Consider the following 72,089-nt stretch of genomic DNA (forward strand, 5'->3'; position numbering starts at 1 on the left):
TAGTCACATAATTATTATCACATCACATAGCACATACTTTATTGACTTAATTACGTCACAAAATTTTCAGTTGTCACATTTCCCCCAAATGAAAATATAGGGGTCATATTTCCCCCATAAAATTGTTAAGCCCTATCTCTGTTTTTTAATAAGTCCATGATTTATCTATAATTATTTATAATTAATATATAATTTATTAACTAAATATATTAATTTTATATTATTTTTTTATTTATATTGAAAAATGGGGAAATATAATTAAAATATGATGTTTTATTTTTATAATTATCTAGATAATTGTTTGAGTGTATGGTAACTTTTGTAGAATTTTTAAAATTTTCTAGCTATTTAATATTAATTTTTATTTAGTCTTTAATTCAATAAATAGAAAATAGAAAATTAGCCACTTGATTGCTACTTGGCATAAATGCATCACACACAGATCAACGGCTTCAGTTTTAATCAGGACCGTCTAATCAATTTAGAAAAACACAATTTGGATAAATCTTGATCGTTGGTTCATATAAACCCCAGATCTATAGCAGTATGCCACTTTCCTTTATAGTTTTTTTTTCTGCGATCAGTTCTTCCTCTTTTCCTCTAAATCTTCCACTTTTCCACTAACCAAACAATTGTGAAAAAAATCATTTCTTTTAATCCTTAGTGAAATCCAACCATGGCTAATACCCATCGAGTGGAGGAGTGGAGAAAGTTTGGGGCTTTCGATAGTTTTATGGAGATGAGAGGGGTAGGGTTCGAGAGGGAAGAGAGTTGGGGGAAGAAGAGGGAGGATGTTGTGAGGCCTAAGCTTAATTTGGGGGAAGAAGAGGGACGAGAAAGGTGCTGATTGCTGAGGAGGTGTAATGGGTGTGTTGTGGGTGCTCTTAAGCCTAGGGAGGAGGTTTTGAAGGAAAAATGTCAGGATTGGAAGCAGGGTTAAGTGATGAACCGAGTTTTGGAAAGAGAAGTTTCGGTAGTGTAAAATGTCTGAGAGGAGGTGGAGGAAGCCAGTTGATGTGGATGTTCATCCACAGAGGTTGGTGAATCGCATCTTTTGACTTATATCTATATATGCCTAATATATGAATATTGCTCTTGTAAATTTATATGTTAGTGTAAGTAACTTGTAGTAGAGTAAATTGGGTGGAGTTTGTTTGTCAGCGGTAAGAATTATTAGTTAAAGTTGTACTGTTATTACAAATCATGTTGTCTTTAGAAGGTTTTACTGTTATTATAAGCCTTCTCACTTATCTGATATTTGAATCCTAAAATTTGATAAAATAAAGTTGAGTCGCACATATTTATGGAGGTGCAGCCATGTTTCAATGTTGTATATGGTAAAATATCATTAAAGGTAAAATGGAATTTCAAATTTTATTAGTGCAGCATCAAAAAACGTTCTTGATGCTATGTCCTTATTAAGTTGGGGAAAAAAACTTGGGCTAGGCCTGTAAATTTAGCAGGTGCAACCAAGTGATGCCCTCTTCAATATATTTTCTATCTGCAAAAAGATAATTGTCTAGCAGCTTTAAGAGTCTCTTTTTTATATAATTTTATGAAAACTGATGAATCTTGTTTTGCCAACAGATTTCGTCAAAATTCTCATTCAAAAGGCGCACAGGCTTCAGGCAACCAGATACATATATGAATTTGAGCTTGTTGGGAAGTTCCTTCTAGTGCCTATCTTAAAGATCCCTTGAGCTCTAAGAAACTGTTGGATGCATCTGATGTATGAGAAGTATGTTGTCCCTGATCCATTTCTAATCCCCATTCCTTTTCGTATTTAATCCAATGGTCAAGCTGAATTTTTATTTGTTTCAAATATTTTAACAGGGTAACATCGCCATTATAAGTAAATAACTTGCCATCCTTAGAGAAGTCGTAAAATGCGTCAAAGACCATCAGCTTGAGTCGAGTATCCACTTGAAGATCTTTTAGATCAAATTCAGAAGCTAGAAGAGCTGGCAAAGGAGTTTGCAGAAAGTTCTCAACCGTATAATCATTTATAAAAGAAACATGTTTCAGGCCCGTATCCTAGCCATGAAGCTCAAATATGCACGAAGTTCAAAAGGAAACAAGCAGCAGGCCCATATCCAGGACCTGAAGCTCATAAGCAATGGCATATGAAAAAACATCCACGGATTCTGCCACCAGTAGGAACTTCCTTTAATGTTCGAGGTCCTGGCTTCTAACACAGTGGCAAATTTTGTACATGGTTAGGGGGCCTATATGCAATATGGACCAGGAACTTCCCCAAACTGGACAAATCAGGAACTTCCCCAGTTCTTCCATCTCCTCTTTTTCACTAAATGACAAACTTCCTTAAATCTCCGCTTGTATTCAATCCACATAATGCACTTCAATCATGATAGTAGCATTTGCAGAGCACCAAGCCACCAATTTATTGAACTTCTTTGATTTCGTATCAAGTCAAAACAAGAAAAAGGAGTGCTAAGCTACTTGGTCTAGGACTAAACTTTCGTATCATTAAGGAAAACTTCTTTTCTTTAGTTAAAGAATGTTTATGAGCGGTAAGAGGATTATTGGTTTGTCTTGTTCACAAGTATAATCTCTTTATTTAGATTCCATATCCGTGCAGGATCCTGAGACACACACGCACGACACTCACACACCACACGCACACACATATGTAATAGTAAATTTGGTTCAGGCAGGCAAGCTAGATGTGCTATATTTAAAGTGATTGAGATTGGATTATTACACTGTTTTCGCAATAGCCCTCAATTTGCACTCCATTAAGACTTTGGCTTATAAAGTTTTCTCTTTACTGGTTCGGGGCTAGTCGATCAGAATTTGAGATTCCTTTGGCTAAGTACTACAAAGCAGTATGTAGTAGCCAAATTTCCCTTGGCATGCATTTACAGATGATGTTTGAAACTGAGGAGTTAGGCACCAGAAGGTATCAATATTTGAGTTCATTATTTAAGTTTTTAAAAATTTACATTTTCTTGAATCAAGTTGCTAAGATATATGTGTTGATTATATGTTCTCCTCTCTAAAACTTGCAAGTGTGTGACATATTCAATAATGAATAACAAGGACAAATTCATTTTGCATATACTATTAAATGACTTTCTTGAATTATTTTGAATGTTCCAAGATGGAAGAACATCTTTTTAACATTGCTAAGCATCTGTCTTTTATATGTCCAGACGGCCAATTTTGAAGCTGAAACTTCCGGTGTTCAGAATGGTGAATATCATTTTTCAAAGCATGAATATGCTATAGGGAGTGGGAAGTATAATGGAATTTGAAGAGCTACCTCGAAAAATGGAAATATTGGGCATTGGAAGTGAACAACAACATTTAGGATAAATAAAGATGACTTTTCTGTGAAGGCTAGAGTTGAAATGAGTAGGTGACATTATTTTAGAAAAGAAAAGAAAAAGATAGCTCATTTGTTCATTTGAAGTTAGAATTTGGTACTTTGATAGTTAGAACCAAGTATCCGATTTAATCTATTCTTGTTAATAAGACTTTAGAAATAGTTTATAAGTTTTAAATTTCATTGGAGGCTTGTTGTATTGATTGTTGGATGCCTTATTGGGCAGGAATAATGTAAAAGCAGAATAACTATGTCAATTTTTTTAATTTTTGAAGTGTTGCATTTGACTCTATATGGTGTTGCATAAGGCTACATATGTATAAAAATGGTGTTGCATATGACTAAAATCAGTGTTACATTACATATTGTGGGACCCACTCATGACGTGGCAAAAGTGGAACCCTCTGCTGATGTGATAAATATGGGACCCCTTGCTGACGTGTCAAAGTAGGGACCGCTGCTGACGTGGCAAAATGACGTGTCACTTGCCACGTAGGACATAGTGGTGATGTGGATTCATTTTATGCAACACTGACTGTTGTTGTCATTGTACGCTTTTATTGTTGCAAAAGATGCATAATGCAACACTTTCTGGTGTTGCATAGTTCGTTGCCTTAGGGCTCTATGGCCACGTCCACATTGGCAACCCCTGCCTGGTATTGCCTATTACCATATGCAATACCATTTAGGCCTTATGCAACTCTATATTAGGGGTTGCCTATGTGCACTTATGGTGTAGTGATTATGAGGATTTTATCAGTATTTTTGTTGCCCACCATGATGTAGATGCTTCGATTGTCTTTGTATTCTCATTCCACTCCAAGCCAGTCTCCCGAAATTTAATCTTCCTGAATAACTAGTAATCAACTTTTATTACTTCCCAGTGATTCTTAAATTATTTATTAGTGTACTTTAAAGCTGATTTCTGCTTCTTGAATTCTTGGTGAGCCATATTTCACCCTTGTTTGTTCAAAGCTCCTCCTACCTTTTTACGCCTTACAACCTCAGAAGCACACAACTCATAAAACATGGCATGCAACTCATCGGTCCACTTAGCGAATCCGGATCCAGAAGACGCTTCCGCCTCGATTTCGGCATTCGGTAAACAGTTGATGAAAAGTATAGGTGAGCAATCGACAATATGGAGTTTCCGTAGAAGATATGAATGAAAGATATGATAAAAGAAAGAGGTTGCTAGGGTTAGTGGAGAATGGTAGATGAGAGAAATACATATGAGCTTTCGTGATTATCTCGAAACATGGGCTGAAAATGGGATTGTACCGTAGAACCTACTTTCAGAATTTCATCATTTTTTAGGCTAAATGGTCATTCTCATTTGTTTTCCAAATAGTATGCCCAAAATAATATTGGGCTTTCATCCCATATATAACAGAAATATGTGGTGCCTAACAGGCATATAGTTATCTAGTTTATGGCCTCACAACCATAAAGTTATACATATACTGATTTACATCAAAGATTGTTTTATAATTTAGAGAAAAAATGATCAAATGGCTTACTTAAATTTTTAAATCATCATTAGGGTAAAATTTAAAAATGAAGAAGCATTTGCATGATAAAATATAACCAGTGTTCTAAAACTTTGGAGTACTCGGACGAGTACTTGTGGTGTACTTGGACTCAGACCTATTTTCGACCCGGTCTTGGTATACTCGTTCATAACTATGTTTTTTACTTGAATCGGGTCAAACTCGGGAAAAACTCGGATTACTTAGAAAAAAATTGGTTTTACAAGACAAAATTTGAAAAAATGAGTAATATTCCCAAAAAAATCTCGTAAGTGGGTACTAGTTTATAATTAAAAATGTAAAACTTTTAATTATTTTTAGTGTTAAAATTATTGTAGAAGGCTAGCAAAAAAATTATAATGCACATCATTTATAAAATATAACAAGTTAAATTTATACTAAATTAAAGTTACTTGACATTTAAATTTTTTGAGTTTTATATCCAGTATTATTTCGAGATACTTAGAAATATAATAATTATCTTGTATATTATTTACTTATAAAATATTTCATGTTAAATAAATAATAAAATTTATAATTAGTACTTCAATTTTTCTAAGTTTTTGGCTCTTTCCGAGTACTCCCCGACTACTCTGAGTACTCGTTACTCCATACTTCCACCGAGTCCAATCGAATACCGATTTTTAGAACATTTAATATAACACACCACTTAGTGGAATTTTAGACGCTTTAATTTTTGTTGTGTTTTCTAGTTAACGACCATTCAATTACGAATTTGACAAAAAATGGGACTCTAAATATAGTGAGTCATAAATTTAAAATTTCAATGTCAATTGTATTAAGATTTGTAAATTTATGAATGACCCATTAAAGTTAATACTCTTTTAATACTTACAAGAATGTAGAATTAGAGTCCCAAAAAACTCTTCTCTATCATATACCCGTATTCCACAGTACCATTCATCACATGTTGCCTGATGAAATGATACCTTATGTCGATGTGCTTGGTTCTTAAGTACTGGACGGGATTTTAGTGATAATAATAGCACTGATGTTGTCACAGAGGATTGGTATATTCTTTCATCTTAATCCATAATTAAATAATTGATTCCTCAACCATAAAAACTGTGCACAACAACTTTCAGTTGCAATGTACTCATCCTCAGCTATAGAGGTTGATACTGAGTCCTTTTTTTTTGCTAAACCATAAAACCATTTTGTTTCCTAGAAATTGGTCGACTCCACTTATGCTTTTCCTGTCAATTCTGCAACCTGTACACTGCACATCTGAATAACCAATTAGATCAAAACCAAACTCTCTTGAATACCAAATTCCAAGGTTTGGTGTTCCTTTGAAATATCTTAAGATTCTTTTTATAGCTATTAAATATGACTCTCTAGGATAAGATTGCAACATAGTACAAATACAAGTGGAAAACATAATATTTGGTCTGTTGGCTGTCAAGTACAACAGAGTCCCAATCATGCCTCTATAATTAAAAATATCCACATTCTTTTCTTAGGTGTTCATTTCTAATTTAGTGGCAGTTGGCATAGGAGTCTTGGCAGGTGAACAATTTGATAAGTCAAACTTCTTTAAAAGATCATTCAGGTATTTAATTTGACTTGTAAAAATTTCTTTCTCTACTTGTTTAACTTGTAAACCAAGGAAGTAGGTGAGTTCACCCATCATGCTCATCTCATATTTACTTTGCATTAGTTTGGAATTTTTTTTGCAAAGTTTCTCATCAGTAGAACCAAAGATTATGTCATCCACATAAATCTATATAAGAATAATAGAACCATTGGCATTTCTATACAGGAGTTTTTTATTCGCAGTTCCTCTAGTAAACTGATTTTCAAGTAAAAATTGGGATAGAGTGTTATACCAGGATCTAGGTGCTTGCTTTAGACCATATAGTGCTTCTAAAATAACATATATATACTCTCAACAATTTAGGTCCTCAAATCCAGCTGGTTGGCATATAAATACTTCTTTTTCTAATTCTTCATTTAGAAAAGCACCGTTTACATCCATCTGATAGACTTTGAAATTGACATGAGCTGCATAGGCCAGAAAGATTTTGATTGCTTCCAATCGTGTAACAGGAGCAAAAGTTTCGTCAATATCAATTCCTTCCTCTTGAGGGTAGCCTTCAGTAACTAATATTGTTTTGTTCCTTGTGATAATGTCATTCTCATCTATCGTGCTTTTTAATACCCATTTAGTTCCAATGATTGATCTATCTTCTGGACTAGGTACTAACTTCCATTCTTTTTTTCTTTCAAACTAGTTTAGCTCTTTTTGCATGGCCATGATCCAGTCTGAATCTAGTAGAGCTTCCTCAACTCATTTGGGCTCTTCTTGTGAGAGAAAACTATTCTACAGACATTCCTTTTGACTTGCTCTTCTGGTCTTAACTCTGGCATATATTTCTCCTATGGTTAATTCAAATGAATGAATTTTTGTCCATTTTCTTTCAGATGATAGATTTGATCTTGATGATGTGACTTTATTATCTTCATTCTGTGAACTGAATTTGAGAGAATATTCCTTAAATCTCCCCCTGAGTTTGAGGCTAAACTGATTAACGATTGTCCTATTTGACTGATCAATGACTACTATATTTTTTTGGTTAACTGTTCTATCCACTTCAGTTGAGTTTACAGGATCCACATTAATTCTTCTGAGAACATCATCAGCTTCATCTTGTCAGTCTTCCATTTTATCATCAAAATCAAAGTGCATCATTGTACTCCTAGTCTATCAATCCTTAAAACTCTTTAACATCAAAGATCACATGAACAGATTCCATAACAATATTGATTCTTATATTGTAGACTCTATAGGATTTGTCGGCTGCATACCCGAAAAAAATTTCTTCATCCGCCTTAGCTTCAAATTTGTCAATATTCTCTCCTTGATTTCTCATAATGAAACATTTGCAACCAAACACATGCAGAAAATCCAAGGTTGGTTTCTTCCCTTTGAACAGTTTATAGGGAGTCATATTATGAGCTTGATTTATTAGAGAGATATTTCTTCTTGGAGATAGGCTTGATATTGACTATTACAAATACATCCATGTGAAGCAGTTATAAGGGTTTATAAATAGAGGAGACTGTTACTTTTGAAAGAGGCTTTCTTTTGCTTACCAAGTTGGCAAGTATTATAGATACCATCCTTCGTCAATTCCAATTTTGGCATTCCTCTAACTAGGTCCTTCTTAACTAGATCATTCATTGTTAAAAAGTTGAGATGAGACAGCTTCTTATGCCCTGGCTATCCTTCATCAATTCTTGATTTACTAATAAGACAAGCGATAGGATTAGCAATAAGTATGTTGAAGTTAGCTACTCTAGTTAATACCACTTTGTTATTTTTCTTGTTTTTAACAACACATGCTTCCAAATCACTTTGAGACCTTTATCACAAATTTGACTGATGCTCAGCAAGTTGTGGTTCAGTCCTTCAACTAGTGCTACTTATTCTATGATGATATTTCCTCTTAAAATCATGCCATATCCCACATTGTACCCTTTGTTGTCATCTTCAAAGGTAATGGTTGGGCCCACTTTTTCTTCCAACTTTGTGAGCAAGGATGAGTCATCAGTCATGTCTCTTGAGCAACCACTATCTGTATACCCGATATTTCTCTTATTTCTCTACACACAAACAAAACCAGCTCAATTCAACTTTAGTACCCAAGTGTTCTTGGGTCCTGTTTTGTTAGATGCTTTCTTTTCCTTATTACCAATCTTAACTTTAGGATTTGGAAGATCAAGATCCACTCTGCCATTGATCCATGGTCAAAATTAATAATGTTAGAATCAGATGCAAAATGTTGCAAATGCATGGTATTCATGTGAGGATAAAATATGCTATTCATTTCATATACACATAAGAATAGGAACTAGGAATGAATGGCATATTATTACAGTTTTGATTAAACATATTCGGAATAGACAAAGATTTCATGGCAGGGTAGACATCTTAGGCATAGACATAATAGGCACAAGCATAGAGTTGCAATTAAAAGACAGATGATTGAAACTACCACACTTCGTAAAAGATTTTCTCGAAGCATACTTATCAGGAGTGTAGTTGTTATGTTTGTTATTTGGCCCAGTAAAGTAATTGTTTAAGGGGGGTTGGATACAATTACTAAATAAATTGATGTATTACGGAAGTAAAATAAGCATAGATGAATCAAATAATAGTTAATATTAATCTTTAATAAACTGTTACAAAACTCTATCAACAGCGATATTTTTAAGAGCTGCTAGGTTATACGAATACTCGAGTTAAGCACTTATCACATATATTTTGATAACCTATTCTGTATTTATATACTACACAACTACAATCAATCTTTATCAATTACAAGATATGTTACAGTATAACTCTTCTACTTTCTTTACATATCTAAATCAACTACGATCCTATAAATCAGCATATTCTGATTTATCTCGCAGCTCTGACTTGTCATCCAAGTCATTATTAATGGATAAGCTGATCAACGAATATATGTTATAGCTTCGCTGGATAATCATATGTAAGCATCAACGAATGACTGAATATATTTTCAACGAATGATAACGAAGCTTTCAACGGATAATCATATCTTGACAGTTGATCATATCCTGATTTTTAGACATATCCTGATTCTCGACTTAGCCAATTCTCAGCAATCTCCCCCAATTTATGCTTTACAGAATAAACATAAATTCTAATAGAATTTTCTAGTGCCAAAAGATAAATAAAATATGTAGTGTAAATCATACTTTATTTCATACTTTGAACTTCATATTTCTTGATAAACTCTACAGTATCTCTGAACAAAAGCTTTAACTCTGTCATCAATCTTTTTAAACAGAATATATTCTAGCTTGATCTTCAATCTCTTTTCATACTTTGTTTTATCAAGCAATTGATAGATACCAGCTCTTAGATTTGTAATTTGAGCTATTTCTGTCATCATTTCTTCTAGTGATATATAACGAGTACTTTTTCCATCAAGATTCATGATTATATGCCTCTAAATAAGCACATTTTCAATGATAGCTCCTCCTTTATTTATGTTGACTTCTTGCACTCTGAAATTTATGTATGTAGGAATATATGATCTAAAGTAATATTGACCATCATCCAGTACCCTTTTTTTGATATTGGAAAATATCATATTTGACCATTTTCTTGAAGTTCTATCTTCCACTCTTAGCAAATAGTGAATATATTTCAGTTCCTTTGTTGACATGATCATCAGTTCATCAAGTGAAAGAACTTGAACTTGATCATTTTACAATAATAATAAGATCTTTTGTTTACATTACACCATAAATGGCCTACTACAACATTTAAAGTTGATGTTGCCATTGGTTTTGTTGGATTTGCCATCCTTAATTTGGTTAATCCATTATTGTCATTTTTATGTAGCCTTGGACATTAAAAATCTGTTGCTAAAGGTTCAAAATATGGTTATGTTGCTGTAGCACTAGGAAAGTGTTTCCATATTTTTACATTAAAAAATATTTTTCCTGACGTGGAAAAAATGACGTGGTGCAAGTGTTGATGTTGCATGTATGGACCCACAAGTGTTGATTTTATATTAGTCAAAACGGTCAAATCTTGATTTTATAAATATAAGAAATATTTTAATAAATTTTTTAATTTATCAAAAATAAGATAAATTATTAATTATTATTTTATATTTAATTATGAATATTTAATCAATCAAAATATTAAAAAAAATATTTAATAATATACGTAATATTGAAAATTGCTTAAAATGGATGAGCGGCAAAAAGACCGCCCAATCCAATTTTGCCAGCCCATTCAAATTTTCATACAAAATTAAACACAAGTTCTATTTTCTCCTTTAGACCTTAGTAAGTTTTTTTCCCCACAATCTCCTTCTTTTTTCTGCGATAGTTCTGTCCATTTCATCTCTTCTCTTGTCACACTCACACCCACCTTCTTTTCTCTGTACACACAATCTCCTGCTCTTCCTAATTATAACACATACTCTATGTACACATAAATGGATTTGTGTTTATAATTTTAATTTAAATTTTTAGTCGGGTTCAATTTGGAGCTTTAGTTGGGTTTGATTTTAAGATTAGGGTTTTAATTTGGGGCTTCATCCGAGTTTAATCGGGTTTAAATTTTGGGTTTTGAGTTTAAGGTAGTTCTATCTCTTGTCTATTTGGTATTGTCTATTTGGTATGTGGTTTAATTTTTATGATGCTCGTATTATGTTTTTTGTTAATAGTGTACCCTTTCCTGCTAATAGTATTACAAGTTTCGTATTATATTTTTATGTATTAAAGTTAAGTTGTATAGAGGTTTCTATTGGTCTTGCCCCGAACATGTTTGATGAAATGCGTGACCCGTTTATTTCCCCCATGTCGAACCAATTTATTGACTTTTCGTCTCTTTGGTATTTTAATCTTTCTCGCTCTTTCTCCCTCTCTGCTTAAGAAAACACTTAACTCACTACACCATAAATTTCCTACTACCACATTTAAAGTTGATATTGCCATTGATTTTGTTGGATTTGCCATCCTTAATTTGGTTAATTCAACATTGTCAATTTTCTGTTGTTTTAGACATTAAAACTCTGTTGGTAAAGGTTCGAATTGTGGTTATGTTGCTATAGCACAGAGAAAGTGTTGCCATATTTCTATATTAAAAAATATTTTCCCTGACATTGCAAACTAGGGCCCACAAAACTGACGTGGCACAAGTGCTGACGTGGCGTGTGTGGGCCCACCAGTGTGACGTGGCACTGGTGGGGCCCATTTCTAATATATTTTATTCAAAATATATAACTAAAGCTAAAATTTACAAAACAAATTAAATTTAATTATTAAAATATAAAAAGTTAAATGACAAATATAAAAAAGCACAGAATGGGATTAATTAGTTTACACTGATTTTGCACCAGAAATATCATTTCCATTTTACCATCTTGCCCTCCAGTTTTCAGTTTCACCAAAAAAATCAAGAAGGGCAACACGATAAAACAACTCGAACAAATATCACACCCCACTCTCCTCTCATTTAAATCCCCAATCCAAACCCTAACAAACAATACATTTCTCCTCAGCGCCGCTCTCTCAACCAAGTAAGAAGTGCGGCCACATCAGCGCCGGCCACTGTCATATCGGAAAACACCGCAAGCATCCCGGCAGTCGTTGAAATGTCAGAGGCATGCACCACCACCGCATGTACCATCCCGGTTATTTTGGTAAAGTCGGTATATGTTACTTTCACAAGATCTGTAACAATTTCTATTGTCCAATAGTCAACATTATTAAGCTCTGGTAAATGGTCTCACAAGAGGTTAAACAGAGTGTTGTTGATGGTGATAAGGCTCCTCTGTTTGATGTTACTCAGTTGGCATATTTTAAGGTCTTTGATAAGGGGTCTGTGTCACAACCAATTATTGTTAACGCCAAAAATGTTTCGAAGATTGCAGAGAGGAAGATTAAGGAGGCTGGTGGTGCTGTGGTGCTTACTGCTTAGGTTTGATTTGGGTTTTTCATTGATTAAGAAGTTTAAAATTAGGGTTTTAATTTGGGTCTTCATCCGGGTTTGATCGGGTTTAGATCTTGGATTTTGAGTTTAAAGTAGTTCTATCTCTTGTCTATTTGATATGTGTTTTAATTTGTATGATGCTCGTATTATGTTTTATGTCATATATTTTATCTTGCCCCGAACATGTTTGATGAAATGTGTGATCCGTTTATTCCCCCCACATGTCAAACCAATTTATCAACTTTTCGTCTCTTTGGTATTTGATTCTATTTAAAGGGCATATTAATGTTTAATTTCCCAGCTTTTTATAATTTTTGTGTTTTGATTTGTTGTTACTGTTTTGAATGATACTTATAGTATTTAGTTTATTTCTTTTCTGTGATTATTATTATTTTAAAATGGTGGCAGGAATGGAAAATCAACTTGGTTGAGCTTTCTATCATTTTGATTTTTGTTGTGCTCTTTATTTTGTTTTGCTTCTTCGTGTTAGTTGTTGTAATACAGTACTTCAATTATATTGTTGTCTTTATTAGTGGAAAGATGAGTGGGATCTTAAAAAAGGTGGTAGTTTAATCAGCTGAGGCAAGGGAAAGAAAGACTTGAAGAGATTGCAAATTCCTTTGATGGTATTTCATAAAGACAATGAGAAGATACACTGTTCCGCATTCACCCTGATTGAGGTGTTACAGTAACCTCGTCTGCTGATTTAATGTATGTCTACCATATATTAAGCAATCTTGCCTCTTTTTAAATGAAGTCTAATATTGTTATATATTTTTTTGGAACTATAATATATAAAAGATTGTATATGCAAAAACAGAAATGGCTGCTATTTCCAAAGGAATTCACAGCTTTTATCATCGATAATGGAATGCCTGGTATGCCTTCTGCACCTTCTTAATGCACTTTTCCATGTGAACAAGCACATGTAAAAAATATATAGATTTTTAATGTCATAGAAGTGGACTGTAATATAAATTATGAGAAAAAAAATATAATGTTAATATTTGTAATCACCTCTGTGGCTATATCTTAATATTATCGATCTCCTATATAATAACATCTTTAAAGCAAGTTTTCTGCTACTGTTAAGTTATATATAGACCATACACCAAATGTGACAACAATGTCCTTCATTTATGTTACGTCACAGTTGAAACTTCAGAGTGTCCTATTATATCCTTTTGTTATGCTTAGGAAATTGGATTGGCAGTAAACAAATATGTTGTAACTGGGTGACAAAAGGTGTTGGTTTTATTGATGAGTAAGTAAATGCATTATATCTGAAATTATTAAGTAATAAGTAAATAAATTATTAACCAAAGAACATATAAAAGAAAAAGAAAATGCAGTAGTGAGGTCCTATTAAAATCATATCATATGGCAAGATAGTGCTTAAATTTTTGTGTGAAGCATATTTGATTATGTTACTTCCAATTCACTGTTACATACGGCATATATGATACATTCTTTGACACTTGAGACATTTGTGGTTATGTACGCTGTATATACGATACACTCTTTGACACTTGACATAATATGGTCCTGCATATTTGATTATGTGAGCAGCAGACAAATGTAGCTTGCCGTGACATCTTAAATACACTTTGACACTTGAGACATTTGTGATTCTGTACGCTGATCAATAAACTTAGGTTTAAAATATCAAAAAATATGTATGTCCTTCCTTAACCTGTTCTTTATTGTTTTGGTGAATCTTAGGCCTTGATCATTAGAGAGTATATGGTTTTGCTGTCATGTTTTAAGCATTTAATTTTTGAAGTAACAACCTATTGTCATCTATGATGCACTGTAACATGACAGCAAAGAAGGTCACCTGCAAATATACATGATATCTTTCTTCACTTCCTTCATTGAGAGCCAGCAGGAACCGGTAAGACTTAAAGAGATATAGTTACAAAAATTTTGAAACACTCCAAGTCTGGTAAGCTTGGTGGATTTGTTATTGATATGTTCTTTTTATATGATTGAAACAGTCCAAGTCTCGTACTGTTTATATGCTTTATAAAGCTTTTAAAAATTGAATTTATTTGAATAAAACTATCATTTATGCAATAACATTACGCTAGACTAGATAATTTATAATTATATTTAATATGTTAACATTTGTCATATCATTTTCTATACGTGCAGTAGCTGAACCACAAAAGTGCATGGCCGATGAATAAGTGGAATTTGCTGATCTTGATGGCCGGTAGAACGTCTCGGAAGTCATTTTAATCTATTTTTGTTCGAAGAAATTTTCATTTAGTTTTCTTTTGTTGTATATTGGAAATAAATGATTACTTTAAATTAGGTAAAAGATATTCTTGTAGTTAATTAGGTGAATTAGAATCAAGATTGGTTTGGATTATTATACACTAAATTGTTAATATTGATTTAGCTTTCAGAAAAACATGTAAATCAATTGTGAATTTTTTTATAAATTAAAAAATTTCCATTGCTCCTGTAAAGTATTGATCGATTGCTTGACATATGCTCATATGGCAAAGGTGGGCCCATATGTGCAGATGTGGCACATGTGATGTGGCACATGTGACATGGCATAGTTGGCAGCTTACGTGTCATGTGGGACCCACTAATTTTTTGAGGAAGTTTCAATTCAAAGGCAACGTAAAATGATGTTGGTATAGGATAACAATATTGTTGTTATTGCTCTCTGTTTCAACACAAAAATATATGTTGGCATAGAGAATCATGGCGTTGCTATTGAACCCAAAGGAAACATCGAAAAAAACAACACCAAAAAAGTGTTTCCAGTGAATATTTTGGCCCAACAGCAACATATTTTGGACCTATACCAACATTTTTTTAAGTTGCAATAGGCTGTTTATGGTGTAGTGTTAGGTTCAGAACCATCATATTTTTCATGTATAATCTTCATAGCTTAAAGTCTCTATCCAAGTGATCAACAGTGGACTATCTACAAGAGTGAACTTCAACAACTTCAAGTTGACAAGTTTAGCTTCATGATATCTTATTCCAGCTCTTGTGAATGGTTCAATTAACTTAAGATTCTTAGATTGTATTAACCAAAACTTTTTATTTCACATGGTATTGGAACCAGGTAAACCATATACCCTTATTCCTCTAGAAGATTAGGGTATTTTCAACCAATTAAATTCGACTGCGCGTAAATTCTACTATATTCGGTCGAATTTAGTAGGGGCGGCTAAATTCGACCGACATTCGGTCGAATTTAGCGGCGGTCGAAATAACCCGGTCGAATTTACGGTTATTTTCGACTAACTTCTCTTTTCGGTCGAGTTTAGCATGAGGGAAAAAAATGCGGGAACAATCCCGCCAAAAAAAAAATTCCCGCGTAAAAAATTCGACCGAATTTTGTCGAATTTAATAAGTGAGATCGGCAGGAAAAATTGCCGCCCTTTAATTTAAAATTTTCAGTGGGCAGAAAATTTCCCTCTAAAAATTAAATTTGAATAATTTCTGCTATTTTCGACCAACAACAGTCGAAATAATATAAATTCAACTGACCTTGGTGGAATGGAGATAAATTCGACCATAGGCGGTTGAATATTCCTAAATTCGACTACAGTGGGAAGCATTTATTTACATACTAAATTCAACCGTGTCTGGTGGAATTAAATCTTACTATATTCGACCAGCTGGGGTTGAATGTAAATAAATACGACTATAACTAGTAGCATAAATATAAATTCGACTGATTTTAGTGCGTTACTAAATTCGACCGCTTCTGGTGGAATTGACCCGTACTAAATTCGACCATTTCTGGTTGAATTAACCCGTGCTCATTTCGGAAACCCTACCCCTTTCTCCAATCTAGTAGCCGTTTTCTCCATTGTTTCTCCCTCCATACTTTCTCCCCATTTCACTACTTTTTTTGCTTTTCTACTAAAAATTACTTCTTCATGTGAGCATCTCAAATCTCAAGTAAGTGTAATTCTTTTACAGATTTTTGTTTTAAATAGCTTAATTGTGATAATCTTTATAAATTTGAGTAGATTAAATGTTTTTTCAAGAATAATGTGATTATTATTTGTTTATTTTTTGTTGACTAATATGGTATTTAATAATGAGATAATCTTAGTTTCCATAATTAAATTGGTAATTTATTTTTATTGATTATTTTGTAGATGACATCCGATCGTAGTTGGATTGGTCGTCATCGATTTAACGAGGCAAAATATTTAACAGAAGATTACAAAAATGGTGTGGATAATTTCATTAAATTTGCTATTGAAAATCTTGATCCCGAAGACAACGGTCTTATAAGATGTCCGTGCAAAAATTATGGTAATGAGTACTACAAGTATCCTAGTACCGTGAAAGTTGATTTGTATCGACATGGTATTATGCAATGGTATACTAGATGGGATTGTCATGGGGAAAAAGATGTGTTGCGCAACGATGTTGGAACGAGTTTTGGCAATACTAGCTATAGAGGTGATGATATGTATGATGCACATGATGATGATTTTGAGGATTGCGAAGATTTTGATGAAGAACCGAATGCAAAAGCAAAAGAATTTTACGAGATGGTAAATACCGCTTCCGAACCAATATATCCAAATAATGGCAATTTTACAACATTGGAGTTTGTAATGGAGTTGCTTCGTTGGAAAAATAGGCATACACTACTAAAAATATGGGATCAGACATCGGTTCTGAACCGATGTTAAAAAAAAAACTGAACCGATGTCTTCGCGTGTGATGTTAAATGTCATCAGGCTTTGACATCGGTTCACAGCCGATGTCTATTACAGTGCTATACATCGGTTTTAAGAATAATTCTGATGTCTTTGCAACAAATTTCAGCTTATATTACAGTATTTCTTGGTGAATATGAGTATATTATGGGGTAATTATCCATTAAAACATGAAACCTACAAGCTCTAAAAGATATTTTTTTAAAAATCTTTCAAACAAACCGATGTGAAAATCTAGATCAGACATCGGTTATGTTGTCTGACCGATGTGAAATGGTCCATCAGACATCGGGTACTTTTATCAACCGATGTAAAATAATGGGTTAGACATCGGTTTCGTTCATTTTGGTGATGTTAAATCCTTTTGTTTAACATCAGTGTTTTTTTCTAACCGATGTTTAATCTTTAATATTGTAAAATTTAAGACATCAGCTATTGAAAATTCGATGTTATTTGACTTAAAATACATTGATTTTTTTACAGAACCGATGTCAAATGACTATTTGACATTGGTTTTTGTAGTTCTTTTTCTTTTAATATTGTTTCACCTGATGTCTTTTGTTCATTTTTACATCGGTTTTAAATTACCATTCTGATGTTAATATATGTACTGTAAATTGCATATGCCATCCTGGTACTATTAATAGCCCAGGGAACCAATTGCATTTTCAACCAGAAAAATACCACCAATATGCAATACATCCAACCAAATTTGTAAAAATATAGAGGTATACATTGATACCAAATTTACTAACATTCAATCCAACAAGAGCTCAATTCGGACAATACATTCCAAGTCTAAAATAAACATCCCAACTAAAAACAATAAAACCCAAATTCTCTAGTTATTACATCCAACATTCTAAACATGTTTGACTAGTTAATATGTACCACTTGTCAAATTTTGACAATTCCAAACATAAATCAGAATGATGGATGTAATTGTCACCAAACATCCCTTAATTAACCACCAACCACCAGCAAACACAATATCAATTCACATAGTTCAGAGGAAAGCTATATATATAGATACTTATCATTTTTACATCTTGTCTTGGATAAATTCAAGCACCTCCATCCGCACCTCATCCAGCTCCTGCCTTGTGTAGGACTTTCGAGTTTTGGCTGCCCACTATAAAACACATGTAAAAATTAGCAACCAGAATATTATTAACTAGAATTGCCATATGTATAATTAAAAATAAACAGAACCAACTATTTATAATTTAACCAGAAGAGGACTTTTTCTATATTTAACCGTAATTTTCTTCGTTAATCCAAAACTATATACCAGAAAGTTCCTTATCACTAATAAAAACAAGATCCATCTGGAAATCACTAATAATAAAAACTGATAATAAAAATGGCACTCATATTTATCTGTCTTGAAAAACTACAAAAAAAAATTCTACATGCCATCTATCGGAAATGATTTGCATATATACCTTGGTAGTAAAAGATAGCTCCTTATCAGCAATGATATCTTTCATGTATCGCATTATAACATAGCCACATTCAACCCCTCCTGGTTGTTTGGGAGATCCATGTTACAATATAAAATCTAAATTAGCACCAGAAATTAATTAAAATTACAAAGTGATAAAAAAATACAAAAAACTTACAAGAAGATTCTTTATCTGAGGAGCTTTATTTCCCCTTCCAGTTTGAGCATTGTAGGATTTCATCGCTCTACTTTGCAGAACAACAATAATATACATGATTATTTTTCAAAAGGGAGAATATTTACTATATATATATATATATTTATATATAGTAATTAACAGAAATATATTACTCTGTTAATGATTTTTCCAACTCATCAAAATGTGTTGGATGTGGCAGAGGGTTCAGAATATAAATGTCGCCATCCCAAATTACAACCAAAATCCAGTGGCAACTATGTTTATAAAAAAGAAAAAAGAAAAACACAAGTCAGAAATTTTAAAAAAACTACCTAAATATATTAATTTGTAAAAGCATGTCTAAATTAAAAATACTTACTTATGATTATGTGGCATGAAGTACATGCGATAGGGACTACTCTCTTTCAACCGATTAACAAAATAAGAATGAAAAGATTTGTTCAACGTAAATGTAGCTCCTGGATCGAAAAATCCATATAGGACCACATCATCATTCTTCCTCTAAATCTTAATCAGTCTTTGCAAGAGCCTACCAGGGAGTGAATTACATTACTTATAATATCCGTATAAAACATGAATATTGAATATGTAACGATAAAAAATTAACTTACGCCATATAAGCAGATATTGCAGCTTGGCCAATCATATCGAACTCCAACAATGCTTTCACATTTTCATGCAATATATAAATTATTTTCTTAGTCCCAAACACGTCTGAATCACACGGAATTGGTATTGACTCCCCAGTGGCTTTCATGAAGACTGCAGCATGTTTGTATAACACCTTGTACTGCTTTGGCACATTCTTGTTTAGCTTCATTTTTCTATAATCATCTTGAAGTTTCTGCAACTCATCTTTTCGCTTAGACTGCCCCTGCAACACTTCCTTTTTCTTTTTCTACACAGAATTAAATAAAACAAGAATAATCGGTTATTATTGACATAACTACTATAGAATGCAACAATCAATTCAGAGTATATTGACATAATTTTTATATAACATACCGCCACAGTTGGGTAGATGATCAATTCACGAGGCCATGCTAGTGAGAGCCAACTGCTTGGCGTACAACCTCAATTTCACCAGGTATGGGCACTGGAACCGACGCCTCTGGCTGGATGTGTCCGTCAACCGACACACGAACATGTCCGGGCTTTAGAGGCACTCCGTGTACTGAAACATTCATCTCTTCGTGATCATCAAAAACTGTTCCAAAAGCAACCTTGTTCTCTATGCAATCCAGTGCAAGCTCACATGACTTTGGACCCTACATTATAGTGAGGGATCAATTTAATTTTATTGCATAAATCCCAAGTCTGTAGGCATATATCTAGTAGATCTTAATAATATTTTACCTTCTTTCCGCTCGGAGGAGAGGGGTCAAAACCAACAAAGTCTTCATCATTTACCAACAACTGTTTGGCACTCAGCGGTTTAACAGCAACTCCAACATTCCGCTTATCAGCAGCCCCCTCTTTATTAACAGGTACTTGATAACTTGATTTATCAGAGAACATAGGAGAGTGACCATTCGAAGCATTAACCAAGGCCTTAAGTTCAGCCATCTCCCGCTGATTTCTTTCCAACTGATCCAACAACTCTGCCTTGGTAATTTTAGTCTTTTTCGCTTTCGGAAAATTGAAGAATGTTGTTGGAGTGACAAAGCCGCCAACCCCTCGAACCCTTCCTGCGTGCTCAGGAGTCTGAAGTGCCGTAGTCAACACATCTTCTGTTCCATGTGGAACAAATTCACCCTTCTCCTTCATTTCAAATAACTCAGCCTGTAAAATAAATGCAAACAATTAGTGCATTATTTATGACGCAATTATCTTTGAAGGGAATGCAGTATTAAAAATATCACTTACAATTCTTGCATTTATTTCCGCTTGCTCTTCAGTAAGCTCATCAGGATTCTTTGGCATCCTAGCCTTCCACCAAAAACTTGCACGATCAGGTTTCTCTTTCCGCTATAAGTTCCCTTTCTTTATCTGTTAAAAAAGAGAAAATGTTTAAACTCCCTTAAAACTTAGAATTGCAAAGCCAAATAGATATGGTTCTTACTTCTTCTTCTCGCAAACCAATATACCCCTTCCTTGACAAGCAGTGATGATATTTCCGTTTACCCACTCTATTGCTCTGTAACTTACGTTGTTCCTGCACCAAAATAAATTAGTAAAAATTAATAAATATTATTTAACCAAAATCTATTTAATCATTTAGCAAGTAAAATGGCAATCATGTAGATTTTATTAGTAGAATATATTCATACCAGCCATTTGGGGCTCGTCCTCTCTGCAACAAATTTCTTCCAAGGTTCTTTACCAACAAACGCATACTTCTTCGGAGGCTTCATCAATTTCTTCTTTTTTCCAATAAATGGCATCACATATTTTGCAGTTAAATCAGCTTTAAACTGCCTCCATTTTTCACCTGCCGATTGTAGCACAAGCTTCTCACTTTCTGGGGCAATTTTGAATGTGTCCTAAAGAGCCACATAATATAAATTAGCCACATAATTTACAGTCACAATTTAAATAAAATGAAGAAGTCAACAAGGGATATAATTTACCTGGACATCATCCCATAATTTTGCTTTTAGATCACAATCCACTTTTGGCCAGTTTTCAGTGTCGATTGGAATCATTGTCCTTGCGAGCATTCCTATGTAAGACTGTAAAGTAGGCCAGGTATTTCCGATGGGAACTCCAAAATCATTGTATCTAACTTTAAATTTCTTTCCCCGAGCTTTCTTCACCACTACTTTGTGAAGAGCTGAAACACCACGTGCACCTCCTAGCCTTTTTTTTGCAGATTCAGAAGTGGTCATCGTTTCTTCACCACTACTTTGAGTTTGATATTGTGGAGGGACTTTAACCAACTTTTCATTACAAGTCTCTGAAGTTTTGACATCAGGAACAATCTCATCATCAACCTTTTCAGAGTTATTCTTCCTGTCATTTTCTTCGAAAATTACTTTCTTGGCTTTTTACTTCTTTGCCATTTTGCTCCCTTAGTCTGCATTAAATTGAATAATAAAGCCATCAGTTGAACAATATATTTTCAGTCCGTCATTAATTACAGTCAAGCATAAATAATAAATTGTAAAATCAGCAAGTACAAATACAACTATACAAGAACAATAATTTACCTAAACTGCAATCAGTAATTAATCACATCCGAAATAACTCTAAAGTATTTTATAGAAGTACAATTAAATAATGCAAAATAATTAAAGAAAAAATAATGCCATCAATCAGTAATTATGGATGAACTACTTATATGATTATAACAATGCAAAACAAAAGAAAAAAAAATTAACAATATATTTTACACATTATAACACAATTAAAGGCAAATATATATGGTTCATTCAGTCATTCAAATTCCCATTTAGATATATATTTTATATAAAGCTACATCATCAGTCAGTAACGACATTAGCTGCAGGAGTTTTAGTAGCAGTATTTTTAATCCAAATTCCCTCAACATTAGGTTTAGCAGTATGAGCGACATCATCAGTAGTGACATCAGTTGCGGGGATTTCAGTGCAGAATGGGGGATGTTCCATGATCGTGTCTCCTAAGTCATCTTCATTATACAATTCTTGGTAGTCTCGAGTTGTGGAGGACAGAACAATAGACCAGGTAGCATCAACGGGATCTTCAAGGTAAAACACTTGCTTGACTTGGTCAACAGAAACATATTTATCTTTTTTGTGACCTTGTCGACTAAAATCCACAAGTGTGAACCCAAGATCATCAACCCTTATTCCTTTATCATTACTTGCCCATTTACACAGGAACAAGGGAGCTTTGAATGCATGGTAGTCTAATTCCCATATCTCTTGTATGATACCGTAAAATGTCAAATCACTTTCTACGGGGTTCAAGTCCTTGGCACTAGAAACCTGGACCGCTTTAGCAATGACAGACACCCCGCTGTTTTGAACAACGCGTATGTCATCTCGTTCCTTTGTAAAATATCGCACTCCATTCACTAGATAACCTTGATAAGTTAGTACTGAAAATGATGGCTTGACAGCGAGCCATCTTATCGTATCTAAAACACCTTTGTTGTTCTCCCTTAGTTAATCATTCACCTACAGATATGATAAGAAATTTTAAATCCTAAATAGCTAATAGTCATCATTACACTATAGATCAAAGAACCTAATACAACACTGACTTTGTTTTGAAACCAATCAGCAAAGAGCCGATTGTGCTCTCTCATGAGCCAATGTAAGCTTTTCCTTTTTCCTCGGTGAATTTCTTCAAAATATTCCTTATGCATTCTGAAAAATGCATATGGAATGATATATTAAAGACACATTACAAGACTAATTACTGGATAATGAGGAATTGAAAACAACAAACTGCATAAACTCACAGAATATATGGAAACACTTCAGCGTTGTTTAGAAGGACATGTAGATATGCTTCATCTCGCTCCTTCTCTTCCACTGATTTTATTATCACAGCGGATAATGGACCTGATATCTTATTATCTTGGTCCTTTGGAAGACCGGCAGTGGAGTAATTCTGACTAAGAAACTCGGTGCAGAATTCTACGGACTCTTCTCCAAGGTAACTCTCTGCCATACAACCTTCGGGATAATAACGGTTTCGAACATAACTCTTTAGTACTTTATTAAACCGTTCAAACGCATACATCCACCTATAAAATACTGGTCCACATAAGCGTAGTTCCTGGACCAAGTGGACTACTATATGTACCATTACATCAAAAAATGATGCATGGAAAACCTTTTCTAGATCGCACAAGGTTAGTATAACATCTGACTGCAGCTTATCCAGTTTTGACACGTCTACTACTTTGTTGCACAAAGCATTAAAAAAGAAACACAATCTAATAATTGTGACCCTAACATGCTTCGGAAGAACGGAGCGTATTGCAACCGAGAGTAATTGTTGGAGAAGAATGTGGCAATCATGTGATTTCAGCCCGTAAATATTTAAATCAGGCATGGAAACACAATTTTTTATGTTCGATGCATGTCCGTATGGAAGTTTCATCGACATTAATGATGACAAGAAAGTCCTTTTTTCTGCCTTTGAAAAAGTAAAGGGAGAAGGAGGCAAATAGGTTTTCTTTACTCCTACTTGGGGAGCCAAATCAGATCTAACGCCCATTTCCATCATATCACGATGGGCTGCCGTACTATCCTTTGTCTTATGGTGCATATTTAGTAATGTGCCAATCAGACTATCACATACATTCTTCTCGACATGCATGACATTAATACAGTGCCTAACATGGTGAAATTTCCAGTATTCTAACTCGAAAAATACTGACTTTTTCTTCCATGGACTTTCAACCTTCTTTGCCTTCTTCATTTTCTTCCCAAATTCAAATTTGATTTGTTCTTGCTCTGCTAACACTTCTTCTCCGGATAGGGTTCGACGCGGCTGCCCAAACTCTTGTTGTCCATTAAAAGCAGCCTTCTGCCTTCTATAAGGATGATGTAGAGGCAAATATCGACGATGCCCTTGGTAGCACATTTTCCTACTATGAGTTAAAAATTTAGCTACGGTGTCATCTCCACAAACTGGACAACACTTATAACCCTTATTAACGCAACCAGATAAATTTCCGTAAGCAGGGAAGTCATTTATCGTCCACATTAAAACTGCTTTTAAAGTGAAAAATGATTTGGTATACGCGTCATACATATTTGGTTCCCCTTCCTTCCAAAGCTTTTTTAAATCATCAATCATCGGTTGTAAGTAGATGTCGATGTTATTACCAGGCTCATGCGGGCCAGGGACCAATATCGACAACATCATAAATTTTCTTTTCATACATAACCAGGGAGGAAGATTGTAAGTCACCAATATGACTGGCCAGCAACTATATCTATTAGATAGGCCATTATTGTGCGGGTTTACACCATCCGCCGATAAAGCCAAGCGAAGGTTTCTCGGTTCACTACCAAAGGATGGCCACCTATAATCTATATTTTTCCAAGATGGAGAGTCGGCTGGATGTCATATTTTACCATCTTGTGTCCGCTGTTGCGCATGCCAACACATTAGTTGAGCGGTGGAACGAGATTTAAACATACGTTTAAATCTAGGAATTATTGGAAAATACCACATGACTTTGGCTGGAAGATTAATCCTCTCTTCACCTTTCTTTGTCAACTTCCACCGAGAAAGTCGACACTTAGGACACTTGGTTGCATCAGCATGTACACCCCTGTACAGTACACAGTCATTTAGACATGAATGGAACTTTATATACTCTAGACCTAAATTGGAGAGGGTTTTTTTTGCTTCATATGCATTACTAGGTAACACATTATCTTTGGGAAGTAGAGACCCAACAGAAGAAAGGAGGTCAGTGAAGGCACTATCGGTAATACCAAACCTAGATTTCCAGTTATGCAACTTCAACATCGACTCTAACTTAGTACAGTCACTACCCTCATATAGAGGTTGCTCAGCATCGGCTACGAACCTCCTAAACTGATATGAATCATTATCATATTGACTCGAGTTATATGCCGCTTCACAAACATCAACAGTTTCCGAAGCAGCGACATGCTCCTGATCTTGCTCTGACGCTTCATCAGAGGCTTGCTCAGGAGGTGGGTCTGGAGCTTGCTCTTCAGGTGGACAACTAGCACTTGAAGATTTAGGACCCGTAGAAGCAGTCTCCCCGTGCCAAACCCAATGCACATAACCTAGACAAAAGCCATTGTCATAGATATGGCCCCTGATTGTTTTTATAGAGAATTTTTTAAAATTGGCGCATCGTCCACAAGGGCAAGGAATTTTGTTACGATCTTCAGAATTTTTTTCAGCATATATCAAGAAGTTTTCCACCCCCATTTCAAATGCTAAAGAATCCCTATCTTGTAAAATCCATGTCTTATCCATCAAATTTCCCTACCTGATAGCCACTATAAATATTAAAAATCCAACACATACCTATTTATAATTATTTAATAAAAGGCATATCAAATTTGTGTTGGTTACTGTAGGGATTAATTATATAAACTTAGAAAGGAGTAAATACCTTGATATCCTAATAATTTATAGTACTAATTCATTACTCTAAAATCCTATACATATACCCAATTAATTACAAAACTAGACTAAATTTATAAACTAGACTAAATTAAACCAAGATAATTAAAACAAATTAAACCAAGATATTTTAAAATATCACATAATTAAAAACCAATAATTCCAACATTCACAGCCCAGACAATTGTTAAATTTCCTTCACATAAATAAAACTTAGTGAGAACTTGAGTATTGAAACAAATTCAGCCCATAAATAAATAAATTAAAATTATCTGTTACTTGTATCTGTGAGAAGGATAATTATACAAAACAATTACTATAATACAACACAAGTAACAGATAGTTCATATCAGGAATGAAGAGACTTGTTCATATCAGAGAAATGACTATCATACAAAATAAGAAATGCAGAGACTTGTTCATATCTGAGACCTGTTCAAATGCAGCCCCAAAAACCCCCCCAAAACACACTAATATGTATGAACAACCCCCAGAAAACACATAATTAAAAACAGAACAGAAACATTTACATTTACATCAATGTACCTAAAACATTGATTTACATCAGTGTACCTAAAATATTTAACATGACATAAAATTCCCAAAAACAGGACATAAAACCCCCAAAAAGAAACAAACATAAAACCACCAAAAACATAAAACATTTACATGCACAAAGAAGAAAAACAGTAAAGAAGAAAAGAAGATAAACATAAAACATTTATATGCACAAAGAAGATATTAAACATAAAAATGAGGGAGATAAACATTAAAGAAGTAAAGAAGAATATACCTCTGGATGCTTTCAATGTTCTGAAACCCCAATGTTCTAAACCCTCAATGCTCCAACCTCCAAATGCTGTCTACCTCCAGATACTAGCTCCAACCTCCAGATACTAGCTCAATTTCAAGTTTAATTTGCTCTAATTTGAAGCTCCAAATCTTGAATTAGAATTGGGGCTAAAATTAGGGTTTCAGAGAAAAGAGAGAAGAGACGGTTAACAGAGACTAAGGTAAGAAGAGAGAAGAAAGGTAAGAAGACTAAGAGAGAAGGAGGGGAGAGATGAGAGAGACGAGAGAGGCGAGGGTCGGGGAGAGATGAGAGGCTCGCGGGAGGTTTTTTGGAAAGGGGGGAAAATATGTTAAAGTGAATTTTTTGTTAAAATTAAAGGGGGGAAAGTGTACTGAAAAGCGGGGGGGGGGGGAGTTAAGTAATTTTTATTTATTTTAAAAGGCCATAGACAACGGTTAACAAAATGAACTGATGTCAAATTTAAAAACAAATTTGTGGCCTTTTTAATTTCTGAAGATAGACAACGGCTACTAAGTGAAACCGATGTCAATATGCGTATTCAACATCGCTTTTTACAAAACCGATGTTAAACTGCATTTTAACATCGGGTGCATTACATGCCGATGTCTAAGGACCGATGTCGTATCTACTATTTCTAGTAGTGATAATTGTAGTAATAATGGTTTTGATGACTTGCTACACCTCATTGGATTAGTATTGCCTAATGATCATAAGTTGCCTGAGAAGTACTACACTGTACGAAAGATGATTAGAGGATTGAACATGGAGTATGAAAAGATTGATGCTTGTGAGAATGATTGCATGTTATTCTACAAGGAACACAGTGAGAAGACCAAGTGTGATATATGCAAAAGAGACCGCTACAAAGTGCAAAAAGATCCTAAAAAACAGAAGATCCCGCATAAGATCTTGCGTTATTTTCCTATTACCACGAGATTGAACCGTTTATTCATGGCTGAGAAAACTGCAAAATGTATGAGATGGCATCATGATAGAGTTGTTGTTGAAAGTCAATTAAGTCACCCAGCTGATGGAGATGAATGGAAATAATTGGATCGTAGATTTATACGATTTTCAAAGGAGATTAGAAATGTTAGACTCGGACTCTCTACTGATGGATTTGATCCCTTTCGCGATGCTCATGCCAAGGAGTATACTGTATGGCCTGTGGTGATTGTTGTGTATAATCTTCCCCCCTCTATGTGTACTAAGGCTCCATACATGTTCATGTCTCTTCTTATTCCCGGACCAACGGATCCTACAAAAGACTTACATGTTTATCTTAGACCGCTAATTGATGAGTTGAAATTATTGTGGCATACTGGGGTGGAAACATATGACATATATTCACGTACAAATTTTATGATGAAGGCTGCACTTTTATGGACAATTAGTGACTTTCCTGCACTTGCCATGCTGAGTGGGTGGTCCACTAAGGGTATGTGTTTTATTTTATAAACACACACATGTGCACATATTTTATATAATTTCACATATGTTCATTTATTGAGTTTTTCACATATGTTTTAGGTAAGTTGGCATGTCCAGTTTGCATGGGAGAGGTAAAAGCTAAACAACTCAAACATGGTGGTAAATCTACTTTTTATGGCACTGCTCGGTATTTTTTGGAAGCAGATGATCCCCTGAGAAGGAGTACAAGGTTTGGAATTATTGAGACCCGATCAGTCTGCGCTCGACATTCAGGATCTTTTGCAAAGACCATGTGCGAGCAGATATAATTCCCCCCTCCAGGAAAGTCAACAAAGAGAAAACCAAGGGATTATGGTGTGACACATAATTGGACTCACAGTTCTCCATTTTTTGAGCTTTCATATTGGGAGACACTTAGCCTTCGTCACAACATTGACATTATGCACACTGAAAAAAATATCTTTGACAACATATTTTACACAATTCTTGATGATGGAAAGAAGTCCAAAGATAACATAAAAGCGAGGAAAGATTGTAAAGAATTAAGTGTGCATCGTGATTTGTGGATTCAAGATGATGGTACAGAACCACATGCGCCATACGCTCTTTCCAAAGAACAAATTCATAAGTTGTTCAAGTGGATTGAAGAATTATAACTTCCAGATGGGTATGCCTCAAATATATCAAGGTGCGTAAATTGGAAAAAAAATTGCATTCGCGGGATGAAATCACATGACTGTCACGTCTTCATGCAAAAGTTGTTGCCTATCATTTGTCGTGACTTACTTCCGAAACATGTAGCTGATCCTATTATTGAGTTGTGCAACTTCTTTCAAGATTTATGCTCGTCAAATCTCAAATACTCAGATTTGGAAAAAATGGAGAAAGATATAGTGAGAATAATGTCAAAACTTGAAACTGTCTTCATTCCAGTGTTTTTTGATCCGATGGAGCAGTTGCCACTCCATTTAGCTATTGAGTGTAAGTTAGGGGGTCCGGCTAATGGGCGTTGGATGTATTTTGTTGAGAGATACTTGCATAACCTGAAATTGAAAGTTGGAAACAAAGCTCGAGCAGAAGATTCCATGGCACAACGCTATATTGAGGAGGAAAGTGTACACTTTTGCTCTATATTTTTTGATTCAAAAGTTGTGTATGGTCAGTTACGTCGGAATGAGGAACCTCGAAAGTTTCATGATGTCGAATTGTTAGAAGTTTATACATATCCGACACATCCTAGTCTACGAAGTAGAGATAGAATCTTGAATGGTGATGAACATGAACTTGTGGCATACTATGTTCTTATTAATTCCCCGGAAGTTGGAAAGTACTTGCGGTAAGATTTTTCTAAACCCTCTTTACTTCAAAAATTAAGAATTGAGTTTACAACTTAATTTTTCTTATTTTTGAATAAAAAAATGTAGTGGATTCCAGAAGTTAGTGCAACAACATTACCCCCTTCTCAATGACGCCGAAAAAGAATAATACCAAAAAGAAAAATTTAAAGATTGGTTTGAAAGAAGGGTATGTGTTTTGATTTATATATAAACACCTATACACATATTATATATATTTCTCATGCAATCTTTAAATTTATTATTATATTTATGTATCATGTCACACATGTTTTAGGTACAAGATGATGAAGAGCTCAAAAAGAAATTTCTAGACCTAATAAGAGGTCCGATGTTTAAAGTGGAGTCTTATAAAGCGTGCAAATGCAATGGTTACAAATTTAGTTGCGCAAAGGATAAGGAGCTCACTTCACCAAATTCCGGTGTAGTTGTCATCGGTGAGACTTTTACTCATAATATTTGAAACATACTTTTTCTTTATCTTTTAATCCAAATTTTAAACAATTATAATTATAGGGACTTCTTACAATGAAAGTTATGGAAACTATTACGGAAGGGTGGAAGAAATTTTAAAACTCTTCTATCATAATGGACATCAAGTGATTGTCTTCAAGTGTCATTGGTTTGATCATACGACACATGTCAAAGTTGATAGACATTGGATGACTACCGTGGATGTCAAATCAAAACTAAATGTCGACGACGTATTTGTGTTGGCTAGCCAAGCTCATCAAGTGTACTATGCACCAAATATTTTAAATACAAAATCATCATGGTACACGGTTCTAACAACAAAGAGTCGACAAGTTGATGAAAGTGTGTCAATTAAGGAAAATATCAAAATCATCGATAATGCTTTACAAAATAAAGTGTCAAATGCTTCATCTTCCCATGTCGAAAGTGTTACTATTCGTGATCCTTCAAATTTTTTTGTTGATTTAAGGATGTTTGAAAATGACTACTCGATACATCATGATGATGAAGAAGAAAGTAAAAATGATATGGAAGCCGAAGATGAAGACGAAGAAAATGGAACGGAAAATAATGAATTTAGTGATGATGATGACTTGGTGTAATTCATTATTTTTAATAAAATTTGTATCAAAACAATTGCTACTTTATTTATAATTTTTAAATTTGAAATTTAATTAAATGTTTGTAAATTTTTGTAAAGTGGATGATAGTGTTTGTATTTTGGTTGATAACGGGAGGTTTTATACAGAAGCTTAACTGGGAGAACACTCTGATTTATTTTTTTCAACCAAACAAAGTCTTATTGCACGACACGGCTAAATTCGACTATTATTAGCCGACTTAGTTTTTAGGTATATACTTTATTTACCCCCAAAATTTCATTTACATCGTTTCCCCTCTTTCTCTTCTTTCTTTCTCGGCGCAGCTAGGGTTTACAAACGATGGCTGAAAGCTCAAATCAGAGGCTGAAACTGGCGAGGCTAAGTACACAGGTGTTCTTTCTCTCTCTCTCTCTCCCACTCTCTCTCTGACTGTTTGTGAGTCTCTCAGACTGTATATATGTGTCACTTTATTGATGTTCTCTTTGAAAGAACCCCAAATTAGTATATGTCTATAGTCAACATATACAGAACATCTGTGTATAGTCAAAGCTGTGGTGGTTGACTCTGTTTTGGCTGCTCAAAAGGCCTTTATTTGTTTTATTAATTGTTAATTTTGGTTTAGTTGTTGTGGTTTTCGAATCTTTCGTGTGGTTTTAATTGTGAATTCTTTTATGGCCATGTGTGATTTAGTGATTTTGGGTGTTTGTTTAAAGTGATTCTGTTAGCAGATATGTAACTGTTTTAGGGCAGACTAAAGATTTGTCAACAACTTTAGGAGTAACTTGTGATTGTTAGTCTGAATTACTGTTATTTGTCTGAAAGAACCAGTATGGAGTTCCTCCCCTGTAGAAAGGACAGCCATTGAGTATGGTTGGCGAACCAGAGGCTTGTTTGAGAGCTCTACATTTTGAAAACAAGCCTGTGTTTGTAGGATAGTTTTACCCAAACATGATAGTAGAAAACACATGGCATGTGAAATCCCTCGCATAATCATCCACTTTTATCTCTACAATTTTCCCACTATCCCCAACCACATTCTCCAAAGATTTGATTAGTTTGCTCCCGGACACTAACACTATGCTTAGCATGACCTGCGACCAATTATTACATAACGTATATAATCTCAACAAGTCAATCAATAGATAATATAGCACTAAAGCTTATGAATAAGGAGTACCTTGACTTTGTCTACAAAAAGATTATGAGCAATGTTTTTTCTCTGGTGAGACCAAACTTCCCGATTTGTTGTAATCTGACCTTTGCCTAGTAGAGGCCCCCTATCCTTCTGCAAGTAAGCAGGCTTTCCCAAGTCTAATGTTTTGCTTATATTAATTTCTCTCACCAAGACGGGATCTGCAATATACAGAATTTGTACCTTACCAAGTGCAAAGGTGAAAGTTTTTCCTGCATTGTTGATTTACTAATATGAGTCTTTGACAAAGGTGTTAACTTGTGATTGTTGATTTTCTGAATACTTCCCAATTTGCTTTTGAGTTGCTTGTGTTTAAGAAAGGAACGAGCCCTGAAAACTGACACTAGTATCTATTAGTCTGAATGTTCACTATATTCTTTTTATGCTATAAGATGAGTTAACATGAGATCCTTGTTCCATTGTTATTTTTTTATAGGTGACATGGTCAGGCCCGAATTCGAAGAAGGGTATTGGAGACAAGGGTAAGGGAAACAAGAGGGTCAGGACCAATGAATGGGATGGTGAAGGGAAAAATGTTAGTGCTGAAGAGAGTGATGCAGAAGGGTCCTACAATCTGGAAGAATATATTGAAAAATGTAGTAAGCAGAATATTATATATGAGAGGAAAAGGCGCAGCTGTAGTGATGGGGGTTACAACACAAAACCAGCTCCAGACGCGAAGCCAACACTTCATTTGCTTAAGAATGGAAAAGGGTATTCCTCTCATTTCTCCGTTTTAAATTAATATCTACTTAAATAGTACACCTAAACTAACTCCCGGGAATAACCTATATGGTGACCTAAACTAAATCATCTCTGTTGTTAATTTATTTCTTTTTTCTTATTACTTTTTTTACAGGTTCATGGAGTCTAAACCCAAGCACCTTTTGAGCTACATTGTGAAGATTAGATTTGATGATAAAACCATTGATACAAAGGGTGCTCAAAGGGAAGCTTTTTTAGATGGTTGTATCGAAGAGTTCAAAGTAAGTAACAACTTGTGTTTTTTTAATTCTCTCATTTCTAGTACTTCCTGTCTTGTGAACCGTTTTACAAAAGAGCACTATGGAACATAGGGGCTCTTAACTCTATTCAAGTAACACTCCGCGTGGTCTGATTTGCTGGAATATTATAACTATCCCAAGGGTTGTGGACCAGAAACAGGAGATAGAGTTGTGAGAGCACAATTAAAGAAAAATTGGAAGCATATCATTAATCCAGAGAAGGCACGACTGATGGCGCATGTGAATGAATTATTGAAGAGTGGATATCGTGAAGAAGAAATTGATATTAAAGAGTTAAAGCCACATTACTTCTCTCAGCGAGCGTGGAATTCTCTCTGTGCTTATTGGGGAACACCCCGATTTGAAACGAGGTCCAAAAATGGAAAAAGGGCCAGAAAGATGGTGGAATTTACCTCCTGTACCGGGGCCAAATCATTTGATCAAAGACGGGAGGTATGATTTAGTTGTCTCGTAGTATATGATAATTAGATATCAGATTGAATAACTGCATCCTATGTCATACACTGCATGAAATATTATATCCCTACAAAATATATTACTTAATTTAAAAAGAAGGGGAAACATATAACATATACTACGTGATACTAACTGCTTAGTTGATTTATTTGTACTGAAATTGACGTTACAACTTTGATTTATTTAATATTGGTTTGTTATATCAACTATAAGATGATTATGACCTAGGTTTTTGTAATATTAGCTTATTTATCTACATCATCTGATGGGGTTTTTACCTATCTTAAAGGAAATAGATGCTGAAAGAGAGGCAAGGGGCGAAGATCCAATTGGTGAAGAGGAATTCCTGGGTACTGTTTACGATCCTAGTGAACCAGTTGTGAAAAACCTCCAGGTTTCCTCCCATTTTACTAGATGTGTTTATTTTACTAGATGTGTTGAATATTGGTATATATTGATATGTTATGCTTGCCGTGTATTCGGTCGAATATCATCTTATTTGCGTAAATTATAAAGAAAAAACAAGTAAATATACATTGATAATAATCTTAATCATCTTTTTTGCGTTAGGTGTGGTTTCTTAAGTATATTTAATCAGGACTATTATTGTTCGTTTGTGTTAGATGTGGCTGAAATATTACCTGTGAACTAACCAGACAAAGTATATACACTAGTATGTCCTACCTTTGCAGACTGTTATAAAATGTTCATTGAATTTATTAAAAAAAATCACAAGTGGGCTGAACACAATGCAAATAATGGCGTTAGAATTTGTTTGGGCAGTAGAAAGTTGCAGAAAAAGAACATAAAGAGGATGGTGCAATGAATTATAAAGCATTTAGACTTAAAAATATTTTAACTATAAGAATATATTTATAGGCTTAATGTGTAAATTACTGAGGGTAATGTTCATTCTCAGCTAAAGGGTCATGAGATCTGTCCCTCCCTATATTTATACTGAAAGTGCTGCTACACCATATTTGGCAACTTCCTAAACCACATCTTGTAATTATGTGTATTTACAACATATATCAGTGGGGCATTAGGGGGAACTTTGAGGGGAAAGAGTCAAAAGACTGCCACATGCATCTCTGCTTAGGCACCATACTCTGCTTTGACCAGTTGTTCCGGTCATTAAACTCGTTCTGTGTTCATCGTCCCACGACTCATATTTGCTATACTTGATTGTATTTGGTTCACGAAACTGGCCATCTACAATATTCATCTGATTGATGAGAGAGTGTCTCAATTTCAGACTCGGCATCCTCTTATCACTTCTGTTAAGGTTTACTCCGGGAAAGTTGCATGTTACAACAGGGGAATTCGGATTACTTAAAACTTCTTCCTGCAGAATATCTCCTATCCTAGAGAGTATGCTGAATTCTAAGTTTGCAAGAACCCGAGAATAAGCTTCTAGGATTGACTGACCAACATCCTATAAACATGCAAACACATTGTTGTGCCTTAAGTATTAGACCCTCTGAATTATTTGTTCCTTGCATCTTGCCTCCATATATGTAGTTCGTAGTCTGAAACTGGGTCTTGGTTAAAACTTAAAATTCACAATACAGTTTGATCATCCCTTCTTGGTTGTGCCATTTTTGGTGTTATGCTCTATCAACACTTGAATTTTATGGTTGATCTTTTATCTTTTACAGATGTAGTGATATCTTGATAAGCAGATTAATTGTGTACTGGATATGTCTGCGACCTTTTTGTATGTTACATGTGCATGAAAGTTTTTTTTGGGGGGGGGATGATGATGAAGAATATCAATTTTGATCAAGCATTAAGTAAACAGTTTGTGGTTAATTTTTACTACCAATAAAATGTGAGATACATATAATAGTTTGTGGTAATAATTAACTGCTTTATGCAATTGTGACATAAAGTTGAGCGATTTTGTAATGATCACTATGCTATTTACAGTGAACATGAATCCTTATGCCCCATTAAAATATGTAAAATATTATGTTATTGCAATTCGGGGTTAGGTTTAATTCGAAGTATTGCATATTTCAGGAAAAAATGAAAACTTTGCTTGCTGCTAAAGCTGAATCACCTGAGTTGTCATCTGGTGATCAACCGCCATCCCCTCGAACCAGAAAAGAAATTCGGAGGAAGAAAGAACTCGAAGTGTTGATTCAAGCTAAGCCTCCGAACAAGGGGATTGTCTTTCTTCATCCCCGTGAAACACTGCCAGAGCTTATTGGAGCAGAGAAAGCATTACAGTGGATCAGCAGAGAAATGTCTAGAAATTCTCAAGTTCGAGCTAGTGTTCCAATGAGATTTGTTTGAGGATGGTAAAGATTTTAGATGAAATGAAGGAGATGGTCCAGTCCTTGCCAATGCGTGAAGTGAAACAATCTATTTTGGATGAAAATGTGCATAACTTAGCTGCTGCTGCATTTTCGGACCCAAGTCAACATGTATTGCAGGCATATTATGCACAGGCAGCTAACAGTTTGCTTCCTCTAGTGTTGAAGGACAATGATAAAATCATTGCGGAGGTATAATTTATAGTGGTTATGTCGTATAATTTTACAGTGGTTATGTAACATAATTTTTCAGTGGTTCTGATATGAAACAGTTTTTTAATAATTGCATTATTTTCCAGGAGAGTCTAGTAGAGAAGGATACTGCGGTGGACGGCACAAAGGCTGTGAAGGTGGATGACATGGACGACTTTGAAAATGAAGATCCACTCGCACATATGTATCCTCTCCTTTAGGCCTTACTGCCTTATTTTGGACTTATCTTTTACAAAATTCAGTTCAAGCATGTAACGAAAAATATTAAGCGGTGTATGTAATGAAAAGTACTGGGATGAATTAGCGATGTATGTAATGAAAAATACTGGGATAATTTAGCACTTTTCTCTATTAATTGTAATTTTACTAATGGTTACATGTTTGTATTTTTATCATTTTTGAATGCTTACTTGGGGATTATAATTGCAAAATGAGATGTGAGTGGTATTATTATAAATAGGTAGCAAATTTGTAAATTGCATATTTAATTTGATTGGAAAGCAATTAAAGCTTTAGCATGCTAAATACGACTGAACTTAGACTAATATAGCTTGAAAAAAAATATGGTATATTATATTCGACCAGAAAAAGTAAATTTTATAGGTAAAATCAACCAAAGCTGGTCGGATTTTTAATGACAATATGTGGTCGAATATAGTGTGTGACCATATCAGGTCGAATTTATATTTAACCAAAGATAGTCGAATTTGGTATCCGACTATATTAGGTCGAATTTAGGTACGACCAGATTTTGTTGAATTTAGTATTTTGGCGGGATTTTTGATTTTTTTTGAAAATAATTTGAAATTTCATTCAAAAAATTGCAAAATAAATTAACACAAAAAACAGTCGAATTTAGTTAGTCAAATTTAGGGTGGTCAAATTTAGTCGGTCGAATTTAGGGCGGTCGAATTTAGATAAATTCGACCGGATTTGTCATTTTCGACCAGCCTCTGTTCGACCAACACAATGCAGGTCGAATTGAGCTAAATTCGACCATTTTTGGTCGAATTTAGCTAAATTCGACTGAAAAAATTCGGTCAAATTTAGCCGAACTTCTTGTAGTGCCTCTTTTTAAATGAAGTCTAATATTGTTATATATTTTTTTGGAACTATAATATATAAAAGAATGTATATGCAAAAACAGAAATGGTTGCTAGCTCTAAAGGAATTCACAGCTTTTATCATCGATAATGGAATGCCTGGTATGCCTTCTGCACCTTCTTAATGCACTTTTCCATGTGCACAAGCACATGTAAAAAATATATAGATTTTTAATGTCATAGAAGTGGACTGTAATATAAATTATGAGAAAAAAATATAATGTTAATATTTGTAATCACCTCTGTGGCTATATCTTAATATTATCGATCTCCTATATAATAACATCTTTAAAGCAAGTTTTCTGCTATTATTAAGTTATATATAGACCATACACCAAATGTGACAACAATGTCCTTCAGTTATGTTACGTCACAGTTGAAACTTCAGAGTGTCCTATTATATCCTTTTGTTATGCTTAGGAAATTGGATTGGCAGTAAACAAATATGTTGTAACTGGGTGACAAAAGGTGTTGGTTTTATTGATGAGTAAGTAAATGCATTATATCTGAAATTATTAAGTAATAAGTAAATAAATTATTAACCAAAGAACATATAAAAGAAAAAGAAAATGCAGTAGTGAGGTCCTATTAAAATCATATCATATGGCAAGGTAGTGCTTAAATTTTTGTGTGAAGCATATTTGATTATGTTATTTCCAATTCACTGTTACATACGGCATATATGATACATTCTTTGACACTTGAGACATTTGTGGTTATGTACGCTGTATATACGATACACTCTTTGACACTTGACATAATATGGTCCTGCATATTTGATTATGTGAGCAGCAGACAAATGTAGCTTGCCGTGACATCTTAAATACACTTTGACACTTGAGACATTTGTGATTCTGTACGCTGATCAATAAACTTAGGTTTAAAATATCAAAAAATATGTATGTCCTTCCTTAACCTGTTCTTTATTGTTTTGGTGAATCTTAGGCTTTGATCATTAGAGAGTATATGGTTTTGCTGTCATGTTTTAAGCATTTAATTTTTGAAGTAACAACCTATTGTCATCTATGATGCACTGTAACATGACAGCAAAGAGGGTCACCTGCAAATATACATGATATCTTTCTTCACTTCCTTCATTGAGAGCCAGCAGGAATCGGTAAGACTTAAAGAGATATAGTTACAAAAATTTTGAAACACTCCATGTCTGGTAAGCTTGGTTGATTTGTTATTGATATGTTCTTTTTATATGATTGAAACAGTCCAAGTCTCGTACTATTTATATGCTTTATAAAGCTTTTAAAAATTGAATTTATTTGAATAAAAATATCATTTATGCAATAACATTACGCTAGACTAGATAATTTATAATTATATTTAATATGTTAACATTTGTCATATCATTTTCTATACGTGCAGTAGCTGAACCACAAAAGTGCATGGCCGATGAATAAGTGGAATTTGCTGATCTTGATGGTCGGTAGAACGTCTCGGAAGTCATTTTAATCTATTTTTGTTCGAAGAAATTTTCATTTAGTTTTCTTTTGTTGTATAATGGAAATAAATGATTACTTTAAATTAGGTAAAAGATACTCTTGTAGTTAATTAGGTGAATTAGAATCAAGATTGGTTTGGATTATTATACACTAAATTGTTAATATTGATTTAGCTTTCAGAAAATCATGTAAATCAATTGTGAATTTTTTTATAAATTAAAAAATTTCCATTGCTCCTGTAAAGTGTTGATCGATTGCCTGACATATGCTGATATGGCAAAGGTGGGCCCCACATGTGCAGATGTGGCACATGTGATGTGGCACATGTGACATGGCATAGTTGGCAGCTTACGTGTCATGTGGGACCCACTAATTTTTTCAGGAAGTTTCAATTCAAAGGCAACGTAAAATGATGTTGGTATAGGATAACAATATTGTTGTTATTGCTCTCTGTTTCAACACAAAAATATATGTTGGCATAGAGAATCATGGCGTTGCTATTGAACCCAAAGGAAACATCGAAAAAAACAACACCAAAAAAGTGTTTCCTTTGACTATTTTGGGCCAACAACAACATATTTTGGACCTATACAAACATTTTTTTAAGTTGCAATAGGCTGTTTATGGTGTAGTGTTAGGTTCAGAACCATCATGTTTTTCATGTATAATCTTCATAGCTTCAAGTCTCTATCCAAGTGATCAACAGTGGATTATCTACAAGAGTGAACTTCAACAACTTCAAGTTGACAAGTTTAGCTTCATGATGTCTTATTCCAGCTCTTGTGAATGGTTCAATTAACTTAAGATTCTTAGATTGTATTAACCAAAACATTTTATTTCACATGGTATTGGAACCAGGTAAACCATCTACCCTTATTCCTCTAGAAGTAAAGCTCATTTAATAATTACAAATAAGACCATCATTTTTCTCCATTTTTATTTGTTCTTGATCTTTGGAAATACTTGAGCATTCATTTCTGCTCTTTCATATAATAAATTCATATATGTAATACTCCATCTATTCCTTTCAGATCATCTAAGCATATTCCTGTATTCTTGATTTGCTTTGTCAACAGCAATTCTGATTCTTCCTTCCTGTGCTCTTGCTTCACTGTCAAAAACCATTTTTTCTTCCTTAAAATGTTCAGCATTAAAGGCTTCAACATAAGCAGAAAGAATATGTAAATCCATCCGAAATAGAATTTCTTCTTCTTCTTCTTCAGTTTTAACAGAATCAGGAATAATTATCACTCTGTCAGTGTCAGGAACAGAATCAGAACCTGTATCTTTGTTATCAGGAATTGAACTTGGAGTTACAAGAGTAGCTTCTAGTTTAAATCCATATGATCTACCCTTAGGGACTTGAGTTGACTGTGTAGTTTGATGTAGAATTCCAAATCTAGTTTCAACTATCACAACATTAGAGGTCTTCTTTGCTTGCTTTTCACCATCATCATCAGAATTGACATTTTTCCTCAAAACTTATTCAAGTTGACATTTTTTCTTTGGTACTATCTCCCCCTTTTTGGAATTGAGACTTTACAGAACAGAGAATAACATCCAACTTAGAATTTGAATTGTTGGTTCTTGTAGGACTTTAGATGTACAAGCTTCTTCAATCCTTTGAACAGAAGGTTCTTGTGTGCTTCCCTCAAATATGAGATCATTGATGACAATATCCAGTGTAGCAATGTGCTTCTGATGAGTTTCACTGTCTTGTACTGTCTTCTGAATATCAGCATCAATAAAAATATGACTCCCTTGAGCAATGTCAGGAATAGTCTAATGAATTTTACTGTTTGCACCTACACTCTGAGCACGTGGTTCTTGTGTAGTAGGGGCATGAACAGTTGCATATTCACATTGATAAAATGGTTATTACGTGTTGTACCCCTTATGTGGATACTGCTGCTTTGGACTGCTTTCTGATATATACTGTGTTGTCTATAGCCTTTCTTTTAATCTTATCAGTATTTGAATGTGTGAGGTCAGAAACTGATGAGAACTTGTCAGGATTTGCATTTTCCTGACCAAGAGCAACTTGAGCTAATACTTCCAAGCCAGCTTCCTCTTATTTAGCCTGATCCTTGTCACCTGCTTTAACTAGTCTTCTTTTCTTTTGCATATGACTAGTTGTTATAATATCAGCTCTTTCTTTGTCTGTTCTAGTACAAGTAACCTCCACTGGTCTAACAGGTAGCTTAAAAATAAGTGGGCCATCACTATCAGTAGCAGTGTTTGATGGCTCATTATTGGTGAGACTGCGTAGCTGAATAAACAGTTATGTGATAACAATACACAATAACAACACAAGAACATAACAGGTTAATAATACTACGTCTACACAAGAAATCAGGAAGAATGAAGATAAGGCATATACAAAGAATCAGAAGATTAGAAGAAGGCATGAACTATGTCTACAGGTCACTAATAGAAGTTCATTAATATGATTATGCCTCAGTGAAGAACAAAGGTTAAAGACTTTCAGGGTTTCAGAATTGTTGAAGATTCAGTATACAAGTGCTACCGGAAGATTTCAGTGTATTATCATTGATTGAAGATAGACAGTGTTTGAAGCATAGGAATCTGAAGAATTGAAGACAGGGTATAGACAGAGGTTAATGAAAACGTTGTTTAAAGTACCGAGAAGGTTTCCAGTGAAAGTACAGTTGTTTATTGACGGCCAGTGTTAGAAGCAATGGATATTTAACCAATCTATATCAACTCAGAAACAAAATACAAATTAAATTAGGTTCTCCCAATGCTAGTTGGTTGTGAACCAGACCAGTGCACCTAACATCAGTATACAAGAAGGGATTTTAATTTAATTGCAGAAGAAAGTTTTGATATAGTGAAGAATGGCAAATAGAAGCAAAAGATTCTAAGGTAGAAGACTCTTCACTCTGATCGCCATAGAAATCTAAGGACCACTACAAGTAATCTTTGTGATCGCCATAGAGAATTTCTCTAAGTCACCACTGGGGTCGCCATAGAGAATCACTCTAAAGCACCACAGTAGTCGCCATAGAGAATCACTCAAAGGCACCAGTGGTCGCCATAGAGCATCTACTGGCTGCCACAGAGCAATAAAGATGTTGGTTGCCATGGAGCATCTACTGGTCGCCATAGAGCATCTACTGGTCGCCATAGAGCAACACAAGTGTTGGTTGCCATAGAAGAAATGCCAAGAAATTATATGGGTCGCTATAGAATACTTGGGTGATTTTCCATGGAATTAAACAACAGCAGTTCAAGGATACTTGTAGACACAAAGCTGCCACCTGTCCAAATGAACTGAAAGTCTACACAGAGAAGCAGAATATATAAAAATTAAAATTATCATTGTTAAAAAAGTTCTGTTCATATTCCCTCTCACGAGAGGTGATAAAAATAAGAAAGAAAGAGAATACAGAGAAGCTCAGCACAATGATATCCGTTTAACTTCTCACCGGAGTAACGTTATAATGCCCGATTTAACTCATGTATATTCATAACGGCATTATAATCTTTACCAGGTAATTAAATTCTTAGACAAACAAATGCTAGATCATTGAATATGATTTAATTTTTAAATTTTTATAGAAGCTAGGAACTTTGTTGTTCTTAGATTGTAGTCGGTAAAGTTATTTACCGGAGTGTAGCAACACCCCTCGAGGATTTATATACGAATATATATTTCCCCGAATATTTTGTGTTCCACGTTTATTTTCCTAAACACTATTCAGCTCAAAAACACGGAACCACTAACCGAGCACTAAATCTATATCTGCTAAATATTCGAAAGATTTTTTAGTTTAGTGATTATCATATTTAACCCCCCCTTCTACGATAATTCGGGACCAAACAATTGGTATCAGAGCTTGTTGATCGATATACAGATCAGATCTGGTGTGTCAGCCCAAATAGTCAAGTTCTCATATTTTCAGATTTTTTTAATTTTTAAAAATTATCAACACTTGAGATTTTTAAATTTTTAAATAATTTGGACTTAGCCATAATTTTTATTTCTTATTTATTTATTTTTCCATAAAATTTAAAATTCTTAAATTTAAATTTTTCTTAAATAATAATTTATATTTTATTAAATTTTTAAGAAACTTCAGAATTCTTGAAAATTAGATTTTACGTAATTATTTATTTTTGATTAATTTATTTTCTAAGAAAACTAAAAAATATTGGAAATTTAAATTTCTCTTAAATATTAAATTAAGGGTACTCAAGGTATTGGTAGACTCAGGATTGCTCTGGGCTTTTAAAGTGGATTTTAATTTTTTGAAGAAAACGAAGACCATGTGCTATTCAGACGGAAAATTTCCAAACACGGAAATTATAGATAATGGTTTTCTTACTCCGATGGAACTGATTTCAAGACCTAAAGATGAAAATTGTGTAACTTCCTCAAAAGCTTACTCCATAGGATACCACTGGATTTTGAGACGCGGGAATTGAATGAAATTTTTGCGGGTATAATTTTTCATGAAGATTTTAAGACAACTCAATTGATTCCAATTATATAGTCACACATTAGTTTGTACCAATGCTACATATATCCGGGAATCAATGAGATCAAATAGCCCGGAATTGAGGAGGTCGGAGAGAATAGTGGGGACAAACAAACATCTCAGTCATAGGTAGTAAACTTGGAACCTCAAGACAGAATGTAAGAGTTACTGATAGCCGAATCAGAAGAAGCTCAGGTAGAAGTACTTGAGGGACTTGATGTCAGGTAGAAATTTGGTCACATTGGATTCTGACACTATACAGAAGCTATCCAAGGATCAAGCCTTTCTATTCCGAAGCAGAGACTTTTACAGATTCAGTTCAAGAGATGATTACAAGACTGAGATTGGGACATAAACAAGATTTGATAGCTATAGGTTTGACAAGCAATATGTGTCAAGTAACTATCAGGGGTTTCGCTACAACAGAACAAGAAGCTTGATAAATAAGGATGAGTAGGGATTCAGTTGAAGAGTTGTGATAAAGGTGGAATATTTTCTTAGGGAAGCATCCAGTCAAAACTTATAGTGCACGGGAAAGAGTTGGGAAGGATCAGATGATGAGAATAATGAATATCTTGCTTTCACAGCAATCTCTGAAGATGGTCCAACTCACATATCTCATATTTCAATTTCTTGAACCATTGTAATATTTTGCTCTCAATATTTAATTCATGATAAGATCATAGTGTTTAAATGTTTAACACTCGCTCAAGCATGATAGTATCACACATAGATAATGTTGAACTAGTTCACTAGAATAATTTTCTTGTAACTGGGATTGATGTTTAACTTGTGCATGTTACCTTAGATGATCTTAAATATGTGTTTGAGTATTTGCTAAACATGGTTAATTGCTTTAGTGAGGTATATGTTTTTCAGCATATAAGACCTTTATATACGTGTACTCTCTATATCCTATTACAATGTGATTTATTCATTTGATCTGAATTATTTGGTAAGATGTATTAGTTTATGATTGAATTGAGATAGCTAGATGAGATTCTTTAACAGAGATTGGACTAGATAGAATTAGTAATTTATTTGATAATTCTGTTTGTTCCGGATCATACCTGTCTTGTTAAGATGTATTAGTTTAGCATGATAAGGTTGCAGCTGTTGTTATCTTTGTTTATAGTAAAATCTCTAATCTAACTGGACCCAAACTGATAAGTTGGTTACCAAGAACTGTTAATCCATTTGTGAGTGCAGGACATAACAGGTTAATTAATTCATATGTATTCTTGGTATTTGATACTCAAGGCATATAATCAAAGAAAGAGCCTTGCAAATAAATATGATTGATAAAAGCTATTTCGTCAATAATCTTTGGAGATGCCATCAAAGGTTTTCAATAGGGGACAAGCTATACAGAGAAGGGATGTCATCATGAACTCTACAATTGCTATCACTGATAACAACTAATTATTAGAGTCATGATAACAATTGAAGCAACTTTCTTATTGGAGAATCAAGGCACAAATCCTCTTATCAGACAGTTCTGCATCAAAGGACAAAATGTCAATTCAATAAAGGATTGTCAAGGCACAAATCCTCTTATTAGACAGTTCTGCATCAAAGGACAAAATTTCAAGAGTAAGGAACGGTGAAGTCAATGGTTTCTACTGTAAAGCTTCATCTGTCAAAACTTTAGCTATGACATTAGAAGCTCTCACCCTTGAATATCAACTCAAGGAACTCTTTTGTGAAAAGTAATTAGTGAGAGGACTGCCTCATCTGGAATTCAGAAGACGATATATGTTAGGCATGTCAGAAAGAGAAGTCAAAGATAACATCACACCAAAGTAAAGATATACCTTAGTGATGGTGGTTGACTACTCTTATGAAATAAAGTTATTGTTCGCGCATTCTTAAGAAAAGAAATCATAGATGGTGATTGATCATATCAGAAGGTCAAGCTGGAAGTAACTATAAAAGAAATGATCTTATGGTCAGATAATGGGACTGAATCAAGAGGCAGTTCTTGTTAATATCTGTAACATCAAGAACATTCTGAGACATATTCAGAACTGGGAGCTCCGTGTTATACTGGAGTGGTACAAAGGAAGAACCAAAACTTGATTAAATCTACAAGTGAAATATCAAGCGAATCAAGACTTTCTAAATACTAAATGGCTAAAGTAGTCAATACAGTTTGTAACTAGTAAGATCAAGCCTTGATCAGGATGTATACATGAAAACAACTAATGAGTTAATGGCCAATAAAAGAAAACACCAGATAACCTGAAAGTGTTTGAATAGAATGTTCTACAGAAATAAACAATGAATTATTTTCAATTGTTTGAAGATCTTGGCATTTGCAGCTAAGACTTGTGAGGATATTCTTCATGGATACTCAGTGGATTCTACAACATCTACAGGGCATTTAGGGTTGATCAATAGAAGGTGATAGAAAGTCTAAGTGCACAGTTCAACAACTCAATGCTCTAACATGTTATAAGAGAAATTAATGATATTGATGATTCATATCCAAGTAGTGGAATGGAAGTGTAAAACACAACTCATTATTTCAATGAAGCCAGACAACAAGGGTAAGGATTTTCAGGAAATCCCAGCAACAGCTTAGGGGTAGAAATAGAAGGATTAACTAGTCAGACACAACACCACATTGAATATCAGAGGACATTAAAGAACATATCTCCTGAGACAAAGGGTTTGATGTCAATATCATTCCCAGAGTCTAGTTCTTAAGTTATCCAGATGGTAGAGTAATAATTAGCAGGGCTACTGAGTGTGAATGATTATATCTCTTGTTTTCTATCTGAAGAAGAAACTAAGAAAATTACCGAAGCTCTGATAGATCTGGATTGATTGGGTGATTGTAAAGCAATATGAGCTCAATCAGTCAGCAATCAGATTAAAGGGAAGCTGGTATCCAAACTAAATGACAATCTTGTAATTGGTACAGGGTAACCGGAAGTCAATATTGGATAACAATGGCATTGTTATGAGGGACAAGGTCAAACTGGATGCTAGGTTATTATCAGGAAGCAGTATCTAACATAAAGCACCAGTGATGAGACTTGAGGATATTATGACATATCGGGCATCTGATGCACATTCTACATGGAATTGGACTCCAGTAAATGTGTACAAGTGCACTCATGGTTGGTGAGTCAAAAGAGGAAGTCAATGCACAATAGTTCATGGACTTTGCAGGTGCAAACCTATTGGACTACGTATATCTCTTCTTCAAAAGCTCACTTCAGGTTGGTATGAACTATTATACTACTCAAGCAATCGTCAAGGACATGGTATGGCACTCTAACAGAAGTTACAGTTTAATATGAACTAGTAGAGTCGTCATATTAATAACTCTCTTAATCACTAGGCACAAACATATTGTTTTATATGTGTAGTGATATAATGTTGTTAAGATACCAATGTGCAAGGTTCCAAGTGGATCCTAGAGAATCCAATCTTATAGTTATTACCAGATTATTATATATCTCAAGGGACTATCAACTCTTGGAGTAAAGTACCCTAAAGATATAATACTTAACATGTTTGACTATATAGATACAAATTATGCAGGTTGTAAGAAAGACAGGAGAAGCATCTCTGAAGCTGTTAACCTAAGTGACAGGAGAAGCATCTCAGGTAGCTGTCAACTTCATGGAAGAAGATTGATTTCCTGTTATGATGAGAAACAACTTCAAATCTAACAACTCTGTGGAACAGTCTATGACAAGGCACCTTCATACCAGGTATTATTTATTTTGAGAGCATGTCTTTTAGTCAAAGAGTCACTTGCAGAAACACTTATTAAATAACATGTTAAAATTAATCTTTCAAGTGTGGTTTGTAAGTGTGGGATAACATTCATTGCATATTAGTTGGAAATCCCATCTATAAGGAATTCTTCATATAAGTTCACAAGTATTAAATCTTCAATATTTAAAGACTTGTGAATTTGTGAGTAATCCAGTACCTCGTAATTAGTGCTACTATCTTGATTATCATGATTACAATGTCATATACATTTGTAGTAGTTAAGTATTATAGCATTAAGTTTGAATATTATTTCAATTGATTTAAAATATGACTGTAGATAATTCCATTCCATATCAGTCTCATAATTTAAATTATATTAAAATAATATGCAGCATAGTTATTTGTATCATATACGAATATTTGTGATACTTTTAGTATGATTGATATTATTTAGAATTTTTGTTCTAAGTAATCAATGCTTATTTCTAAAATCACTGATATTGAAAGTTGAAGAATTTTCTAAGTCATGTGTATAAAACTCTCAATATTTTATATGCTTAGAAAGTATTTCTAAAATTACTAATTATCCAAAGAGTGATTACCATGTATATAAGTCATATATCTTAGTGGTGCTTACTCAAGGATAATTATAAATATTTAAGTGCTAGTATCTAACTCATAGATATTTAGTATTTATTTATTTATTAATTATTTTAGGTTGTTTGGATTATGGAAATTGAAGCAATTCAATAATTTTATTTGCTCCATAATTCAAACTAACTTAAAATAAATAAGCAGCATGATTGATTATAACAAAATCTGTCAAAAATTGATATATAGTATATTGATTATAACTTATGTGTTATAAGATAATTATGAGATTTTGGTTTTAGTGAATTTAGCAATGCTTATATCTCAAGAATTCACTGAAATCAGAATATGATTGTAGCATGATTAGTTGTGTGTAATTTCTTGACTTATATCATTTAATGATATTTAGTTAAGAGTTTAACTATGAACTAATTGTGAAGTATTAGTATTTGTGACATTACTTAGACATCCTCTAAGTAATAAATGCTTATCTTCAGTCACTTATACTAACATAGAAAGTGTAGAAATGTTTCTTATGGTTAAAATATTTGATTATTTTATTAGAAGTAAACATATGTTGTCAAGTTATAATAATTTTTATACTTATTTGCAAATTCCTAAATACTTTGATAATAGATGCAATACTTAATGGATCAAAGTATATGAAACTTAGAATATTTTTCTAAGACTACAAACAAGTCAATGTTGGTTAATGTTGCTTTATTTATTGAACCAAACCAATATTGTTTGAGATATTACAGTTGTTAGGAGTTAAAAATTCTATGATATATAAAATTGAATGCTGATGTCTTTTTGATAGATAACTGGTATTTAGTTCATTGATATCTTATTTTAATATTTAAAATATGATGCAACATAATTATTGGTATCTAAAGTATTTGACAAGTATTAGACAATGATATATTGTTAATATTTTGTTACAGACAATTGTGAGATTTTAAGTTCTAGTGGATTTATATGAGTTGCTATATCTAACAGATTTACTACAATTTAAAATTAGCAGCATAGTCCTTCTTATTAAGATTATTTATCAATAAACAATATTGTTGGTAATAATTTTATAAAGATAGATTATGGAGCTTTTGATATGAATGAGAATTGCTTAGACTTTACCCTAAGTGATCAATGCTTTTACAAAAACTCATTCATCTTGAAAGACAAAATCTTTCTTTCTCTTTTTAATACTGCTAGGTCATCAGTTTATGTCTTATCAAATCATTTATCTTTTTAGGCAGAAAAACAGACTTGTGCACTCAAACAGTTTTAAGAGAAAAATCAAACTTCTTTCAACATTAGTGATTACTTATTTCATTAAAATCCTTTTAAAATCACTATTGTACATCATTTCTCTCAAAAGATTAAATGCATAATTTTTATTCATTATAGATCTTAAGTGCATTTTATCTCTATATTTCCATATGTTCTGTGATATAGGTTCTGCCTCCAATGGCCTTCTTTCATTTGATAGTCATGAGGTTGAAAACCCACAACTTTTATCCCTGACTGTAAAGACAAACACAGAAAAAGAACCAACCAGCACTCTCTTACCACTAAAATGAAGTATGAATGAGCGTGAGGGAGAAAGTGCCTTAGTGCAGCACATAAGGTAGGTTCTGAAGTCAACCCAGCAGCTCTGTCTCCTAAAGAGATGAGTAGTATTTAAACCGAGGCAACTGCTAGCCCCCATACATCTTCTCAAAAACATGTAATGGCTGAAAAAGCACAAAAATAGTTACTGGATTCATCCTCTCAACATGGTGCGTCTATTGAAATTCGCCTGTCAGCCAGGGTATCCGATGTAGTGTCACCACCTCATACATAAACAATTCTTGATGTACAAGGAAAGGTTACACACACAAGGGGTGAGTTGATAGGAACAAGAGTTTCAACCATTTTACGGTCATATTCGATTGTTCAAGGTTGTTTAATGGACCAATTGCCTTTATATGTGTTAGGAGAGGATACTGATCCAATAGCCATATGTCAATGGTCAGTGTCTGCCTCCCCAAGACTAATAAACTTTGATGTATCTGCGGATAGTGGATCTGACATAGGTGCAGATCGGAAACTTGTTGACAATGATTCAGATTTACCTGATGAGTCACAAGGAAATGTCTTCACAGACATTAGAGGGGAATTTTGATCTTTATGCTAAATTCGTTGGATCATTGTTTGCCTTCCGAGAGTTCAAATTTGGAACCCTAAAAGAAAACTAGCAACTTGTAGATTATGACTAAGATTCATCTGACGAGTCTAACAAGGACGGGGATTTTTGAACTCCCATTGCACCACCTGTGACCTCCTTAAGGATGGCTAAGGTGATTTTCCTTACATGTACAGCTGGATTTTGGAGCTATGAGAAGAGTGATACACTTGTGAGAATGAGTGTAAACACGAGTGGAGAGAAGAGTGACATACATATGAGGTACGGGAAACAGAATCACACACTCACAATGAAAATGCAAGAGAAACACCATATCTCATTTCCTATCCCTAAACATGGTTCTTGATACTTTGGGTCTCGAATCTTTTTATGATTGGAACCTAACTCTTAGGGACCTAACATTTACAGATTGGATTAAAATATTTCGGGACCTAACCAGTTAAGAGATAACAATTGGTAACAATTGGTGATCTCACATTTGGGAGGTATAAGGACTTGGGAAGATTGGTGAACATGATGATCAATAGTGAAGTCATTCTTGCAGAATTTAAAGGGACATGGTTGATTAGACTCTGACTTGTTATTTCTTTTCCAACCAAGTAACGTATGAGAACTCCTTCAGACAACAACATACATTCCTTCTATAAGGGGGAGATAAAAGCTTAAGTAATAGTTTAAAGAATTCCTCAACTATGGGGGAGAAATAGCAGGGAGGAGGAAAAAGGTAAAGCACATGTACACTACACCACACCATTGTTTTTTGTAACTACAGATCCTACTGTACGGGAGAGGTAGTAAAGACAAGGTGATTTTCTAGTGATCAGAAGAAGTGGTTTGGTTCATCACTATTCTTCATAAGAGGAAAAGCTGTCTTCCAAAAGGGGAATACGATTGGTTTTTATATGCGGATCCTATTGTACGGGAGAGGTGGTAAACGAAGGGAATCTCCTTTAAGCAGTTGATTCTCATAGAGGGAGAAGCAAGAGAGATATGTGCTTCTCAACAGGAAATATGTTTGTACAAAAGAAGTTGTTGATGATTACTTCAAGACTGAGAAGTATTATCTAGCAGAGATTTGAATAACCGGGGAAATGAAGATGAAACTATGTGAAGATCAGTTTAGTACTAAAGGAACAAACATCTTTTATTTCAGTTACTCAAGAAATCTGGAAATGCAGTATTTGATCCAGAAAACTAGCAGCATTATTTACAAGTCATGGTACATTACTTTTTCTAGTTGTTAGTTGAGTTATTCTCTCTATATAATTTGTTTGTAAGGTTTACCAATCAAATAGGGGGAGATTGTTGGTGAGACTGCGTAGCTGAATAAACAGTTACGTGATAACTCAACACAATAACAACACTAGAACATGAAAGGTTAATAATACTACGTCTACACAAGAAATCAGGAAGAATGAAGACAAGGCATATACAAAGAATCAGAAGATTAGAAGAAGGCCTGAAGTCTGTCTACAGGTCACTGATAGAAGTTCATTAATATGATCATGCCTCAGTGAAGAACAAAGGTTAAAGAATTTCAGGGTTTCAAAAATGTTGAAGATTCAGTATACAAGTGCTACCGGAAGATTTCAGTATATTGGCATTATTTGTAGATAGACGGTAATCAAAGCATAGAAATATGAAGAATTAAAGATAGGGTATAGACAGAGGTTAATGAAGACATTATTTAAAGTACCAGAAAGGATTCTAGAGAAAGTACAGTTGTTTATTGACCGTCAGTGTTAGAAGTAATGGATATTCAACAAATCTGTATCAACTCAGAAATACAATACAAATTGAATTAGGTTCTCTAAATGCTAGTTGTTTGTGAACCAGACCAGTGCACCAAACATCAGTATACAAGAAGAGATTTTAATTCAATTACAGAAGAAAGTTTTGATACAGTGAAGAATAGCAAAAGACAAGCAAAATATTCTAAGACGGAAGACTCTTCACTCTGGTCACCATAGAAGTGTAAGGACCACTACATTTATCTCTGTGGTTGCCATAGAGAATTCCTCTAGGCACCACAATGGTCGCCATAGAGAATCACTCTAAGGCACCACAGTGGTCGCCATATAGAATCACTCTAAGGAACCAATGGTCGCCACAGAGCATCTACTGGTCGCCAAAGAGCAATACAGATGTTGGTCGCCAGAGTAATAGATGTTGGTCACCATAGAGCATCTACTGGTCTCCATAGAGCAACATAGATGCTGGTCCCCATAGAAGAGAAGCCAAGGAATTATACTGGTCGCCATAGAATACTTGGGTGATTTTCCAGTGAATTAAATAGCAACAGTTCAAGGATACTTATGGACACAAACCTGCCACCTGTCCAAATGAATTGAAAGTCTACACAGAAAAGCAGAATATATAACAATCAAAATTATAATTGTTAAAAAAGTTCTCTTCATCTTCTCTCTCGTGAGAGGTGATCAAAACAAGAAATAAAGAGAATACAGAGAAGCTCAGCACAATGATATATGTTTAACTTCTCACCGGATTAACGTTATAATTCCCAATTTAACTCTTGTATATTCATAACGGCATTATAATCGTTACCCGATAATTAAATCCTTAGACAAACAAAAGCTAGATCATTGTATAGGATGTGATTTGTAAATCTTTGTAGAAGCTAGGAACTTTGTTATTCTTAGATTATAGCCGGTAAAGTTATTTACCGGAGTGTAGCAACAGACCTCGAGGATTTATATACGAATAAATATTTCCCCGAATATATTGTGTTCCTCATTTTATATTCTCAAATACTATTCAGCTCAAGAACACGGAACCAATAACCGAGCACTAAATCTATATCCGCTAAAGATTCGAAAGAATATTTAATTTAGTGATTATCATATTCAACCCCCCTTTCTAAGATAATTCGGGACCTAACACTCATCTACTAGCTTAACAGAAGTTGTAATCTTCATTTTCTTTCGTCCTACATTCTCCTAGATGCTCCTTAATGATGAAACATTTTTCTTCCTTCCTCCGCCTTGTTTCTCCAATGATTTAAGTGAAAGTGAACCAATCTTTGAACCTGATTGTCTCTGAGAAACATCAGTCCTAGCTATTGGTTTTGATTTTGCAACTGATTTCTTTTGAGAATAATCATAGGCAATAGAGTGTCTAGATTTGGTATTATTAAGAGAAACACTTGGGTCAGGAATAGGATTGGATGTGTCTTGTTTCATAGTTTCAGGATTTGGAAAATTGTATTTGTGAGGCATTTTGTTAGACAAAAACACCCACAATTCTCTTGGTAATTCGAAACCCTTTTATGAAAGAATCGTAATATGAGATTAAGAATCAACCTTTCATCGAGTTTCTCTTTATCTTTTGTTGCTTCTTGAAATCTTTTTACTCTAACTGTTCTTCATTTATCAAAATAGCTCAAGTGGAATTTAGTTTTGCATATGCATTATCAATATATTCAGTATTCAAATATGCATTACAAAATAGAATATGAAAAGTCATAAATTTAAAGCACACAAAAGTAAAAGAAATTTACTAGAACATGCATTACACTTTAATATTAATTAAGTAAGAAATTTTCATTCATGATAGAAGATGATTACAAAATAGAAATAAAAAAGATTTTAAAAAAATAGTCCTAACTCCTAAAAGCTAGAATACACTCATTCATTTTTTTTGTCTATAATTACAACCTTTTCAAGATTGTCTTCTTTTCCAACCTTTATCTACTGATGCCTTGGTTACCAAATAGGTTTTACGACCATCAGTATTTGAATAAAGTTTGGCTTCATAAATGTTTCCATGTCTGTAAGCTTTGAAAACAATTTTTTTTGTGATCTTATGAACTATTTCAAAGTGAGTATCATGAAACACAACATATAAACCTCTGCTAGTAATCTGACTGATGCTCAACAGATTGTGCTTCAGTCCATCTACTAGAGCTACGTTTGAGATGATGACATTTCCGATGATTAAATTGTCATTTCCCAGTGTTTTTCCGACATTGCCATCATCATAGATGACATACACTCTTTGATACTTGACCATGCATATTTGATTATGTGAGCAACAGACAAATGTAGCTTGCCATGACATCTTAAATATACTCTGACACTTGAGACATTTGTGATTCTGTACGCTGATCAATAAACTTAGGTTTAAAATATCAAAAAATATGTATGTGCTTCCTTAACCTGTTCTTTATTGTTTTGGTTAATCATAGGCCTTGATCATTAGAGAGTATATGGTTTTGCTGTCATGTTTTATGCATTTAATTTTTAAAGTAACAAACTATTGTCATCTATGATGCACTGTATCATGACAGCAAAGAGGGTCACCTGTAAATATACATGATATCTTTCTTCACTTCCTTCGTTGAGAGCCAACAGGAACCGGTAAGACTTAAATAGATATAGTTACAAAAATTTTGAAACACTCCAAGTCTGGTAAGCTTGGTGGATTTGTTATTGATATGTTTGTTTATATGATTGAAACAGTCCAAGTCTTGTACTGTTTATATGCTTTATAAAGCTTTTAAAAATTGAATTTATTTGAATAAAATTATAATTTATGCAATAAGATTACGCTAGACTAGATAATTTATAATTATATTTAATATGTTAACATTTGTCATATCATTTTCTATACGTGCAGTAGCTGAACCACAAAAGTGCATGGCCGATGAATAACAACACTAGAACATAACAAGTTAATAATACTACATCTACACAAAAAATCAGGAAGAATGAAGACAAGGCATATATAAAGAATCAGAAGATTAGAAGAAGGCCTGAAGTCTGTCTACAGGTCACTGATAGAAATTCATTAATATGATTATGCCTCAGTGAAGAACAAATGTTAAAGACTTTCAGGGTTTCAGAATTGTTGAAGATTCAGTATACAAGTGCTGCCGGAAGATTTCAGTGTATTATCATTGATTGAAGATAGACAGTGTTTGAAGCATAGGAATCTGAAGAATTGAAGACAGGGCATAGATAGAGGTTAATGAAAACGTTGTTTAAAGTACCGAGAAGGATTCCAGTGAAAGTACCGTTGTTTATTGACGGCCAGTATTAGAAGCAATGGATATTCAACCAATCTATATCAACTCAGAAACACAATACAAATTAAATTAGGTTCTCCCAATGCTAGTTGGTTGTGAACCAGACCAGTGCACCAAACATCAGTATACAAGAAGGAATTTTAATTTAATTGCAGAAGAAAGTTTTGATATAGTGAAGAATGGCAAAATAGAAGCAAAATATTCTAAGGTAGAAGACTCTTCACTCTGGTCGCCATAGAAGTGTAAGGACCACAACAAGTAATCTTTGTGGTCGCCATAGAGAATTCCTCTAAGGCATCACAGGGGTCGCCATAGAGAATCACTCTAAGGGACCACAATAGTCGCCATAGAGAATCAGTCTAAGGCACCAGTGGTCGCCATAGAGTATCTACTGGCCGCCACAGAGCAATACATATGTTGGTCGCCATAGATGTTGGATTTTAAACGCAGCGGGGGCATGGCAAAACACTTTTACACATATAAAATCCAAATAAAAGCATATAAATCGTGGTAAAAATATAGGGATCGAATCTAACCTTTAAAATAATTCAGAGACAACGATCAGAGATCCTTAGCAGTTGCTCCTCAAGTGTGAAGCACTCCACCGGTATTCACCAAGAAAACGATGTTAAGGAGGAGGAAGGAGGTGGAGAGAATTGGGTTTTCCAAACTTTTTGGGTTTTTAGGGTTCAAATAAAATATAGGGTCTATAATAGTATATTTATAGGAAAAATTTTCAGCTGAAATTTTCCCATAAATATTATTATTATTATCCCATTTATTATTCTCATTAATAATTAAAACACCTTTTAATTATTAATCTTTTTTCTAAACACTTTAGAAATAATTCTCTCTCTTGATTTAATTTCCAAAAATTAAATCCTTAATTAATAATATTAAGAACTTTTCTTAATTAATTTATAATCAATTAAATCTCATTTAATCAATTATTAAATTTGCCAATTAATTATTTATTTCACAAATAAATAATTATTAGCCATTATTAATTAATTCCTCCACCACTAAATCATTCTCTTTTTATGGTGTGACCCTGTAGGTTCAATATTAAGCCGGTAGTAGAAATAAATAATAATAAAACTATTTTATCATTATTTATATAAATTCTCTAATTTATTAAATATGATTAATTAATTAATCACATTTATTCTACATCGTGAGGGATACTTCTCAGCATATCGCGACTATCCGGATAATATGAATTCATTGCTTAGAATACCAAGAACATATTCAGTGAATAGTTACCGTACAAGAAATTCTTTCTACCCTACAATGTCCCGATTAAATACAAGGCATGGATCTCGTGTCAAGCCTATCTAATTCAATCACTTGCTTACCATTTACTATGCGTAGTTTTATGCAAATTAGAAACTCCTTTCTAATTTCATTCACTCTGGCCAGAGATTCCTGAACTAGCATAAGTGGATCAGCCTTGAACATTCGCTTCCTTCACTGGAAGGGATAGATCCTTTATTGATCATACACTATCTTCGTGTAGAAATTCCTATACCCAGTAGAGCCCTAATAATTGTCCCTGGAGACTAAGAACTAAACCAAAACATAGTTCAATGTATACAATATGACTATGATGACCTCAAGTCTAAGGATACTTGTACAACTATCACTATGTGAACAAATGATGACACGTGAGTGAACTCCATCAGTTGTTCAGCTGTGCGAGTCATGTTCAGTGAACTTATTCTATAATAAGAACCTACATACTAGCTATAGTGTCACCACCCAAATGTCTATGAGAACAGACATCCTTCATAATGAAACAAGCATAGTATGTATCGATCTCTGTGGATTATTAATTTCCAGTTAGTAATCCTATGACCAGGAACTATTTAAGTTTAGAGTTATCATCTTTTAGGTCTCACTATTATGATTTCATCATAATCCATAAAAAGCTTTACTCTAAACTATGGTATATCTTATTTAAACACTTAAATAGATAGAGCCCGTAATAAAAACAAAACAAGTCTTTTATTAATATTAATAAAATCAAAACAGATTATATAAAAGTTATTCCTAAATCCTCATACATGATTGGACTTAGGACATATTCCTTTCAATCTCCCACTTGTACTAAAGCCAATCACTCTGGTATCTGATACCCATCTAGTCTTTATGACAATCAAAGGGACTTTCAGAAAGTAGCTTTGTGAGTGGGTCTGCTATGTTGTTATGTGTGCCAACTCTATTTCAATACAATACAAGAAATGATACCGCGCTCCCACTAACCCTTTTGTAGACGCATGGTTCATCTACGTTTTTGATAAAATCAAACTCTTTGATTGTCTCATCAAAACGAATGTTCCATCTTTCGAGAAGCTTGCTTTAAACAACATATAGTTCGAAGTAGCTTACACACTAGGTTTTTATTTCCCTTGGAAAGAAAACCATCTGGCTATATGCCAGATCTCATAGTCGTAGTAAGCGGCAATCGCAAGCAAAATCCGAACTGATTTTAACAGGGCTACAGGTAAAAGGTTTCATCAAAGTCAATCAATTGCCTTTGTTTGAATCCTTTTGCCACAAGCCTGGCCTTATAGGTCTCCACCTGGCCATCTGCTATAATCTATCTTTTTTATACCGTATACATAGATTCTATTCTGGATTTCATGGCACTTTGCCATTTCTCTGAGCAAACACTACTCATAGCCTCATTATAGGTCACAGGGTCGTCATCATCAATGATAGACAACTCATTGTCATTCTCAATGACAAGGCCATATTACCTCTCAGGTTGGCGAGACACTCCCCCTGATCTATGAATGGGCTGTTCCATAAAAGGTTGTTCAGTCAGAACAGGTGTTTCCACTTGATACGTAGTAGTTTGTGCTTCTTGAACTTCATCAAGTTAAAATTTTGCTCCCACTATTTCCTTCAAGGATAAACTCCTTTTCCAAGAAGGTAGCATGTTTGGAGACAAACACCAGATTATCGGTGTAAAAGTAATACCCAAAAGTCTTTTTAGGATATCCCACAAAACTACATTTTACGGATCGATATTCCAGCTTATCTGGGTCAACTTACTTGACATAAGCTGGACATCCCCAAATCTTAACGTGTTTAAGACTCGGTTTCCTTTCTTTCCATATCTCATACGGAATTTGAGGAACAGATTTGGAAGGCACCTTATTCAGTAAATATGCTGAGGTTTCCAATACATAACCCCATAGGAATACTGGAAGATTTGCATAGCTCATCATGGACCGCACTATGTCTAACAAAGTTTGATTTCTCCTTTCAGATACTAATCTGGAGGAGTCCACTGGGAGACTATACCATTTACTTTGAGATAATCTAGAAACACTCCATTAAAGTATTCACCACCTCGATCTAATCGAAGAATTATAATACTATGTTTGGTCTGTTTCTCCACTTTATACTTATACTCTTTGAACTTTTCAAAGGCTTCAGACTTGTGTTTCATCAAACACATATCCGAATCTAGATCTATCATCTATGAAAGTAATGAAGTATGAAAATCCACCCATGGCTTGCTTAGACATTGGTCCACATACATCTGTGTGTACCATTCCTAGCAAATTTGCAGTCCTCTCTCCATGTCTACTAAATGAAGACTGCAGTGCCACAATGAAGTGAGATTTTCATCATCCCTTTTCTTTTATTAGTTTGTTCAATTTGAAGTAAATTATGTCACATATATACAGACCATTATTTAAAGTACCACGTCCATAAAGAATATTATCTCTAAGAATAGAACATTCATTATTCTCAATAATAAATGAAAATCCAGCCAAGTCTAACATGGGAATAATATTCCTCACAATCGAGGGAATAAAATAACAATTATTTAAAATAATAGTCTTGCCCGTAGGCATATGTAAATGAAATGATTCTACATCTTCAGCAGCAACTCTTGCTCCATTTCCCATCAGTAAAATCACCTCCTCTTCCTCAAGAGTCCTACTTCTCCTTGGTCCCTGCAACAAATTACAGATTTGAGAACCACAGGCGGTATCTAATACCCATGTAGAAATTTGATTTAATGACATATTCACTTCTATCATGAACATACCTGAATCAGAAGCGGCAGTCTCACTACCCTTCTTCTTCTTCAATTCTGCAAGGTAAACCTTGCAGTTACTCTTCCAGTGCCCCACCTTGTTACAGTGAAAGCAAACAACTTTGCTCTTGGGGTCTTCAGCTTTTGGTGGAACCGGCTTTTCTTCACCTACTTTCTTCTTCTTGGAAGAGTTCCTCTTTCTTTTCTTAGGATTGGAACCTTCACCAATTAGAAGAACATAACTCTTCTTGGGGGGAAATTCAATTCCGCAGTCTTCAACATGTTGTGGAGTTCAGGCAGGCTGACATCCAACTTATTCATGTGAAAGTTCATAACAAACTACGAGAATGAACTCGGAAGCGATTGCAAGACCAAGTCTTGGCTCAGCTCCCCATCCATGGCAAAACCAAGTTGTCCAAGACGTTCAATCAAATTGATCATCTTAAGTACATGGTCATTCACAGATGATCCCTCAGACATCCTACAACCGAACAACTCCTTCGATATCTCATATCGAGCTATCCTCCCCGCCACATCATACAACTCTTGTAGATGCATGAGGATAGTGTGAGCATCCATATGCTCATGTTGCTTCTGTAGCTCAATGTTCATAGAAGCTCGCATGATGCATTGAGCAACATTTGCATCATCTATCCACTTACGATACACAACATGTTCATCATTATGTGCATCACTAGCATTTTCAGTAGGCTTAGGTGAGTCAATCACGTATTCCAGCTTCTCAATCCTGAGAACAATTCTCAAGTTTCGAAGCCAGTCAGCATAATTAGGACCAGTCAATTTGTGAGCATCCAGTATGCTCCTGAGCGACAGTGCAAAAGACATAATGTATATTGTAAATCTGTAAATGATAAACACATAACAACACTTAGCAAATATTCGATTTCATTTTAAAACACTACATAAATCGGGTCTTTATTCATAAGTGGCTCCTACTAGTTTATCTAATTTATTCAACCCCCTACGTGAAAAATTAAGCATTCATAATGCTAGTGGGAATAGGGATCCTACATTCTAATACACAACCCCGACTGTAGCATGAACCACCATATAATGTTTAATAGGCAGACAACTCTTGTCAATTACATCTTATGTTATTCCCTAATCAAACTTTAGCCTCTTGAATAATTGAGTCTCGGCTGTGGCACGACAAACTCAATATTCTAAGTCAAGTCTAACCCAACATTCCGTACAGTTGAATCAGTCCCCTAAGGCCCACGGCTGTAGCACGTACCGACCTTTAGATTCTTATTCAATGTATACATCTCTATGTAATAGACAAGTATTTCTTATTTCAAAATCAAAGCCCTCGGCTGTAGCACAAACCGACAATGATTCAAAAATAAGAACTACTTTCTATCATGTTGGAAGGCTATGACCGACACAAGCCCGTTGTGTCATTGGCCAATTACCACTTGATATTATTTAATTTTATAGGGATTATATTATGTTACAATCATAATCATATTATAAAGAGATTTTTCCTTTTAAATTAAATATTTCAAATCAATAACCAATAATCAGATGATTCCCAGATCGGGTGGAGCATTGTCAAGAGGCGTCACTTAATAACCCTTTCTTACAGATAGAAATCTGTTATTGACAGAATCATCCTTTCTCTCATATTGAAAATTCATATTCAATTACGTGTTTCATAAACACAAGAATCTCATGATTGTATTCATAATATTATTATTAAGGTTATGAAACAATTTCACTATACTAGGTTGTCTAACAAACGCCTTATGTTCATTTAAGTTCACCTAAATCTATCATCGCATGATAAACTAAGCATATATCACATATATCAACATGAATAAACATCAAGGTAGGCATGTTATATCATCTAGCACATTAGTCTAAGCATTATACATCTCTATGTATCACATGAAACATTTAAAAGCAGTTAAAATAGTTAAAAATAGCTTAAAACACTTTCGGAAATATAAACATTTCAAAACTTTTATATAAACTAAAATTAATCACTCCATTAGATCCGTCTCGGAAAAACGAATCCAACGGTATATTGCACTCCTAAAACGGAGTTACGAAACTCCCAGAAAATCAATTTTAATGTAAACAGTCGGGCTGAAACGCATTACAGGAACGCGTTACAAGCCCTGTAACGCATTCCGGTGATGCGTTACAGCCCTTTTAAGCCAATTAAAAGGTGTAACGCATTCCGTGAATGCGCCACAGGGTGTAACGCATTCCCGGAATGCGCGACACCCCTCCTTTTTTTTCTTTCCTGCAGCAGCCGCCGTCTTTTCCCTCGCACGGATTTCCGTGCCGCCGTACCTTTGTTGTCATCCCTGTCGTGTGTCTTTTTCCGTGCAATAGTAGACAGGCAATACAAACACAGCAGATGTACAAATAGATATATATATATATACAACTGAATATACATATATATATACTATATTTAATTACGAATTTAATTAAAACAACTTCAAAAATTCATAATAAAAAATCTATACATCCTAAAATTATGAAAAAAATACCCAGACGATCTACAACACTTGTAGAACCCAGATCAACATTCAAAATTATTTTGAGAAACGATTTCTCATCAAACAAAATTAATCCATGATATAACTTGTAAAAATCATAATTAATTCATACAATCACATAAAATTCTGAAATTTTTACAACATATCTATATACATACAACCTATGCTCTGATATCATTGTTGGATTTTAAACGTAGCGGGGGCATGGCAAAACACTTTTACACATATAAAATCCAAATAAAAGCATATAAATCGTGGTAAAAACATAGGGATCGAATCTAACCTTTAAAATAATTCGGAGACAACGATCAGAGATCCTTAGCAGTTGCTCCTCAAGTGTGAAGCACTCCACCAGTATCCACCAAGAAAATGATGTTAAGGAGGAGGAAGAAGGTGGAGAGAATTGAGTTTTCCAAACTTTTTGGGTTTTTAGGGTTCAAATAAAATATAGGGTCTATAATAGGATATTTATAGGCAAAATTTTCAGCTGAAATTTTCCCATAAATATTATTATTATTATTATCCCATTTATTATTCTCATTAATAATTAAAACACCTTTTAATTATTAATCCTTTTTCTAAACACTTTAGAAATAATTCTCTCTCTTGATTTAATTTCCAAAAATTAAATCCTTAATTAATAATATTAAGAACTTTTCTTAATTAATTTATAATCAATTAAATCTCATTTAATCAATTATTAAATTTGCCAATTAATTATTTATTTCACAAATAAATAATTATTAGCCATTATTAATTAATTCCTCCACCATTAAATCATTCTCTTTTTATGGTGTGACCCTGTAGGTTCAATATTAAGCCGGTAGTAGAAATAAATAATAATAAAACTATTTTATCATTATTTATATAAATTCTCTAATTTATTAAATATGATTAATTAATTAATCACATTTATTCTACATCGTGAGGGATACTTCTTAGCATATCGCGACTATCCGGATAATATGAATTCACTGCTTAGAATACCAAGAACCTATTCAGTGAATAGTTATCGTACAATAAATTCCTTCTACCCTACAATGTCCCGATTAAATACAAGGCATGAATCTCTTGTCAAGCCTATATAATTCAATCACTTGCTTACCATTTACTATGCATAGTTCTATGCAAATTAGAAACACCTTTCTAATTTCATTCACTCTGGCCAGAGATTCCTGAACTAGCATAAGTGGATCAGCCTTGAACATTCGCTATACCCAGTAGAGCCCTAATAATTGTCCCTGGAGACTAAGAACTAAACCAAAGCATAGTTCAGTGTACACAAGATGACTATGATAACCTCAAGTCTAAGGATACTTGTACAACTATCACTATGTGAACAACTGCCGACACATAAGTGAACTCCATCAGTTGTTCAGCTCTGCGAGTCATGTTCAGTGAACTTATTCTATAATAAGCACCTACATACTAGCTATAGTGTCACAACACAAATGTCTATGAGAACAAACATCCTTCATAATGAAGCAAGCATAGTATGTACCGATCTTTGCGGATTATTAATTACCAGTTAGTAATCCTATGACCAGGAACTATTTAAGTTTAGAGTTATCATCTTTTAGGTCTCACTATTATGATCTCATCATAATCCATAAAAGGCTTTACTCTAAACTATGGTATATCTTATTTAAACACTTAAATAGATAGAGCCCGTAATAAAAACAAAACAAGTCTTTTATTAATATCAATGAAATCAAAACAGATTACATAAAAGTTATTCCTAAATCCTCATACATGATTGGACTTAGGACATATTCCTTTCAATAGAGCATCTACTGGTCGCCATAGAGCAACACATTTGTTGGTCGCCATAGAAGAGAAGCCAAGGAATTATACGGGTCGCCATAGAATACTTGGGTGATTTTCCAGTGAATTAAACAGCAGCAGTTCAAGGATACTCATGGACATAAAGCTGCCACCTGTCCAAATGAATTGAAAGTCTATATAGAGAAGCAGAATATATAACAATCAGAATTATCATTGTTAAAAAAGTTCTGTTCATCTTCTCTCTCACGAGAGGTGATAAAAATAAAAATGAAAGAAAATACAGAGAAACTCAACACAATGATATCTGTTTAACTTCTCACAAGAGTAACGTTATAATGCCCGATTTAACTCTTGTATATTCATAACAACATTATAATCTTTACCCGGTAAATAAATTCTTAGACAAACAAAAGCTAGATCATTGTATATGATTTGATTTTTAAATTTTTGTAGAAGCTAGGAACTTTGTTGTTCTTAGATAATACGGGTAAAGTTATTTACCGGAGTGTAGCAACACCCCTCAAGGATTTATATATGAATATATATTTCCCCGAATATCTTATGTTCCACGTTTTATATTCCCAAACACTATTCAGCTCAAAAACACGGAACCACTAACCGAGCACTAAATCTGTATTCGCTAAAGATTCGAAAGAATTTTTAATTTAGTGATTATCGTATTCAACCCCCCCCCCCCTTCTACGATAATTCGGGACCAAACAATTGGTATCAGAGCTTGTTGATCGATATACAGATCAGATCCGGTGTGTCAGCCCAAACAGTCAAGTTCTCATATATTCAGATTTTTTAATTTTTAAAAATTATCAAAACTTGAGATTTTTGGATTTTTAAATAATTTGGACTTAGCCATAATTTTTATTTCTTATTTATTTATTTTTCCATAAAATTTAAAATTCTTCAATTTAAATTTTTCATAATTTACATTTTATTAAATTTTTAAGAAACTTCAAAATTCTTGAAAATTAGATTTTACATAATTATTTATTTTTGATTAATTTATTTTCTAAGAAAACTAAAAAATATTGGAAATTTAAATTTCTCTTAAATATTAAATTAATGGTACTCAAGGTATTGGTAGACTCAGGATTCCTCTGGGCTTTTAAAGTGGACACTACGAGAAAAACATCAATAGACATCGGCTAAAAACCGATGTCTATGAATAAAAAAATCTGATGTCTTCGTGGGTGATGTTAAAGACCCCCCATTTAACATCATTTTTAAACTGACGTGAAAAAGGACATATAACATCATTTTTTATATGAAACCGATATTTATTTCTTGATGTTAAATTTCCAATGCACATCTATCACTTATATATTATTATAATATGATATTTTTATCAATTTAAACATATGCCACATAAGCAATAATTTTGAATTTTCCCAGTAAACCGGTGTTACTAGTATCTTTAACATCAGTTTTTGAACTAAACTGATATTAATAATATCTTTAACATCGGTTTGTGTCTAGGAACTGATTTCCATAGTGCATGAACCGATGTCTATGAAAATAATTAACATATCCTTGTTATCAACTATCGTGTAAAATCCTCTTTAATATCAGTTTTGTATTTTTAAGACTTTGTTTGTTGTGATATCTAACATCGCTTTTAATTAATAAACTAATGTAAATGTAATACTAAAACTGATGTATTAAGATTTGATAGACATGGATTTTTTATTTAATACAAATGTTATAAATGTTAAATTAACATCATTTTCCACTGTAATGATGTCTAATTACCTGTTTTATTAATGCACATTTAAAAAAATATAGATGCCAAAAAAATTTTAAACCAAAGAACTCCCAAAAAACCAATTACTACATAATAACAATTGTCTATATATCTAACAACCAAGATTCAAACATCAGGTACAACATTTTTATCTAATCTATAATCAAAACATCAAGTACTACACATTCATCCATCTATTCTAATTTTGTACTAGCTATAATATCCGACAACATGCAAACCTTCTGCTGCCAAACTTCTAAATTGTTTCAATCAGTGCTTCTACTTTTGAACAAAAGAAAGGTCCCCTAATTCTACACTGGGAAGGATCTGGTTGCTTAGCTTTTTGATTCACCAGTAAAAATGGCAAGCGTGTTTGCATTCATCAAAGGTACCATAAAAGGATTTAGAATAAGATGCCAAATAGATTACCTTCAAACATTTCAGATTTCTGAAACACAATAATCACTGCATCTAGGTGAAGGCAGAAGAACTAAAAAAATAAGGGACAAACTTTAAATTTCCACCATATGCTAATTCACGATCATTGTATGACCACTTCAATGCACAAACCTGCATAACGATTAATATAATATTTGGACAAAGATAAGTTTAGATAAAAAAGGCAAATTAACAAAGATGCTCAACCAAGCTTGACATATATTGTTAAATAGTAACAGACCTCAAAGAAATAGTTGTAAGCAGTTTTATAGTCCTTCTCTTCTGCATGAAGGATCCCGCTTTGCAAATCTATAAATCCTTGTTGAGATGGTGGCACATAAATCGCATTGGCAGCTGTTCTTGCAGCTGTAAGAGCAGCCTTTGCTTTGGGAAGGTTTCTCAAAGAGAAATGGAGTTTAATCTCCAACAGGTCTATCTCCATAAACAATAGTTTATCATCCAACCTTCTTACCTCTTTGATCAGACCTACGAGAAGGTTTAGTGCCTCCGAATACTCCTTACTTTCCATCAAAAGAGCTGCAAGCCTTGCCTCAATCCATTGACGAAAGAACGTACGCTTCTCAGCACGGGTCCACTCAACTATTTTTTTGCAAACGGAGACCTGAAGATCAGATGTTCCAGGTATTTTAGCTACAGTATCGATAATTCCAGGAACAATTTTGGCAGTTTTGGCCTTGGGGACACTTCGCCATAAACTGGATTCCGCAACCGTTCACACTAGGGTTGCAAACAAAAGTGTAATAATAGCCTTCAAAATCAATGTCTACCGCAACCCCTCTTTTCTGATGTTGCGGTAGAGTCAAAATGTGTTACCAAAATGACATATATAATTAAAGATGATTTTTCTGAATTTAACTAATTAATAATTTTTTACATAGAAATGAAATAGTAATTAAAATATATATATTTTTTATTTTTAGAAGTTAATAATATTAGTATATGAATTATTTTTAACTAAAATCACTAAATGAATTGAGTATAGAACATAACATCTTCTAATAGTTTTAAAATTTTATAAATAATTTAAAGTAATCAATTAATTGTAATGAATCAGATGTGTTTAATTTAATAAAATTTATAAAATTAAATATATAAATAAATTGGCAATGACCAGGCTGCTGAAATAGATGGGTTGGGCCATTAAACTTTGACCCGCTAAGTTTTCCAGTAAGCGGAAGTGAAAATTTCAGATAAAAAACAAGGGGGAAATCAATTTGGGTCTATTAGGTCTTCTATCCACTTCACACGGCGACAATCTCTCTCCGGATCTCTCCAAAATGCTCGCCACCGTCGTACACCTTCTCCGCGACTCTGACTCCGCAAAAGAAATGTGGCTACAGCGGAAAAGGTTCCTCGTACTGGATGAAGAACCTGTACTTAAAGGAAACCAATTGGAGACAATTTTTCTCAAAGTGTGCAATCGATGTCTAAAAGTACTAGGCGGGCCACAATACGAGCTATTTGTGAGGAGATTGTGGAAGAATTTTAAACTCCTGCCGTCCGTAGAAGCAGAAAGGCATCTAATGTTAAGGAAGTGAGTACAGTTCATCGTGTTTATATTACCAGACTGTCAACAAGATTGACGGAGCAAAGTAATGTTGAGTCAATTCCAGTGGAGCAGAAAGAAGAAAAGATTATTTCACTTGTTGCTGAGCTTTCAAAAATTGATCTGGTTAATGTTACAGATGATAAGAGCATGTCCGGTATGTTTGTTAGTTATTCTTTGTTATTTTTTTTTGTCTGTCTCACTTGCTAATTAGTATGATCGACTTAAAGCGCATATGTACTTCTGATTCAATAGCTTAGTAACATGTGCTCAATTAGTCTTCTAACCAAAGAATTACGATTCCTGTGTCTACTGTTGGAAGGGCTGATTATAATATCTGTGAATAATTGGACTTTTAGATTTAGAGCCTGTTAAGTTTTGAAAATTGAATATTATCATGCTATTTTATAATCTGTGAATAATTATACTTTTAGATGTGAAATAATCTGATAAGTTTAAAGGTTTATAATTGTCATGCATCTTTACTATAGATAATTTATCTGATTTTATGATTTATGATATGTTGATTACAATTTATGCAGTTAGTGACACAGAAATAGTGTTGCAAGAGCCTCTTATGAAATCAGATGCAGAGGCATTAGAAATTTTAAGCAATATTAAAGATAATGAGTTTAATGATCAAAAAACAAATTCTGAAAAGATCTTGAAGGTTGTTGATGAGTTAAATACTGTTCAAGTATGCCTTACTAATAGCTTGATGATTGAGAATGAGAATGAGAACGTGGGTAGTATTAAAGAGGAAATAGTTAATGAACTGGAAGAAAAAGCTAAACTACTTGCTGAAGAAGAAGTTATTTGCGAGAGCTTGGTGATGAAAAATCAAGACCAGGGTATAAGCTTCGCTCTTTCTTTTTAAGTTTTATGGTGTTCAATCATTTTTTCTTCTTAACAAAGATTATTTATGTTAAAATCTTATGAAGTGCCTATTTTGTTTACTGCTCTAGAGTATGCCATGGACACTGAGAATCCACATGAGCAAGTGCACGGCGTTTCACCAAAAAGTAGAAAAGATTTGACTCATTTGAGAGGAGATAATGATCTGGACAAAATAGTTGATGAACAGGAAGAACAGTCAGAACAGCTTTTCGATACTCTTGATGAATCACATTTTCTTCATGAAGTTATTATTCACAACATGGAGATCGAGGAGAAGACTGAAGAAGAAAATGGTAAAGTTTTCTTCTAATCCTTTTTTTAAATTTAAAGGTTCGATTATAATTGGTCTATGCTTGGTCATGATTGTTTATTTCTTCAAGAACCTAATAGAAGACTTAATAGACCCAAATGGACTAATAATGGATGAAGTTGTTATTAGGATTTGCTCATAGAAAGATAGATGTGAAGCAATTTGCGCAAGAGAAACCAGTAAATCTTAGGCCAGGAATTAATCACATATCATTATTGTGCATGACAATAGGTATCCAGGTAAGTATATTATCAATTCACAGCTTTATTTACAGAGATGTGTTTGTATGTGCGTTCATAAGTTGCAAGAAAGCTAAAACATTTCACAAAAGAAAGGAGATTATTATTTACTTCACTGTTTGTATATAGAACAGCGGAGCTCACATGGAGAAAAGATGGACAGGACCTGATACGCTTGTAATCAAAGGTTTGAACACCGAAACGCTTGATCTCACACAGAATAAATGGGGGCACGAGGTACGTACGTTTAACTAGGGGAAATTCGATGTGTGTACTTGTAGTATCATGTTATAACAATATATTTTATAGAATAATGATAGAGTCGGCTTGTTACATAAAAATGTATGCCATGTAGGTTGGAGTTGGTGGTGAGAAGCTTCAGTTGTATACAGAGGAGGGAGCACAAAAAGTGAAATGGGGACCAGATACGGGACTAGGAACTCCAACAATATGGTATAAGGTAAATTATATTGTCACCTAGCAATTTAAGTTTAAAAAAATAGTTAAACGATTTCTTAACTTTTATCTGAAAGTTGTTTCTATGTACAATCACCATATTACATACCATCAAGGGGAAAATCATCAGTCTAAACAAAATGATTAGTGGCTTGCTATGACAAACTTAACATATAACGTACATGGATGCAGGCGTACTTTGATATTCCGCAAGGAGATGATCCTCTTGCTATCACCATGGACTCAATGCAGAAAGGGCATTGTTGGATCAACGGTAATAGCATTGGACGGTACTGGGCATCATTTATTACACCTCTTCGGAAGCCCTCTGAATCAGAGTACGTATCTGAATAATAGCCTGGTATCTGATACTTGCATAGAAGAATAACATCTGAAACGTTATATAATTGACCAACTTCAAAATTTGGATGTAAAAATAATGTAGGTATCATATACCAAGGGCAACTTCCCCTTCAGTTCATTCATACGAGAGGAAAAGTAACCAGCTGTGGCTATTGGATGATGGATTAAAAGAAGGAGCTCAACTACATTGCCCCGCCGGTAAAGTTGTTGAAAAAGTGGAGTTTGCAAGCTTTGGCGACCCTATCAGTGCCTGCGGATTGTATAGTCTTGCAAACTGCCACTCTCCCATTATCCCGCAAGTTGTCGAACAGGTAACATCATACATTAGCTCCAGTATGTTTCAAGACAGAATTCCTTTAACACCATTTTTCCCCTTCTTCTTAAAAGGAAAGGTCTGAGAGTTTGAAGCTTCAGGTGCAAGATAATATGATCAGGTTTTTTGTAATGTGTTGTTATAGTTTATTCATCAAACTAAGTAGAACCTTCTAATTATGTTACATGATCAGGTAGACAATTAATGTGCTCAAGTTGCAAGTTTTGACACCAATATCAATCAAAAAAGAAAGCCCCTGTCACAGTACACCGTTTTTTCATTTCACAATTAGCTCATTAATTATGTTCTGAAGCTGTTTTTCTTTTGGAGATTGATGTAACAATATATGATTTTTTCAGGATGAGCAGCAGCTGGACAACGTGGATAGCTACTCTGATAAATCAGCGGACTCTAAGTAAAGGTTTTCTGATGGAAGCACATACCCGTGGGATGCATTACCCATTAATGAGCTGGACGATAAGGTGTGCAACTGTGCAAGTAATTTAATTTTGTGCAAAGAAAAAAACTAACCGAAGCTCTGCTAATTTATCCCTGTCCCCCCAAATCCCCTATCTTAAGCTTTTGCTAATGTGACTCAAATTTTCATTCTGGGCACTGCGTTCGTAGTCCAGATTCATGACAGAATTAACTACCATATTTGTAGGTCCTCATATTGTGACGCTATTTTCTTAAGATTGATCATGTAAGAATTTATGATCCTTTCAGGTTGAGCAGGTGTTGGATGACCTGGATATTCCCTTAAAGTTTTGTAATATTGAGCATAGACGTGTTAGTTTCTTTGCGTTCAACATGGGGGAACTTCCGTTGCTTCGCTGATTTGCTCAAATATAGGACAAAATAGAGACAAATATGTCAAAGCTGTAAACAAAGTTTGATTATCTGAATTAGACCTTTGGTTATGCTATATATGAAGCTGAGTACAATAGTTACATGACAACATTTTTTGTATTGCTGAAAACAAAATCATGTGTAATACAAGGTATGTGCCTTGGACAATGTATGTTGTAAAATTAAAAATGTAATATATTGTTGTGATGTAATATATCAAATTTATGATTACTACTTATATATAGAAAAACACTAAAAAGAGTTGCAAAAAACACTAAAAAGCGTTGCAAAAAGGTTGCATCGATACCCCACATGTTGGGGCCCACAAATATTGTACTGATAGCCCAAACCCTATTGTAACACTTTTCAAGACCTATTGCAACCCCATTGGTGTTGCAATAACACATTTATGTAACGGATAACCGGGGGTTACAATAGGGTGTCACCGGGGTTGCAAAAAACTCTATGGCAACGCCTGAAATTGCAACTCCAAAAAAGAGTCGCCATGGCCTTTTTTGGCCTTTAGCAACGCTTTTTTGGCCTTTAGTAACGGTTTCTTGGGGTCGCAGAATCTAATCTATGGCATAGTGGGATATTGGCAAAGAATGGCCTCAACTGAGTGAGAAGGTTCAGCAGTTCTTCTGCCCTACTTTGTTCTTTAAGAAGATCTAAAAGACTAGAAATTGCCCGTTCTTTGATTCTTAGAGCTTCAGAAGTTAATAAAAGGTCATCAAGTACGCGGTAGAGAATCGCAATGGCTTCAAGTGCAGCTTTGGCTTCTGTAGCTTGAACCAAGGATTCATTGGTTGTCGGGAGATATGATGCCATGGATCCCTTTCGAAAGTCTGTACAAGTGTAACCAAGTGATCAATATCAAGAACACGATATTTCCACGAGCTCAATTGAATATTAAAGGTTTATTTCTACTGTGAAGCTTACTTGTGATATGAAGTAAAGTGTAAATAATATTAAAACCGTCCCCTCAAAAGTTTATGCTTTATAAAATATTCTCCTTAATTTTCACTTCTGCTCCTCATCAATAGCCAAACTACCAAGCTAACAATTTCATAGTAGAAGGAAGAGGAATTTTCAATTTAATTATTATGATTCTTAAGCTAATAGCATAAAATTAAATTATCAATAATTAGATATGTCATGATTACAAGTCGTAGAAAGTTAAGTTATAATATTAAAACATTGCAGATGCGTTAACCTTCAGATTAAAAAGCGTCTGTTTCCTTAATCTGTAAAACGTATGTGTAGACATATTTTTTCCATTCATCATTAAAGATCCAAATACAGATTCTAATATCATGGAGTAGGAATGAGAGGATCTCATAATCAGATAGTCTCTAAAAGAGTAAATAATACAATGACTTGTGAGTACGTCATTGCTTAATGGTGCCTAGGAGTCCACTGTCCAGACACTTGATCACTGCGTAGCACCTTGACAATAATTATCTATCGAAATTTTATCTGTAGCAATTAAATTACAGAATATGGGGTAGCTAGACAAAAGTATTTCCAGATCTAAGTTGCTTTTAACAATAAAAACCAATGCAATATGAATGCTATAACTGTTAAGACAGTTCCAGGCAACGGATTATTGCTCTCAATAACCGATAAAAAAGAGAACTTACAAATATTAATCAGCAACCTAAAATAAAAAGTCTAAATCCAATTAACCATAAATTTTATCAACAATCAAATTACTAGTAAAAGCTTAAAAAGTAAATTATGTGCTAGGCAAACTTCAATCATGGTTCTCAACTGGAAAACCATAACTACAGTTTCCACGCGTCTTCCAGAATTTAAAAAATACCTTATGTATTATTTTATGGTCGGACATCCACCTCTAATATTGACCATGTGTAGTGACAACAAGTTGTGTATCTCAATTTTACTTCATCTCACACATTTAATACTATACCTCAACTTTCCACACATTTAATACAACAAGTTGTGTATCACAAATTCAAATCTAGATTCATTTAAAATGTTCATCAAACTAAATTATGATCGAGTATGCATGTCAAGTCATCAACAAATTAGTATTTGACTCGTGTTTAGTAAGCCATTAATGTAATACAGATGACGTACAGAGGGAAGTATTTGTAACAAGTATCAAAACATAAACATAGTAAAACTGCTATGTAAAAAATAAAAATCATCAAGATTGAAATATACCGTCAGAACAAGAGTCACAACCATTATAATCTCATTTTTAGACATCGGTCCCATCTTCTCCAATTTCTCCTTAGC

The 72,089-nt window shown here is 34.0% G+C and overlaps 3 protein-coding genes, 1 long non-coding RNA gene and 1 pseudogene across 4 annotated transcripts; 3 read left to right on the forward strand and 2 right to left on the reverse strand.

Annotated features, from left to right (window-relative positions):
- Positions 1-585: 585 nt before the first annotated feature.
- On the forward strand, positions 586-3,589 carry LOC141672871 (uncharacterized). The gene is made up of 4 exons (XR_012555721.1): positions 586-1,036; positions 1,588-1,738; positions 1,834-2,920; positions 3,174-3,589. It is a non-coding gene; the product is annotated as an uncharacterized LOC141672871 (long non-coding RNA).
- An 8,340-nt stretch (positions 3,590-11,929) lies between these two features.
- Positions 11,930-14,755, forward strand: LOC141673370 (large ribosomal subunit protein uL15y-like; annotated as a pseudogene).
- Positions 14,756-18,009: 3,254 nt separating this feature from the next.
- LOC141670942 (uncharacterized) lies at positions 18,010-19,174 on the reverse strand. Its single transcript, XM_074476996.1, has 5 exons — positions 19,087-19,174; positions 18,881-18,982; positions 18,707-18,774; positions 18,531-18,628; positions 18,010-18,217 (listed from the first exon to the last, which is right to left on the reverse strand). The coding sequence occupies exons 1-5, from the start codon at positions 19,110-19,112 to the stop codon at positions 18,128-18,130; spliced, it is 384 nt and encodes a 127-aa protein (XP_074333097.1). The 5' UTR covers positions 19,113-19,174; the 3' UTR covers positions 18,010-18,127.
- Positions 19,175-22,150: 2,976 nt separating this feature from the next.
- LOC141673371 (uncharacterized) lies at positions 22,151-25,628 on the reverse strand. Its single transcript, XM_074480115.1, has 4 exons — positions 24,812-25,628; positions 23,116-24,700; positions 22,928-23,020; positions 22,151-22,811 (listed from the first exon to the last, which is right to left on the reverse strand). Exons 1-4 carry the CDS (start codon positions 25,626-25,628, stop codon positions 22,151-22,153), a joined length of 3,156 nt encoding a protein of 1,051 aa, XP_074336216.1.
- A 7,148-nt stretch (positions 25,629-32,776) lies between these two features.
- Positions 32,777-35,425, forward strand: LOC141673372 (uncharacterized). Its single transcript, XM_074480116.1, has 3 exons — positions 32,777-33,103; positions 33,417-33,521; positions 35,150-35,425. Exons 1-3 carry the CDS (start codon positions 32,882-32,884, stop codon positions 35,423-35,425), a joined length of 603 nt encoding a protein of 200 aa, XP_074336217.1. The 5' UTR covers positions 32,777-32,881.
- The last annotated feature ends 36,664 nt before the right edge of the window (positions 35,426-72,089 follow it).

Source organism: Apium graveolens, chromosome 7 (assembly GCF_009905375.1).
Source record: "Apium graveolens cultivar Ventura chromosome 7, ASM990537v1, whole genome shotgun sequence".
NCBI classification, from domain to species: Eukaryota; Viridiplantae; Streptophyta; class Magnoliopsida; order Apiales; family Apiaceae; genus Apium; species Apium graveolens.

What these genes read in the sequence shown, in the direction of transcription:
- LOC141670942 (XM_074476996.1), bottom strand. Translation starts at nt 19,112, where the DNA reads ATGTACTTCATGCCACATAATCATAA. An exon ending in TTGGAAAAATCATTAACAGA is followed by an intron (nt 18,775 to 18,880) that starts GTAATATATTTC and finishes TCTGCAAAGTAG; the next exon opens with AGCGATGAAATCCTACAATG. An exon ending in TCAGATAAAGAATCTTCTTG is followed by an intron (nt 18,629 to 18,706) that starts TAAGTTTTTTGT and finishes TATTGTAACATG; the next exon opens with GATCTCCCAAACAACCAGGA.
- LOC141673371 (XM_074480115.1), bottom strand. Translation starts at nt 25,628, where the DNA reads ATGGATAAGACATGGATTTTACAAGATAGGGATTCTTTAGCATTTGAA. An exon ending in AATAATTCCTAGATTTAAAC is followed by an intron (nt 24,701 to 24,811) that starts GTATGTTTAAAT and finishes GGAAAAATATAG; the next exon opens with ATTATAGGTGGCCATCCTTT. An exon ending in AATCGGCTCTTTGCTGATTG is followed by an intron (nt 22,812 to 22,927) that starts GTTTCAAAACAA and finishes TGATTAACTAAG; the next exon opens with GGAGAACAACAAAGGTGTTT.
- LOC141673372 (XM_074480116.1), top strand. Translation starts at nt 32,882, where the DNA reads ATGGCGCATGTGAATGAATTATTGAAGAGTGGATATCGTGAAGAAGAA. An exon ending in CATTTGATCAAAGACGGGAG is followed by an intron (nt 33,104 to 33,416) that starts GTATGATTTAGT and finishes CCTATCTTAAAG; the next exon opens with GAAATAGATGCTGAAAGAGA. An exon ending in CAGTTGTGAAAAACCTCCAG is followed by an intron (nt 33,522 to 35,149) that starts GTTTCCTCCCAT and finishes TGCATATTTCAG; the next exon opens with GAAAAAATGAAAACTTTGCT.